Source organism: Salvia miltiorrhiza, chromosome 7, assembly GCF_028751815.1.
Source record: "Salvia miltiorrhiza cultivar Shanhuang (shh) chromosome 7, IMPLAD_Smil_shh, whole genome shotgun sequence".
In the NCBI taxonomy this organism is placed as follows: domain Eukaryota; kingdom Viridiplantae; phylum Streptophyta; class Magnoliopsida; order Lamiales; family Lamiaceae; genus Salvia; species Salvia miltiorrhiza.
This window is the reverse complement of record NC_080393.1, coordinates 34,582,601-34,636,342: the sequence shown is the minus strand read 5'-3', so window position 1 is coordinate 34,636,342 and position 53,742 is coordinate 34,582,601. Positions and strand designations below refer to the sequence as shown.

The window sequence follows — 53,742 nt, the reverse complement described above, 5'->3', positions numbered from 1 at the left end:
AACGTGAAACAAAACGATGACGTTTTGACTAGCTGAAGTTATTTACACGTAGACATTTTTGGTTGCCAAGTCAATTTCAATTTTGCCGAAAATTTTCATATAGTGCAAATTGCGATTCAAGGCTTAATTGGGGTATATTGTGGCAGCTTTTCTAAATTTGATGCAACACGCCAAAATAAAATAGCTAGTGTATTTAAGGGCATTACTGTAACACCCCGATAATTTAGATTTATTTTATAAGTTTAATTAATAGTATTTTCTTGTATAGCTTATTTTTTTAAATAATTACATGATACATATAGATACACACCATTAATTTTATCTAGACTATTGTTATTATTATTATTATTGTTATTATTATTATTATTATTATTAGTATTATTATTATTATTATTATTATTATTATTATTATTATTATTATTATTATTATTATTATTATTATTATTATTTTGTTTCCTATTAGAACTAGAACTCTTTAAAGACTAGTATAAATATGAGATAAATTTTCAAACCCTAAAACACACACACACGCTGAAACTCTACGCTAGCATTAAGAATCGGTATTTTGTTTCTTCTCCTCCTCCTCCTTATTTTTTATTCACGCAAGGCTTTATGAAATCAGTAGCTTTTCAATAATTTCTTAAGTCTGTTTCGAATGTTAAACATGTGTAGGTTGACTAATAATATACTTCAAGCAAATAAATTGGTTAGTGGCTAACATATGAAATCATCTGCTGGATTGATTGTGCAAGCTTATTTTATGGTGGACAATTCAAAACCAACTGTTATTTGTAACCACCTCGAAATATTTTTCCTAATTTTAGATTACTTTTGATATGATTTAACCATATTTTATTGTAATAATTTCTTCAATTTCGAAACATGGTTAATTAAGTTTTCTTAATATTTATAAGACAAAACTTTGGCTTATTATATAATATAGCATGTATAGACGTACTATTATATAGGTTTGTTTATAGGATTTTAGTTTAAGTTAGGATTCATATTAATTAAAACATTTTTTTATGTGATCGGTGCAGTGCAATTAGGATCCTTATTCCGAAGTTGATTTTATAAGCTTCGACATTAAGGTGAGGGATTTTACGCTTATTCATATAGTTATATATATTTTTATTCTCGCGTTGATTACTTGTTTACGTGCATCTTATGACTATGTTGTTATGTGCGATCATGGGACCTAAGCCATTGATCTATGTTGTTATGTGCGATCATGGGACCTAAGCTATTGATCTATGTTGTTATGTGCGATCATGGGACCTAAGTCATTGATCTATGTTATGTGCGATCATGGGACCTAAGCCATTGATCTATGTTATGTGTGATCATGGGACCTAAGCCATTGATCGATCATGGGACCTAAGCCATTGATTTATGTATGTGTTTGGTCATGGGACTTAAGCCATCGACTCAAACTATGATTATGTTTGTCAAGGGGCTCTAGTCTCTTGGCGTATGTTTGCGAGTATGATAATGTGATTTAATTATATATGTGACATATATGAATATTTTGTCATGTTCCTCACTGAGTATATTTTTCAATATGCTCACCCCTTATTTTTTCAGTTTTTCAGTTTCAGAGTCGAAGTGGCCATGGAAGTGGAGAATGACTAGGGATAAGGATTTTACATTGAACATTTTAGTTGAACTCATTAAGTTTTATTTTGCTTTTATGATACTACTTTAGTTCGGCAAATGGATTTTTAAATTAGTTTAAATTTTTCCTTATAAATTAAGAAATTATTATTTTACTATCATTTGTTCTCTAAATTTTTAAATAGTAAAGTTTATGAAAATTGGGGTGTTACATAGTGGTATCAGAGCGGGTCTACGTTCCTGTAGACTCGTGCTTTAAAAAAAATGTTTTGCTTTAAAAAAAAAAAGGGGTTTAAGTAAGCTTAAAGGGTTAAATAAGCCTAGTCATTCGAAACTCATGTGCTGCATCGACTCCAAGGTATGTGTTTAATTGTTTAAGTATATGGCTGTTATATGTTTTACATGACATATTTTTTTTATGATGTTTTTATGTTCTAGTACTATTATGTTTAGCTCCGTTAGAAATAGTTGTAATTGTGAATTAACTCGGACACGTCAAACCCCCACTAGAGCCGAAGTTACTCTACACGCACGAATTATGAAATTTCAAGAGGAACATGAAAGATTAAGCAAGAAATTTCCGATTTAAATAATTTAGGTTTCGCTTAGAAATTGAACTTGCTTATTTTCTTGTTTAAGTGAGAACCATGCCGCCTCGTAGAGCCCCTGCCGATCAACAAAACATGATGCAAGAATTTATCACCGCAATGCAAGGAATCTTTCAACAACAAGCTCAAGGCGCACAAAATCCACAACGTAATAACACAAGCGTAGTCGTAGAGCAATTCCGACGTTATAATCCACCAAGATTTGACGGGAGGAGCGGACCCCTAGCAATGGAAGAATGGATAAGAGAGCTGGAGAGAATCTTTGAACATATCGAGTGCACTGATGCCCACAAAGTCTCATGTGCTGTTTTTTAATTCTGCGAGGATGCTAGCCATTGGTGGGATTCCTACAAGCGATCAATGACCGAACAAGCGCAACAAGGGTTGACATGGAATAGGTTCAAGGAGATTGTAACCAACCAATACTTTCCACGCTCCTACCGCAATCAAAAGGAGGCCGAATTCTTGGATCTCAAACAAGGAGAGTTGTCCATCACCGACTACGAAAGGAAGTTCAACCAACTTTCACGCTATGCCACACGTCTAGTCAACACCAATGACCAAAAGGCGGATAGGTTCTTAAGGGGACTGCGGCCAGAAATTCGAGGAATTTTGGCGGCTCAAGAAATTCAAGATTATGCTTTGGCCGTGAGACGAGCTCAAGAAGTTGAGGCAGGTTTGGAGATGGATAAGCTGCCGTGTAAGAATATGGTTAGGAATGAAAAGAGGAAATGGGAGGATCCAAGCGATGGAGGAGGAGATACGCAAAATAAGAGGGAGAGAGTGGAGCCCAAACCTAATGAAGCACCCCAACTAAGCTACCCCCAATGTCCGAAATGTAACAAACACCATCTCGGAAAATGTTTGTATCGATCTGGAATATGTTATTATTGTCATGAACCGGGTCACAATGCGACGATGTGCCCTCATAAAGGAAGGAAGGAACCCGAAAAGCGAGGAAATGCACGATTATACCATATGGGAGGGCCGGACGAGGCAGAAAACCCTTGAAAAGGTACGATAAGTTCTACTGCTATAGAATAGAGATTAATATAGTAACAAGTTACCTCACAATAGAACAAGTTTTTAAGGCTCAAGAATCATGATTAGAATTTCGAGGACGAAATTATTTTAAGTGGGGTAGGTTGTAACACCCCGATAATTTAGATTTATTTTATAAGTTTAATTAATAGTATTTTCTTGTATAGCTTATTTTTTTAAATAATTACATGATACATATAGATACACACCATTAATTTTATCTAGACTATTGTTATTATTATTATTATTGTTATTATTATTATTATTATTATTATTATTATTATTATTATTATTATTATTATTATTATTATTATTATTATTATTATTATTTTGTTTCCTATTAGAACTAGAACTCTTTAAAGACTAGTATAAATATGAGATAAATTTTCAAACCCTAAAACACACACACACGCTGAAACTCTACGCTAGCATTAAGAATCGGTATTTTGTTTCTTCTCCTCCTCCTTATTTTTTATTCACGCAAGGCTTTATGAAATCAGTAGCTTTTCAATAATTTCTTAAGTCTGTTTCGAATGTTAAACATGTGTAGGTTGACTAATAATATACTTCAAGCAAATAAATTGGTTAGTGGCTAACATATGAAATCATCTGCTGGATTGATTGTGCAAGCTTATTTTATGGTGGACAATTCAAAACCAACTATTATTTGTAACCACCTCGAAATATTTTTCCTAATTTTAGATTACTTTTGATATGATTTAACCATATTTTATTGTAATAATTTCTTCAATTTCGAAACATGGTTAATTAAGTTTTCTTAATATTTATAAGACAAAACTTTGGCTTATTATATAATATAGCATGTATAGACGTACTATTATATAGGTTTGTTTATAGGATTTTAGTTTAAGTTAGGATTCATATTAATTAAAACATTTTTTTATGTGATCGGTGCAGTGCAATTAGGATCCTTATTCCGAAGTTGATTTTATAAGCTTCGACATTAAGGTGAGGGATTTTACGCTTATTCATATAGTTATATATATTTTTATTCTCGCGTTGATTACTTGTTTACGTGCATCTTATGACTATGTTGTTATGTGCGATCATGGGACCTAAGCCATTGATCTATGTTGTTATGTGCGATCATGGGACCTAAGCCATTGATCTATGTTATGTGTGATCATGGGACCTAAGCCATTGATCGATCATGGGACCTAAGCCATTGATTTATGTATGTGTTTGGTCATGGGACTTAAGCCATTGACTCAAACTATGATTATGTTTGTCAAGGGGCTCTAGTCTCTTGGCGTATGTTTGCGAGTATGATAATGTGATTTAATTATATATGTGACATATATGAATATTTTGTCATGTTCCTCACTGAGTATATTTTTCAATATGCTCACCCCTTATTTTTTCAGTTTTTCAGTTTCAGAGTCGAAGTGGCCATGGAAGTGGAGAATGACTAGGGATAAGGATTTTACATTGAACATTTTAGTTGAACTCATTAAGTTTTATTTTGCTTTTATGATACTACTTTAGTTCGGCAAATGGATTTTTAAATTAGTTTAAATTTTTCCTTATAAATTAAGAAATTACATTATTTTACTATCTTTTGTTCTCTAAATTTTTAAATAGTAAAGTTTATGAAAATTGGGGTGTTACAATTACCCCTAGTAATAAATTATATTTATAACTTCAAATGTGTTAGAATAATTAACAAGTGTGTATGAGACGAAAACATAAACATGTACATGTACATATATGCCCATATGAGTGGTTAAATCGTTTAGCCCTATCATCGTACACGATCAATAATTCCACATGGCTGTATTTGTAAAATATCTCTTATTTATTTGCACTATAGTATTTTGTAGCATCGAATACACCCCTCTTAATTTATTACTATAAATTATGAACATTGTAATTATACTGCGTATGATAAATTTTGAATACAAATTTACGGTTCAATGCAATGGCCAAATACTAGTACAACTAGTTTATTAGTTAAACAGAAAAAACCAGAGAAATAGGAGTATAATATTTTTTCCAAAATCCCCAAATCCCAAACCCTTGTATGCACAGATGAAATTCGCCTGAAACCCTAGAAAGAAGAAGCCCTCTTCGATCATCGGCTAATGAAAAGCTCGGAAACGACATTTCCACCACTCTGCCGTGGTTTACCGCTCTGATTCCCGTTTGCAATAATTCGTTTCAACCCCAGCAGCTCCGCTGATTACTCATACAGAAAGCTGAAACAATGTCTCTGCCGCCGCTGGAGTGTGTATACGTGACGGAGGACGCCGTTAAAGAATTGAAAAATCCGAATTCGAATTTCAAATTTAATTCTCCTGCTCATATTCTCCGATTTCTCTACGAGCTATGCTACACCATGGTAATATTAGTTGTTTCCTCCTGTTTGTCTGCACCTCGAGTTGTTTATCCCGCTAGTAGTTTGGGGAGGAGGGTGCTTGCTCGTGGGACTTGGGGGTGGGGGTGGCTTTCTTGCAATTATCTCTGCTTTTCTAGGTCGGGGGTTTGAGTTCCCTCCACCTTTTCTTTTCGGCGTTAAAGTTCTTGAAGAGGTTTTCTTGGTGGGTTTCTCCTGCCTGCTGAATTCAGTAAATTCTGGGTTTTTTTCTAATGAATGTTCACATTCTTTTTGGTTAGGTCCGAGGGGACCTGCCGTATCAGAAATGTAAAGTGGCTTTGGAGGCAGTGGAATTTTTGGATTGTGATCTGGAGGGGGACGTGGGATCATATTTTGCTGATATTGTTTCCCAGATGGCTCAAGACGTGAGTTCTTTAACACATTTATTGGATCCTGTCATCATGTATTTGTACGAGTAATTTTGTGGAGTTGGTTTGAGCTTTGCTTTTAGTTTGCCCATGGAGCTTCTGAACATGACATTCTATGTGAGAGGAGAAAGAAGTTAAGCCTGTGATGTAAAGTACATGCAACACATTCAGTCCGTAATGAATTTGTATTTAGATCAATTAGGCTTTAAGAGGAAATTCTGTAGTCGCAAAAAAGTTTTTTTTCCAACTGTGGGTTATTGTATTCATCTTTCTGTTGGTAGGCTTTATGTTTCTGGTCTTCTTAAAATCAACCAACCTTGCAACCGTTGGTGCTTGGCCTTGTTCTTTTTTCATTTGAAAGTTAGTTAATGATGTTACAATGCTTGTTTGCAAAACTTCTCATAGTACATGAATAACTGAGATTCCAGAGCACGTGTCGCTTACAACATGATACAAGATATAGCACCCGTGTAATTGTAACTTTTTATTTAGTCTGACAACAGAGAATCTGAACTCAAATAGTCATATCTTCATAAGAAGCGCCTTGTTGGATTTAATATGGTGTGGTTTAATATCAGTCAACAGCATAATCATGCAAACTTATTTTACTCTTTTATATACTTCTGCCTACCTATCCCTGCCATTTGAAATTTACCATATTAATTAAGATATGAGGTGTGAGACCTATGTTGTGATTACTTAAAAATGTTAATTTGACTGTCACTGGAAAGGAGAGAAGGGATTCTGCGTCATCATCAAAATGCTATTTGGCTGAACCTCAGTTCAAGCAGGTTCTTCCAGAAAATGAATCCTTGGAGAAATGCTTTTGCCTGATAAAGTGAATAACTGATTGAATGTGGTGACCTTTCCAGCACATGTTATTTTTCTCATGTATTAACTCACATTTATTAAAATTGTATTTACTGCTATATGAGTTTGGTTGCTTCTGTGCATTGATTATTGCGATTGTATGCATCTTATAGCATCTGTGTGGATAGGAGATTGCATTTCTACATTCACCTCAATCTAATTTGCATTTTCTAATTTCTTCCAGCTCACCATGCCTGGGGAATATCGTTCCCGTCTTATCAAACTGGTAAGAGTCCATCACCATCTTAGTTTGAATTTACAATGTATTTTTCTCTCAGTTATCACTTATCATCCTTAAAATGAACTTAAACAGCAAAGAAACCCCCCCCCCCCCAAATAAATAAATAAAATGAAATAAACTGAATGAAAAATAATCTCGTGTGGTTTCTAGTACAACAGGACTTCACTATGTTTTTGATGTGTCACATCTTAGAGGAAATTTATGAATTTTTCTAAAACAGATAAATGATCTTTATAATGAAAGGGAGATAGAAATCTCATTAGGATCGACTTGGAATATGTTGGCTGCAGTTCTTCTAAAGTGCAGTAGCAACTAATTGGTTAGCAAAAATGGCTCTGACATATGGACGTTATGTATGATGTGCAATGAAAATTAATTCAGGCAATGCGTTACTACGACTGATAAGGTATAAAAATTGCAAAACTGCCACATCTTGAGTTCACATGCTATATGCCACATCTATATGACCTTTTTTAATAATAGCTCTCATCTGAAAAACCCTCTTGGTTTTGTTTTCTAGGGCCCAGTTCAAACTGACTAGAGTCATTACTTTACCAATGACCTGATTTTGTTTGAAAGTGACGACTGCTTTATTTCATGTTGCCTATCAAATCTAGTTGTGTTTTGCAAATGTATGTTACAATTGTTTGAATATGTTCTTTTCTCCAGTCTGATGTCTATCTTCTTGACTTCTATATCCATTCTGCTTGGGTTCTATCTCTCTTCAGTTGTTTAAAATCGGAACTTTGTTAAATTGGTGTGGACAAAGCATGGTAACCGCAACTTATTGTGTGCATTAGCTATCTTTGATGTGCAAGTAGTTCCTTTCCCCCCCCCCCCCATCTTCCATGTTCTTAGGATTTTGACCCTTCTAGTTCTTTCTTTCTATTTTAGGCAAAATGGCTGGTGGAATCTGCGCTGGTTCCATTGAGATTTTTCCAGGAGCGTTGTGATGTGAGAATATTTTGTTTGAGTTACTTTTGTTTCATATATAGAGGAACATTGTAAAGCAGAAGAGTTGACAGCTCTTTTCCACCTATGTAGGAAGAATTTTTGTGGGAGTCCGAAATGATTAAAATAAAGGCTGCAGATTTGAAGTCAAAGGAGGTACTTCGAGCTTCAGTTGCACATACTGGAAAATTCATAGCAATGCATGTCTGTAGTTGAGCATGTATTCCTATTCCTATTTGTTCTTGAAAGTACAATTTCTGGTTTCAGGTCCGGGTAAACACCCGACTCCTTTATCAACAAACTAAATTTAACTTGCTTCGTGAAGAAAGTGAGGGCTATGCCAAACTGGTAACCTTTCTCTCCCAACTGACGTTTCTTTGTCCCTTTCCCGTTCCATTCTTTATGCTGCTGTTTTGTGAGGAATTTGAGTTTTCATGTTTTGTTAACTCTTTTGGTTTTCAGTCAGTAGTTTTCTGCTCTCAATTTGGTACCTTCTTTATTCTTATTGTTCCTACTGCGTGATTTGTGCGAAAGTTGATAAAGTTCATCTAGATCATGTTCATTTGTGTGCTAAAACAAATGATGGGAATTTATATCTTTTAACAGAAACATTAATGTCTCAATAAGGGTTCAGAAATAATTTAACTGTAGTGAGGGTCTTTTCTCCCTGGTGAACAGTATATATTATCAATCTTCGAAAGGTCAAATCCTTTTGTATCATACTCGTGGACTTTTTTCTTGGAGAGATACTCTAGGATTTTTCACAGGTTCTTTGGGTCATAGTAGTCTGTATACCTACACATATAATGGAAAGATATGTCACTGGTTCAGCCTATGTGGGTTTTGAAGTAGATGTCTCATCACTTGCTGTAAACTTTCAGTTGATTCGTATTTTTTTTTTCCATTTCTCTTAAAAGAAAGAAATTGTTTAATTGGATCACATCTGTTTTTAATTTGTCCTTCTGGTGAGCAGTGATATGGAAGAAGCTTGATTAACTATCACATATTATTTCCGCCTCAAAAAAGTAAAATAAAATCATTTATTATTGCAAATATCCTGAACAGTCACTCCAGTTTCAGAAATCTTTGGGTGGTGGGTACCGTGGGTTGGAGTTATGCTCCCCAAACATTGGCGAATGATTAGTTTTGTTCCCCTTATTTGGTCGATTATTACATTTCCAGTGTCTTTCAGGTTACCCTCCTGTGTCAAGTTCCTGAAGTATCGACTGAAAATCAATCAGCTGCAACAGTTGGCATAATTAAGGTAATGACTATTCCATGTTTTATCTTTAAATTTATGTATCATCGATTTCTGATTTCTGAATTATTGCAGTCTTTAATTGGTCACTTTGATCTGGACCCCAATCGCGTTTTTGATATTGTAAGTCGGATGTTCTTATGCTAATTTTGTGCTTACATATTTGCCATTTATTCATCATTTACTGCTGGACGTTTTTATCTGAAGGTGTTGGAATGTTTCGAGATTCAGCTGGATAACAGTGTTTTCTTGGACTTGATTCCAATATTTCCTAAGGTATGCTGGTGATGATTTTTTCAGTTTCCACCATCTTTCTTTCTTTCTTTAGACCTTAAGCGTATCTATATTCTCAAGCATGTCTGTATATCTATGCTTTTTGGTACTATATTGAGGGTGTGATTGTGGGTTTATTTTTCTCTATGCAGTCCCATGCATCACAAATTCTTGGATTCAAGTTCCAGTATTTTCAGCGCAATGAAATCAATACTCCTGTACCGACTGGGCTTTATCAGCTTACAGCTTTGATGGTGAAGAAAGAGTTCATTGATGTTGATAGCATGTGAGTAAATACTGTGCATCTTCGTTGGGTCATAAGCTGGTTCTCATGCACTTCGATTCAGATAGTATGCATTCAAGTTTCCTGCATTTCTTACTCCACGCATCTCCTTTTGTCTCTTTCCGCTAGGAACTCAAATTTAATTTTCACTGGGTAGAGGTAAAGGCTTTCCGAATTAATACAACCTGAAGTAGATAATTGATCTTTTGCTTGAATTGTCTCGTTGGATTTAGTTTAAACAAACATCAACCAATCCATACAGATTACAAAATTAAAGCCGCAATTATTGAAAGATGGGAAGGAGGAACACTTAATACCTACTACCAGTGCGTATACTTTGTTCTCCCTGATTTGGGTTTAGCAATGAATTCTCATGTCAAATTATTATTTTGAAAGATTGTGAAATGATCTTGGGACATGAGACTATCTTCTCTTTGTTGTAATTTGAGTTTTTTCGGAAAATGTGAACAAGGAGTACCACATATCTGAAGCCAAGCTAGTATTCCTTTTATATAATTTCTGATATATTCGGGGACCTAACTATATTTATTACTGGCTTAAGTTTGCAGAAGTAAATTGATTGTAGTAGAGCAGCTACTTGGGTGTTATTGTGGAAGATCTATTTGTGCCCCTGGCTTTTATCTAGTATGAAATATTATTACCTACCTTGAATATAAATAGACCGTTCCTAAAATTATCTACATACTGGTCAGGACAGTTCTCTTCTCGTCTTCTATAAATTGTTTGTTCAATGTAGATTATAGATGGAGATCCCTTTTCTTTCCATTTTTCCTTTATAAATATGAAAAAATGCCTGTAGAAGTGAAGTTCTTTGCAAAGTTATTTATTTTTCTGCTTAGGTCCAAAAACACTCCTATGGCTGACTCCAAAAATCAAAGACCCCCTCTAAGGTTATGTTTTGCGCAATTTAACCCCTATCGTCTCAATAAATAGTATAGATCCTGCACAAAACTAATGACCTTCAAAATGTCGTTACTGATAATTCAATTTTTGCATTTTGTTTTGTGAGCTTCTCATCAATACATCTTAGTTCAGTTGTGAAAGTTCATAAATACATCACCAACCGAGCGTAGTCATCCCCAATTTCAACTTCTATCTTTCTTTCTAACGGGACATTCATTTTAAGTCTTAAACTCTTGTTCCTTAATTGTCTCTCACTTCAATTCTAATCTACTTCTTCATTCTGAAACCCGAATTCCTTGGAGTTTGCAATGAGCTGAAGCCCAATTGGATTCTCAATTTAAATGTGTTGCATTTCTCGAGTCTCTTTCATTAAGAGTATGAGATGAGATGGTGACAATGGAAAGTTTGATTGGATTGACACAAGGTTTTAATTTTAAAAAACATTTTATCCTTGAGGCGTTTTCTTTACGCTTCGAGGCTATCCAGGGCGTAAATCATACAAAACACATAAAATTAAATCCAATATAATAAAACACATATAAACATAGCAAATATGTGAAAACACATAAAAACATAAGTTTGTAACTACTTATTATAAGTCATTACGTCTTTAAAATCTTAAACTCAATTCCAATTAGGCTGCAAGACTGAGAGAGGGAGAGGGAGCAGGAGACTTCTGCCAGTTTTTCTTTAGGGTTTAGCGTTTAGGGTGATTTTTTGTCCTTTTGATTTGTTAATTAGGGCTGTTTGTTAACCCTAGTGCCTCAGCTGAGAAAGGCGTGCATCCCGTTCGGACCAGGTGAGGCGCTGCCTCAGCCATAGATTTTGACCGCCCCGCACCGAGGCACACCTCAAAACCTATTTTTAAAACATTACATTGGCAAACAGAAGGAGTGTTTGCACTTTGCACCACTCTCGGCGACTACGGTGGCAACGACCAAGCTTTTCTCCTCGCTTTGGATGCTCTCCCATTGTTGCCATTGCCCTTGGTCATGTTTAGAAGAAATCATTTTTTCCCTTTCTAGACTACCTATTCTTCCTTGGCTTGACCAATAAGTATTCCTGTGGAACAACAATTTCCCTCTCCTTCCTCATATATTTATCCAACTTCCACCTTGATCTTCGGATACACCGCGGCAACACACTACACCCGGATGCAGAGTTACCGCACTTGCATCTCTTCCTAATTCTACAGGCGAAGGAGAAAGATTAGGAGCTCCTACAATGCATAGTGTAAGGGGGGTCTAGGCGAAATGGTTGATGCAGGTGATGAAGTTGAGAGTTTGGGTGGAGAAGGGACTATTTTGAGGTAGAGTTGAGGGATTCGATCCGGTCCAGCTGCTTTTGTGGTTTGGCTGTACCGGGAGATTGGTGTCGAATGACTCGAATCCATGTTTCTCTCCCTCTCCTTATTTTTTTTTTCCTTTTCATTTTTGGTGACAAAAGTCAAGGAAAAAAAAATCAAATTTTCAGCAACGACGTTTAGTTAGAAGGCTGTCAATAAAAGGGGGATTCACACTCTTTATTCAGGCGATAGGGGTTAAGTTGTCAAAACATAATGTTCGGGTGGTTTTTGATTTTTGGTGTCAACCATAGGGGTGTGTTTGGTCCTTAGCCCTTTGCTTTTCTTTGGGGGATCCACACACACTCTCTCTCATATATATATAGGAGGCATTTGGTTTGAATGAAGACATGATTGATAAAATATTTCATCTTAATCAAGTATTTGGTTTGCATGATACAACCCGTGATGGATAACTCAGCCGCACTCTAATTATCCAATTGCATGATTATTTATCACCTCAAAGTTGGATTGATTATTTAATCATCCTCCAATCCTATCAGTCAATCTTATCTATCTCATCCACTAAACCAAACACCCCATAGGGATGGGATCCGGTGACTATCATCCGTTTGGTGAGACCTAAGAACACATGCACAAACACAAAAATCCATGAAATAAATGAAACACATAGACATGATTTACTATCAACTAATGTGGTTGTGCGTGTGTTACATTTACTTGTTCAATTTGACCATCTCTTGTTCATGAATTTTGTGTGTTTGTGCATGTGTTCGTAGTTCTCACACAAAAAGGCCATTTTACCTGATCCTAAACATGATGGGATCTAGTGAGAATCATTCATTTGGTGAGAACTAAGAACACATTCACAAACACAAAATCCATGAACAAGAGATGATCAAATTGAACTCATAAATGAAACATTTATTTCTTAAGTGTCGAGTCAGTTGACCTACACGACATGATATTGATTAGCATGTGCTGAGGTTCATGCAGTCATATTCTGTTATGGACATGTCTAATATACTGTATAGATGGCTACCAATTTTTTTCTCTATGCTTTGACCTTGCAGCTAGGACTTTTCTACTATTATCTTGTTTTAATCAGTTCACTGTTTTTATGTTTTCATTCCATTTTGCTCCTCTTATGCCAAACTTTATCATGTTTCTGGGATCTTATGATCACACCCTGAGTTTTTCATTTCTTATTCATGTGATGTTTTTCTGTGTCACTTCATCTTTCATGATCAACTTGGGCCTTTATCCTGCAATGCTAACAACTCCGTCCACACTTTTTACCTTTTGTTCCCAGACTGCTGCTCACATTTGATATTTTATCTCTTCAGATATCCACATTTACTTCCCAAAGACGAAGTAGCATTTGAGCAGTATACTGCCTTTTCAGCTAAGAGGCTTGATGAGGTAGTTGAAATCATTTACTCGATGTTTGTTGCTATTTCAAAGAATTCACTTCTTTCTAATTTCACAAGTCATCCCCCTTTTTCTGTGACACCCTTATTGATTGTCACCCATCAGATGTTTACTTCATTTATATTGGGTTTCGTTACTCAGACATTAACTGATTGCTCAAATTGATCCTGATCGGCATCACTGTCTCACTTTGAAAGCATGATCACTTTGTTTATTTGTTGAGATCTACACCATTTACTTCTAGTATGCTTTTTTTGCTTTCTTTCTCTATTTAACGTTTTCCCTTTGGCTGTTAAATATTGCATCTAATTATCTGTTGTTCATCTGGGATGAGTAGGCCAATAAAATTGGGAAAATTAATCTAGCTGCCACTGGAAAGGATCTCATGGATGGCCAGGATCAAGGAGATGTGACTGTAGATCTTTTTACTGCTCTTGACTTGGAAACAATGGCTGTTGGTGAAAGATCGCCAGATCTTGCTAATAATCAACCTCTGGGTTTACTGATGGGCTTCCTTGCTGTGGACGACTGGTAATCTGAAACTATCTAATTAAAATATATGGAGATTGTCTTGATTCTGAGCCACCATCTGCTCTAATCCCTCCTCTGTTGCAATCTTTTTTGCCTGATCTTTGTTATTGGTGTTGGTGTAATCTTTAATGGTCGTAAACTTAAAGCATGATTTGTTAAAAGAACTAGTAAGGCATGTAATATGTGTAACAGTTGGTTATAGTATATCCACAACTTGCATGTACGCACTACTCAAGACCTTTAGCTTTCTACAGTTGAAAACATGGAGACTTTCCAGAATGTAGATCTCTGGTTCAGTTGGGAAAGCATATTTATTGAACATTGATTTCCTTGGGCCTTGATAAGCAAAAGGTTGTCTATTAACAAGCTTTTCTGTGTGATCCCAACAGAGACTATGGAGTGTTAATGAGTCATCTTCAGTGATGAAATTAAACTAAATCAGATATTGACAACTCAATTGCCTCAAAAAAAGAAGAAGATATTAACAACTCAAGAGTCACAATAATGTGAATGACTACACAAATCATGCAAAAGATAATCAATGCTGGAAGTCCATATCACACTTGTATCACCTGCACCTAAAAATGGTCAGTGCAATGGTGATGTATCAGCTGAAATTCCATGTAGTCTTTTGGATAATCTGATAGAATAATCACAAGAGCAGTCCCATGTATTCTGACTTATAAGGTGCAGACTCATACATTGATTTATCTAGTTTTGAACCTTTTGGTCTAGAATTTTTCTCATTGAATGCTTATGTGCTGAAACCTTTGTCCCCCCACCTCCACTTTCATTATCCCCCTAGCCTCTATTTATGCCTTAAGCATATATTCTAAACCAAGGGGATAATAGATAATTTCCATTAAGAACCACATTTGGCGTGACTTACTGTTTGCATTTGATGTCTCAGGTTTCATGCTCATCAACTATTGGAGCGCCTTTCCCCCCTTAATCCTGTGGAGTATGTACAAATTTGTAGTGGATTATTTAGGTAAGTGATCATATGTCGTGCAGTAAGGTTTCAAATTAAAATGAAAATACTATGGCTCTAGCATGAAATTCTTATGGTACTTCTTGTCTTTCTGTCCAGACTCATTGAAAAAACAATGTTACCTGCTTACAAATTAGTATCTCAAACACAACTTTCAACTACTGGCACTTCTTCTGCCTCTGGAGCTGATTCGAATCCCGGAAGTTCAAATAGATCATTTATCAATTTGCCAAAAGAGCTATTTGAAATGCTTGCTTCTGCTGGACCCTATCTCTATCGTGATGCTTTGTTACTGCAGAAGGTCTGTCATCCTGATCCTGGCATTCTCTCAACTTACTGGTTGCCTTTCATTTTCTTAAGATTCTCTTTCCTGATCTCTGTACTTGTGTGCAGATAACCAGAGTGCTGAGAGGTTATTACCTGTGTGCACTGGATCTTGTTAATGATGGTGATGGGGCATTTGGTTCTCATTCTGTTACCACAAGAATTCAAAATCCTCGCCTCCACCTGAAGGATGCAAGATTAAGAATTGATGAAGCACTTGGAATGTGCCTTCTTCCTTCTCTGCAGTTGATACCTGCAAATCCTGCAGTTGGTCAGGAGATATGGGAACTTTTGAGTCTTCTTCCTTATGAGGTTACTGTTGAACACATATCCCATGTTCCAGTTTTCCATTTTATTATCAGTTCAGTTTAGCTGAGTTATGGTCTTATAACTTTTTCCATTAGGTGCGCTATCGTTTATATGGCGAATGGGAAAAGGATGATGAACGATTTCCAATGATTTTGGCAGCCAGGCAAACTGCAAGGGTACAAATTATTTGCTTGATTGCTTCTATTGCTTTGGTTCGTTCATCAAGTACTGTGTAATATAATGTTCATCTTCTGTAGTTGGATACTCGAAGAATTTTAAAACGCCTTGCCAAGGAAAATCTTAAGCAGCTTGGAAGAATGGTTGCTAAATTGGCTCATGCCAATCCAATGACAGTTCTTCGAACAATTGTTCATCAGGTAATATACCTAGCTGTGTAAATTTGTTCACTTAATACTTGGCCTTTTAGCTAAATGAGTTTTTGACTATTTTACTGTGCAGATAGAGGCTTACAGGGATATGATCACTCCAGTTGTCGATGCATTCAAGTACTTGACACAGGTCTATCATCTATATTTTATTCTTCTCCCTCTTTATCTTATTTATTTTCTTGCAACTAATTCACTAAGGTATTTCTATCTGATTTGAGTATGCAGTTAGAGTTTTGGATTTCTAGATATTAAGATTTGAATTTTTGTAGCTGCTTTGTATTACAAAAAAAATAACTGTTTGTTGTAACATTGTTAATTCAGCATTTCTATGCATTTGAAGATATTGTAATTGGAAAACACATTTCATGGTCTCATGGGGCCAGTGTGTGTTTCTCTAATGGTAGCAAAGAGACACCATTGATATTTTGGGGTTAGACGACCAGACCACTCATATCCTGACTTCCTCCCTCTGAGAAGGCACACACTCACAGACATGTATATGTTGAGTGTATGGGGTGGGGGTTAGGTGCTTACCAAAATTGAATTTTGCAGAATTACTAGATGAATAATTCTTTCAGGTGAATGAAATTGCAGATACTGCCAATTCAACAGCTTAATCCTGGAGGATATTTTTATTTGGTCTACCTATTTTTTTGTGGTCTGAGGTGCAAAATCTATTAAATGAGATAGTTTCTGTAGTTTTCCCACTTTTTGTGCTTTGAGGTCCAAAGTCCATTAAATTGGTTTCGTAACTTGATATCTCGTATGAACGACTTTGAGCTAAAGTCTAAGACTCTAAGGACATACTTTTCATGCTTTTTGCATCCTTCGCAATAAAAAAATGTATGTGAAGCACATTATCAAGTTACCCTTATTCTTTTCTTGTGTCTTACCATAATTTACTTTAGCATCAAGAATTTTCTGTAAATGATCTGATTTAGTTTTCACACCCTCATCATTTGATTGTTTCTAATGCTTTCTGCTTTCTTAACAGCTCGAGTATGATATATTGGAGTATGTTGTGATTGAACGCTTGGCTCAAGGTGGACGTGAAAAGCTAAAAGATGATGGTCTCAATTTGTCGGATTGGCTCCAATCTCTGGCATCATTTTGGGGTCACTTGTATGAGTCTTTTTCACCACTATACGACTTTGATTTGCTTGTTATATGTTTATGATATACTGCTGATTTTGCTTGTTCCTTATTGAGCATATGATGCCTTTGAAATGCTTTTGTTGATGTGTATTGTCTTTACATGCATCCAAATGGTTTGTTCCGTGAATGTATACTAGTTTTCCTTGTGGAGTGGTTGCTTCAAATTCATAAAATTTCTAGTTTTGTACTTTTATACCCTTTCTGTTCCTTTTTAGTATGTTATTCAAGGGATTGGGTTTCATTCATATTTTTTCTCTTTGCTTCTGGTGTTTTTCTCGAATACTTTTATCTAGGGAATTGTGTCGTAAGTATATAAACAGTTTAGTCTAAATGTGATCTATTATTTCTGCAAAGAACTTAGATTTCCACGGTTAATGCTCTACCCAGTTTGCGGGTTGCTGATTATTTACTGGAGAAGCTGGTTAGTGGGAGCTGGAGATGTGGTGGACCTGGCAGATTGAATGTTGATTGGCTATACAGTTTGCCTTTCTCTTTTGCACTTACACCAATCAGAATAAACCTGATCTCCTAGACCGGGAATGCTTGTTTATTTTGAGGGTAAAGAAGCCTATCTGAGGGGCAAGGACATGCCTTAATCCTTCCTGCCCGTGTAGTTTCTGTTTTCTCTCTCGATGCCCAACTATTTTCTTAAGGAGGTTGGGTGGGCTAGCTACTTTGGCTAGTGGAAGATTGTCATTTTTATATTGGAATGGAGTTGCTGGTGTTGGCTAGGTTTTGTCATGTTGGCATTTATGCTTCATTAACATCCGAAGGCTCTAGCTATTAGCTCAACAGCTCACATGATGGGTGGAGAGCAAGATCTGTTTGACCTCTTAGGTGAACAACTTTGATCATAATCTGGACTGTTATTTTGAGAATGGGGTGGTATTTTCATTGCTAAGAATATTCTTTAGTCCATTAGATGTTTTGCTAATGAGAGTAATAGCCATACCAAATGGAGTATGTTGAGTACTGAAGAAGTAATTAATTTGTCGAGGGTGCTGTAGACGCTGATGGCCATACTCTGCTGTATATCTTACTTATTTGATATACATGCATAAGTGCCAATTACAAGGTGGAGTTCAGATTGCTATGTGTCGGAGACGATGAATTTTCCAAGTGAATTTCTACCCCTCTTACATTTTGGTTGCTTATTGCTTCGGACGTGGCATTGAAATTTTGCATTACTTTCTCTACTGAGAGTTGCACTTGGACAAAGAATGGCCAAGAACTACTTCTTGTATGTTCCTCAAGGTGGCATTATTGGTATTTTTAGCATCAGGAATCATCAGTATGCAATCCTGTGAATGAGAGGATATTTTGGAGTTCTGTTGGCAGACATATTCTTTAGCACTTCATCTTTCTAGCATGTAACATTGGGGTTACATGGGAAGATCAAATCAGTTTTCCTTCTGCCATTGGTGCTTTGAAGAAGGGAGATCTTGTTTTTCTTGTGCATCATCCACCAAAGCTCTGAAGTTACGATATCCAAATGAATGTAAGATTGAGAGGCATTTGACAGAAACATGAGTTTGATGTCAAGGCTAGTAAGTTGTAAGATTTATGAACATGTAGATGTTGGATATACATTGTATACAATATTATATTACCATCTAATATTAAACAAATTCTTGATTGTATCACCAGTTTCTGTTTCTGTGCTCCACCTTCTTGTTGCGGCACTTGCACTGTGCTTAGAGTGAGTAATGTCTTATTGGTTCTAAAATGACATGCTTGAAATATTTATGTTAAAGGATCTAGCATTAGGCATTTCTTTTTAGTGTCCAATTTGACTATATTGCAGCACAAGAATAATCTTTACAATCATTGGGGTTCTCGTGCTTGTTTGATGTCGGTGAAAGGGCCGTATTGGAATAGATGTCTAGTGTTTAATTGAATTAGTCTTTTCATAGTGTAAGTATGATGTCCTTGTTGGAGGTGATGATATGATATAACTATAGAACTGTTTTGCATGTTATCCATTGTTACCCAGTGTGGGTGAATATGAATTTTCATTTTGTCATCTTTCTGACTATATGGTAGATAGGTCTGCCTTATCCTTTTGGACAGAAGAATATTCCTTCAGTCATTTAGATGGAGTATGCCACAGAGATTTCTTTGAAAACTACTGCTCATATTTTCTGTGTGCGTCCTTCAGTCTGAACAACACTGTGGTGCTATGTAAATCAAGACCACAAAGTTTGAACATTTCCTATATTTTAAATGAAAAATGAAAAGGCTAACCTGGGTTCATTTTTGTTATATAGCGCATTAAACCTGTACATTCTTTATTCCTTGAATTGTAGGGTTTTTTTAGTCTTTTACAAACTCTTATAAATCCTGGTGTTGAGTCCATTATTTTGTTAGATGATTGTGACTTGATTTTTTTTGAGTTTCTGTTGACTTTGGATATATGATCTGGCATATGGTTGAGGATTCTTATTTTATTCTAGGTGTAAAAAGTATCCATCAATGGAGCTCAGGGGCCTTTTCCAATATCTTGTCAATCAGTTAAAGAGAGGCAACGGGATTGAGCTTGTCCTCCTGCAGGTTGTTATGTCCTGATTTTTGTTAGTTCGTGTTTATTGCTAAAGTATATTGTGTTTGTAGTCTCAGGAATGCTCCATGGATTTTTGTACAACAGATGTGTCTCATCTCATACTGGTTAATGAACATTTTTCTTTGTAATTTTTCATGGATCCCTACAGGAACTAATTCAACAGATGGCTAATGTCCAGTACACGGAAAACATGACTGAGGATCAGCTGGATGCGATGTCAGGAAGTGACACACTCCGTTATCAGGCAACATCATTTGGCATGACAAGGAATAACAAGGTGCTTTTGCAACGTGCTTTGTCTACTCACTGTAGCTCATTTGCGTATTTAATTTTGAGTTGTGAAATAGTCAGTACCACTCTAAACGCCAGTGCATCTTGAAATTTAATTTATAGAATTTTATGAGGTTTTCTTCTATGGTTACAGGCGCTGATCAAGTCTACGAACAGACTTAGAGATTCTTTATTCCCAAAGGAAGAACCCAAATTGGCTATTCCCCTTTTGCTCCTGATAGCTCAGCATCGTTCTGTGTAAGCTCTATATGTTTTAGGTCATATATTTACCAGATGAACAGAAGATTGGCAGTCTCGACTTATATTTACTCATTTATAGTGTTTTCTAATGAGTAGTCTCAGTTATGTAACAATTTTTTTAATGCTTTGTAATTGTTTTCCTTTGCAGGGTTGTCATTAAAGCAGATGTGCCGTATATAAAAATGGTATGTGAACAGTTTGATAGATGCCATGGGACCCTTCTGCAGTATGTGGAATTTCTCTGTAGTGCAGTGACACCTACGTCAAGTTATGCATTGCTGATTCCCACTCTTGATGAACTTGTGCATCAATATCATCTTGATCCCGAGGTTTCTTCATTTCTTTTTTGATTCTTTGGAACTCTTTCTTGTTTGTTTGTGTGAAGTTATGCAAGTTTTAATGCAGAACATATTGCTCAAGTAAATAATGAATTGAGGACTTAAAACATTGCTCTTCATGTCTGTATATTTAGGTCGCCTTTTTGATTTATCGGCCAGTGATGAGACTCTTCAGGTGTCAGAATAGTTCCAGTTCCTTCTGGCCTTTAGAATGTAAGGAAGCAGAGGACCCTGTGAGTGCTGACAAGGAGCCTGAAGCTTCAGAGTTGTTTTCAACTTTGGCTCTAGATCTTGGATCTGCTCGCAAACCTATATCGTAACCATTCTAGCTATCTTTTATTATCTGCATTTTACTATCCATGTTCTTTTGTATATTGATAGCGCTATAACAGCATGCTGCTAGCAGCTGAAATTAATGGTTTGTCTTTTGCATATACCTTGCAGATGGCTCAATCTTCTTGACACTGTCAAGACAATGCTGCCTCCGAAAGCATGGAATAGCTTGTCTCCTGATTTATATGCGACTTTCTGGGGTCTTACATTGTATGATCTCCATGTACCGAGAAATCGTTATGAATCTGAAATTGCAAAGCTGCATGGATCTCTTAAAGCTCTTGAAGAACTTTCTGACAATTCTAGTTCTGCAATTGCTAAGAGGAAAAAAGATAAGGAAAGAATTCAAGAGTCTCTTGATCGATTAACTGCAGAGCTTCAGAAGCATGAAGATCATGTTGAGTCTGTGCGACGTCGACTTGCCCATGAAAAGGATACATGGTTGAGTTCATGCCCAGATACTTTAAAAATCAACATGGAATTTTTGCAGCGTTGTATATTTCCTCGCTGCACGTTCAGTATGCCAGATGCTGTATATTGTGCCAATTTTGTAAATACACTTCACTCCTTAGGAACTCCGTTCTTCAACACTGTAAATCACATAGATGTTTTGATATGCAAAACATTACAACCGATGATATGCTGCTGTACTGAGTATGAAGTGGGTCGACTTGGGAGGTTCTTATTTGAGACTCTGAAAACTGCTTATCATTGGAAGGTTCGAGTTTATTGTATATTTAACTTTAATGTTATTTTATTCAGTACACCACTAGCAGATCTTTAATATTTTGCATCTTTGAATGTTTGTATGTTCATTTATTTATCAGAGTTTTATTCTGCAGAGTGATGAATCAATATATGAGAGGGAGTGTGGAAACATGCCAGGGTTTGCTGTCTATTATAGATATCCGAACAGCCAGCGTGTCACCTATGGCCAATTTATCAAGGTAAGTAGGTGGATAACTGATAATTTTCTGTTGAGTCTTGTATTTGGTCTCACAATGGATTTCGCTTCTCCCTCTGAATCATGTTGTTTGTGATCACTGTCCACTCACTATTAAGTGATCCTCCATATGTTAACTGAGCAGATATTCAATCAACTGACTAATATACTCAGTACACTGTCTGTACAGTGCTCAAAAATGTGCATGTACCATCATATAACTTGTTTTCTAAATACCCGAATCTCAATCACCACCATTGCCGTCCTTAGCCTATAACAATATAATGGAAAATGAGATTATATTGGTGTTGTCATATTTTCCTTAAGTTTCTTTTCACTTCTACTAAATTCAGTATATTCTTGCTTGAAGGTACATTGGAAATGGAGCCAACGGATCACTAAGCTACTAATTCAGTGCTTGGAATCAACTGAGTATATGGAGATACGGAATGCCCTGATTATGCTAACTAAAATTTCAAGTGTTTTTCCTGTTACTCGTAAGACTGGCATCAATCTTGAAAAGCGGGTAAACTTTTGGTTTCTTCTTGGACTTCTGTTCCTAGATTTGCATGAATCAGGCTATGGACAATCTTCTTTTATTTTGCACAGGTAGCCAAAATAAAAAGTGATGAAAGAGAGGATCTCAAAGTTTTAGCAACTGGTGTTGCTGCAGCATTGGCTGCTAGAAAGGTAAACTATGAAACTCATCCAAGCGGTACAGACTTCAGTCTCTAAGCAGCGAGGTCTAGGGTTCAAACCCCACACTCCCCTCCCCCAAGTTAAAAAAAAAAAAAAAAATCAATAGGAGCTGTTTGGGAAACAATTTCAATTTCATTTCCTATTTCTTTCAAGATAATTTTCTTTTTTGGCTACATGATGAGCGTATTTCAAGTGAGCGATCTGATATCTATGCTTAATTTTGCATGTGCAGCTGCTATAGAACTGGGAGATGTGCTTGATTACTTAAATTTAGTTTTGAGTTTGCTTTACATCATTGTGACCTAGCAGTATACTATTCTGGATTTCAAGCATTGTGGATATTGTATAGCAGTTTATTTGTTTACTCAGATGATCTATTAATTGATTTCTATCTTGCTTTCTGTTGGCAGCCTTCATGGGTTACAGATGAGGAATTTGGCATGGGTTATCTAGATATAAAGGCTGCTCCCGCCCCTGCTTCCAGGTCATTATCATCGAATGCTAATGTCCTGCAAAATGGGGCTGTTTCACAGGCTGAGCAAATGGGGGGCCGAGCTGTTTCTGTGGGAAACTTGCTTTCGGATTCTGGGAATCTTGGCAGAGATTCTAGAAGAACAGATGGTAATATAGAAAAAGATAAGAATGACTTGCTGAAAACCGAGCCAGCTTAATTGAAAGTTGAAAGTCTGGGATCATAATGTGTCTGATCAATGTTTTCTGCTGTCAACTGATTTGCATTCTCAGTTGACAATCTAAAACAGGTGGATGAATCAGCAAACAAACAATTGGAAGAGAACTCAAAAGCTAAAGAACCCGAGGTAAGGGCCAGAGAACTTCTAGAGCTCTATGCCTGACATTTTCCCTATCATTATTTTGTGATATCTATATACTACTTATTTGCTGTTTAAATATTACCTTATGGATACAGACAAGGCCTGTGGTGAAAAGGTCTTCAGCAGCTGGATCTCTTGCTAAGCAGGCGAAGCCGGATCTTGCTAAAGAAGATGATAAACCCCTAAAAAATGTTGGCAGAGTTTCAGGTTCATCCTCTGGTGATATATATGTATATATATATATATATATATATATATATATCTGCTTATCCACAGATGGCTGACTAATTGCAGTTGATAACATTTCTTCGACAATTTCAGGAAATGCTGCCACGACTGCTTCTTCAGCAAAAGTGACCAACTCGTCCAGTAGATCTTCAGACTTTCATTCTGAAACAAAAGTGGAGGTCACCAATTCAAAAACTTCTGATTCAAAGATTCATGGAGGGAAAGATGAGGGAATTGAATATTCTGATGTGAAACAATCAACTTCCAGGACTATACATTCTCCTAGGCATGAGAATCTTATTGCAACTTCTAAGTCTACTGAAAAACCTCAAAAAAGAACCAGTCCTGCTGAAGATGTTGACCGGCTAAATAAACGCCGCAAGAGCGACGTTGATTCAAGAGACACAGACAGTGGTGAGGTTCGATTGTCTGAAAGGGAGAGGTCAAATGATTTGCGAGCTACGGATAAACTCCACATGGCAGCATCTGAGAAATCAGGCTCTGATGAACAGGTCAGTAGCAGGGCTACAGATAGGGCAGTGGATAGATCAAAAGAAAAAAGCAGTGAAAGATATGATAGGGATTATCGGGAGCGTCCTGACAAGTCCCGTGGTGATGATCTTTTATCTGAAAAGTTGAGAGATAGGTCACTGGAAAGGCATGGAAGAGAGCGGTCTGTTGAAAGAGTACAAGAAAGAGGTGCGGATAGGAACTTTGATAGACTGGCCAAGGATGATAGGAATAAAGATGACAGAGGCAAAGTGCGGTATAATGAAGCATCTGTTGAGAAATCCCATGGAGATGAAAAATTTCATGGGCAGAGTTTGCCTCCACCTCCACCTCTGCCACCTCATGTGATCCCTCAGTCTGTTAATGCCAGCAGCAGGAGAGATGATGATAGTGACAGGCGTTTTGGAAATGCCAGACATACACAAAAGCTTTCACCTAGACATGATGATAGAGAAAAGAGAAGATCTGAAGAGAATGCTTCAGTATTACAAGATGACACAAAACGGAGACGAGACGATGAATTTCGAGATAGAAAGCGTGATGAGCGCGATGCAGTATCAATCAAGGTACCTGAAAGAGCCACTCATCTTCTTGCTATTTTTAGAACATTCGAAGTTACATATTAAACCTCCCAGCAACATGCTTTTAGATGAGGCGTTTGTCCAACATAGTGTCCCATCTATAAAAAATTTCCACTTGCATTTGAGGGGTTTTGTTTAAAAGTATTTTAGATTAGATGTGAAATCACGGTCGTCTCAACCTTTTTATCAGGTCAGGTTGTCATTCGGTTTCTTGTATCTTTTAGATTAGAGATTGTTTTCATTCTTCATATGTTTGATGTGTAGATGGATGAGAGGGAAAGGGAGAAAACAAACACCAAGGAGGATATGGATTTAAATGCTTCTAAGAGACGGAAACTCAAACGGGAGCATATGACGTCAGAACCTGGAGAGTATTTACCATCCGCACCCCCACCTGCTCCCGTGTCAGTTAGTTTGCCGCAGACGCATGATGTAAGAGACAGGGGTGACCGCAAGGGGGCTATAGTGCAACGCCCAAGTTATGTTGAGGAGCCCGGCCTACGCGTCCACAGCAAAGAAGCACCCAACAAAACCCGACGTGATGCTGATCCGTATCCTTAATCTCTATGTTTACCCTACACAATTGCATATCTTTAAAATTGGCATTTCTAAGCAAATTTTTTGTAGCCTTAACTTTGGATTTCAGATTATATGACAGAGAGTGGGAAGATGACAAGAGACAGAGAGCTGAACCGAAGAGGCGGCATCGCAAGTAAAGAAATGCCATCATTCAGACCTGTAGCTTGCCAATTGGAAGAAACTCAAAAGTTTCCCTAGTGATTGTTACTCCCTACTTATTTGTGTTGATTATTTCAAGGGAAACAAATTTGATAGGGGCCGGTCGAGCTTAAATTTAGTAGAGCAACTCCCCTAAAACAGCAACTATTGTAATCACTTGTGCAAGTTCCACATTTTTAAAGTGGATAATGTAGAATTTGAGGATGTACCATTTTTGCTTTCTTCTCTTCTAATAATGATTCTTCAGATGGAGAAAAGGATCACCAGATTTATATATAGATTAAAAGTTTTTATTAACTTGTCTCTATCGAGCAAAAAAAAAATATAAAATCATTATGTTATACTCTTTCTGTCCTATTAAATATGGCTCTATATTTTTGGACACGGTTATTAAAAATAAGAGTAAGTAAAGAATAAAAATTATAGAAAGTGATGCAGTTTATAAATTTTTGTGAGAGCGAGTATTTTTTTTTAAAATGAACTATTATTAATGAGATAGATGAAAAAGAAAAATTAATTATTATTAATGAGATGAATTAATAATAAAATAGATGAAAAAGAAAAGTGAATAATTATTAATGAGACGAGCGAAGTAGTTGTGATTTGGAACAGTATATTGGTAGAATACAAAGGAAAGAATAAATAAAGAAATAAGATGAGTTTATGAAGCGCAAGCAGTATCATGGAGCTTAAGCCATGGGTGGTGGTTCTGCAATGGCGTATTAGGGCATGATCCATAATTAATTATATTTGGGTGGCCATGAAATGGATTGGGAGATTGAAAACCATAGGGATTGTAAATTTCCATCTGCCATGCGCCAGCGCTGCTGTTAATGGAAGCCTCCAGAAGCTCCTCCCATCCTGCGCCATCGCCATCGCCATCATCTTCCCACTTTATCAGTGGCTCCACCTCCACCTCTTGGTGTGCTCCGCTTCCAGAAGTCTCCCCTGACTGCCACATCCGATCGAGGAAGGTCTCTAGCGCGCTGATCTGGATCGCCGGAATCCGCTCAATGAAAGGGTACTCGTAGGGCCCACAGTATCCCATGCCCTTGCACCAATCGTGGAATCGGGAGAGCTCCTCCGCCTGCGCGGCCGCCTTGGTGTAGATGCCGAACGCCGCCACGCAGCTCCGGTAGGGCATCTGGATGAGATTGTCCAGAACCTTGTCCATCTCCGCCCTAAACACCGTGTATCGCCAGATGCTGTCGCGGATGAGGTGCTTCATCGCCGACTGCACCAGCAAGCTTCTGGAAGGCGCCGGCGCAGGCCAGCAGTCTATGGCGCGATCTATGAGGCTCTGCAGCTGAGGCAGGACCTCCATCGTCCTCGCCATGTCTTCCTCATCGCCATCGTCGTCTCCTTTGCTAGAGAAGAAGGTCTGTGCGTCTATGGCTTCGTCGAGTAACCTGGCGTAGGCTCTCACGAAGGCGGTGTAGTCGTCCGACGCCGGAGGAAGTGAAGTCTTGGAAGTTGCATGGGTATAGGGAGAGCGTGCCGTTGGTGCGGGCCCACAGGAGCTCGGCACGCAGGGGGCCGTCGTCGGCCACGGAGCGGAGGAGGCGGTGGAGGAGGAGGAGGCACTTTAGGGCCACCCGCCACGACCGTGTCCTGCGGAACCGTCGCGCGAAGCTGAGGGCGAAGGCGGAGTAAGTCGCCGGAGAAATGTTGAAGATCTTGAGCAGCTCGTGGACGTACCTCTCCGGCAAGGCGGCGTCGTCGTGGCCGGTTGCTTTAGTGATTATAAGGTCGACGTCGCATAGGCCGCCGACGGTGGCTATCTTGGCGTAGCTGACGCACGTGCGTTCTCTAACGCACGTGAAAACTCGATGAATTCGCTTCTGCATTGTCACGAGTTAATAGGTAGAGTGTGTATGGAGAGTTATAGTTGGTTTCTTGTTTGAGATACCTTGGCTTCGTATACAACGTTAGCTACAAGCCGGCATGCCACTTAGACTTATTCATATTTCACATATGACAGCTTCTACTTTGTTATGTATTCTACTATGCTTTGCTGGGTCTAGAACATACGTATTCTATGCAAATCTCCATCTAGACTGTGCCACAATTATTTTTAGGATTTGTAAAGTGTATATCACTTTTTGCAAAGACATAATTTCTTATTATAAAAAAATAAAATAAGAAATTCATTTATAATTCAACTCTAACCACTCATTACTTAATATAATACCACATTTTCTCCACTAGAAAAAATATGTATCACTCTTGTAAAAATCCGTGTTGAATCTAATGTGTACGCTCTTGCTGGACAAAGATAGTAATTACTGTAAATAAGCAACAATGAAGAGAGAGGGGTGTGTAACAAAGAGGTGAGACTTGAGAGAGAAGATGAGAGAGATAGTTAATTGCATATGTACTACAGATGAGAGAGGGAATTAATAAGATTTAAAATAAAGTCAGTTTTGTATTAAGTAGAATTTAAATATATAATTTACACTAAACTCTCCTAATAACCGTGCCTAAAAGTTTTGTGTCTTTATTATTGGGACGGAGGGAGAACTATATTTCCCAAGTTTGAGAGAAAAGTAATTGCAAGTATTGTGTCTTTAATACTCCATTCGTCCCACTATTGTTGTCCCAAAACCTTTGGGTACGGTGATTAAGAAGAATGTGTAAATTGATTTTAAAAAAAAGTGGTAGAACCCAGACCTTTTGAATGAGCTAATTGTTAAAATAGAACCGTAGCTTTAAGTGTTTTTCAAAAAGAGGACAATATGCTACGCAATTTGAAAATAAGGATTATATGTTACGGAATTTGAAAATGAGTACTATAGCTTCGATTTTTTACATTTACACTCTTGTTTTAGGCCGTGGTGGAAGTTATAGTCCTCATTTTGATGTGTTAAATAGGAGTGTAAATGTAAAAAATTGAAGCTCTAATCCTCATTTTCTAATTCTGTAATATACAGTCCTTATTTTCGAATTTCGTAAAGTATAATCATTTTTTATGAAATGCACTGAAAGTTACAATCATGTTTTAACAATTAGCTCCGTTTTGAAGGGACAACAATAATGGGACAACCCAAAATGGTAAGTGGGATAGAGAGAATAGAAAATTGTCTCGATCAGCCCAGTTGAAAGTCAGTCACTGCTGACCGAGGCTTCCGCCTGATCTCGCATTCATTTGGTCAGCCCGACTCATTATGTGTTGTGGCTGACCAGAGTTTCTCACCTCCTCGCACTACAATGTTATGCCCCCAGTGAGTGCAACTCGCTAGGCACCGCGGTTGGGTGGGGCTTCAGCCCAAAATTTGCAGCATCGCGAGCCCAGTTCAAAATCCCAAATGCTTTGACATTAAAATCATCTCTTTCAAATCTGAAACATCACAATTTCAAGCTAAGCCTTACTTGATATATCAAAACCAAAAATCTCAACTAAATCACATGACTTTGCAAGAAAATATATACGACTAAATTAATCAGAAAAATGACATAAATAACAACAAAAAAATTGTATTACTTTTGATACCGTCTTTAGTTCTTCAAAGAGTAAAGATCTTGATTGAAAGAAAGGGTCAGTGGGAAGTCAAAGGATAAGGTTTTGCATGTTAGGTGTGGATCGAAATATAAATCTCAAAAACATGCTAAGAAAGATAATGAATCAGGTCGTAAAAATAAATCTCACAATAAAAGTCGATCTAAGAATATATCAAAATGTGATCATAGTGTTGTAATTGTGGTAAACCTAGTCATTATGAGAAAGAATGTCTAAAAAGAATCACGATAATGAGCACGCAAAAGTGGTTTCTACGAGTGAGATGATGGGTGATGTATTTATGGTTACAAATTTGAGTGACTCTATGTCTGGATCTCAATGTAAATCAGAATGGCTTGTTGACTCTGGATGTACCTTCACTACGCCAAAAACGCGCATACATAACGAATTTTATTCGTTATCTATGCGGAAAAACTTGCGTAAAGTATAGTGGTGTTATGTATGTGGCGCTCATACATAACAGATATTTATACGTTATTTATACTATTATACATAACGGTTATCCATAAATAAATAACGTCTGATAATCCGTTATCTATAGGTCTTTTACATAACGTTTCGGACCGTTATGAAAGTTTCTATTTATCCGTTATCTATATCTTTATACATAACAACAGTTTTTAAATAAAGGGTTAAGGTACAAATCTACCCCTAAACTAGACACCCCTAGAGCGTATACCTCCCCCCCCTCCATTCTCGACCTTGGCTCAAATACACACCCAGAGTCCATAAAAAGGGTGCATTTAAACCCAGCAAGTTAACGGCCTTTTCTTGCCGTTAACTTTTTTTTTTTTTTCGAGTGGGACCCAAGAGAGCCTCCTGCAAGCTCCGGCACCGCCGTACATAATCGAAACTCACCGAAGCTCTTTGTTGTGGGAAAACATTCGCTTCTTCTTGCTCTGAGTTTCATCGACATTGAATAGAAGCGAGGGGTCGGAGCATGCCATGGAGGCCCAAGTTACGTTGCATACATGGACTGATTTAATCGAGTCTTTTATTTGTTTTTATTTTATTATTTTCGTGGGTTATATTAGGGTGGCTGAAATTGGGCCTTAGTTGAGTCAGTTTTGAGTTTTATACCTTGTTTTGACTAAGGACTTGTTTCCTTATTAGATTAGGAGTTATTTTCCATGTTTATTCTCCTAGTTTGGTTAGGTTTTCGCATGCCCCATATATTGGGCTTGTTATGCACGAAAATTAGGGAATAAGGGCTTTGTTTGGCTGATTAGGGTTTGTTTTAAGTTGTTTCCTTATTAAACTAGGTTTAGTTTTTGCCTATATATATGGCTGATATGTAGCCCACGAAAATTGAACAATATTTTTATAAAAAACTGTCAGTTTAGGTTTTCTCTCTTGAGAGTTTCGAATTCCTCTTGAATATTCCAAGAGAATTCATCTATCGGCGTAACGACGAGTCAACCAACCCTCGTCGGGTGTCATTCATCGTCCCCGAGTTGCTGCGTCAACATCACGTTGGGGTTTGGGGAATTCAATTCGCCTAAATCATTCTGTGGGTTAGATTAAGAGGTTTTGAGATCTTCCATCATCTATCGTTCGTTCAGTCTTCCGCTTGCGTGTTCGTTTGAACGGTCTGATAAGAATCGTATCAGGAGGGCAGCTCAAGGTGCCTCTTTCTTCGTGCCGCCACGAACATGGTGGCGATTTGCATGAGTGCGATACGAGCGAGCTCCTTGGCCTCCCATCTCAATCACACACAACCTTCTTCTTCTCTCTCTCTCGTGGAATTTCGAATACTCGAATTGAGCCCTAATTTCCCTATAAAAGTTCACCGCTGCCGCCGCTGAACGACCGGCAAAGCTGGTGCTCGTCTGTTGACTCCTGGCGCCACCGTCCCTCTCTCTAAAATTCGGCGACGTCGTCGTCGGTAGCCTCCGAAAATTGGTAAGGCCATTGTTCTATGCCTCACCCCCTTCTCCTGAAAATGCCGCTGCCTCTATGTCATTGCCGATGACACTTCTTTTCATCCGGCAAGCAGGATGTCCACAAGTCATCGTTGAGTGGGCGACTTCGTCACTCCGACGAGGATTCCTCCGTATCCCCCTATCTTTCTCGGGCTCCAACGAGTAGCAGAACAGGGCAGTTTCTCTTTCTCGGGATTCTTCCATATCCCCCTATCTTTCTTGGGCTCCGACGGAACAGGGCAGTTACCCTATCTCTTCTCCTTGCGGTGTCGGAGGGTTTTTCAGAGAGGGTGAAGGGGAGGGGGATGGTGGTGGATAGTGGGCCCACTTAGAAATTAAAAAAAAATAAGTTAACTTGTGTGTATATCCCATCCCCTCCCAATTATTGACCTTGGCCCAAATATACCCCAAGAGTCCAAAAAAATGGGCCATTTAAACCAGCAAGTTAACGGCAAGAAACGACCGTTAACTTGCTAAGTTTAAATGCACCATTTTTATGGACTCTGGGGGTGTATTTGGGCCAAGGACGAGGATGAGGGGGTATACGCTCCAAGGGTGTCTAGTTTAGGGGTGAATTTGTACCTTAACCCTTAAATAAATAACGCTGGAATTTCCGTTATCTTTAAGGATTATACATAACGTGTCTGACCATTATAAAAGTTTAAATTTCACCGTTATGTATACACATATACATAACGGTTTTTTATATATAAGTCACATGGATAATCCGTTATCTATAAGTGTTATAGATAACGTTTCCGATCGTCATGAAAGTCTAATATTCACCATTATGTATACAGATATACATAACAGTTTTTCGATATTAATAATGTTTGGTAATCGTTATCTATAAGTATTATACATAACGTTTTCATCCGTAATTAAATTTTCTATTTATCCGTTATCTATTTATTTAGGGCAAAGGTGCAGATTCCCCCCCCTGTAGTACACCCCCTAGAGCTTTTAGCCCCCCAAAGTCGGTCAAAGCGCGTTGACCTCCCCAGAGTCCCAGAAGAAGGGTGCAATTAAGTCCGGAGGCTTGACGAGCGCTTAACGTCTTCTTAAATTTTTTTTTTCTGCTGGGCCCCACCGCCAAAACCACAATGAGCGGGCTTTGTATGAAAATAGAGGAGGCGAAGAGTTTCTTCCATTCCATTCCAAAACTAAGAGTTGCAGAGGGAAAATCGATGAAGAACAAGGGTTCTTTGGTTGCGGTTTTGTCGATTCCCATCGGTGGTTCTAATTTGCATCGAAGTAGACTCTGGAAAAAAGGTAAGTAATGGCTAATCTATATCTCTCCAATTTTTATTTTTTTTCCAGAACATGCATGTACTGTGGGATTGAGATTCTGGTTGCTTTTGTATTGTTTTCATTTGGTGTATGAACGCGTAACATAAGTTATGTTGTTGCTTGTTCATGTTGTTGTGCAGCATGTCGAATCCTGAAGTTGTATTTATTTTGAATTGGTGGGGTGTATGGAAAAAAAAGATGAGGATGGTGAATGGATGTAGGACGGTTATAACCATAAGGAGATTAAATCCACAGTAGAAAAAATGACTTTAGATAGGATCGTATCTGAATTTGAGGACTGTTATGGTTCTAAACGTAAACTAGTGTATGCGGCAGATCAAGATTATCCCATTGGTAAGGGTCTAGTTCCCCTAAGAAATCCTAAACAGTGTCATAAGGTTCTTGATTACCTAGAATTACTTGGCAATGGAGAGATAAATTTATTTGCAAATTATGAAATTGATGCGATGCCTACTTTTGTACCACTTGAGATATTTTTAGAAGATGATGAAGTCAGTGATTTAGAAGGTAAACATGGGGTTCATATTACTAGTGATGATAAGGGGGTTGAGAATACTGATGTTGGGGTACAACTAAATGACTTGATAGGATTAGAGGAAGTGGAGGTAACTTAGGTAAATAAAGGTGAGAGGAGTGATGATCTAGATAATACTCAGGAGAGCAGGCTGGGATAGAAGAGGGTAAGCATGGTGATGAAGATGAGGCTGAGGTTCAAGAGGGAGAGAGGGCTGGGATAGAAGAGGGTGAGCATGGTGATGAAGATGAGGCTGGGGTTGTAAAGGGACATGAGGCTGAGGGTGAAGGGAGAGGGCATGGTGATGATGAGAATTCATCTGTATACAGTGAGTGTTGGGAGAGTGATAATGAGGTTAAAAGCTTAGAGCAGTTGATTGGGAGTGTTCAGGGGGGGATGAGGGTAGTTTTGAATTAGGAATGACCTTTGCAGGGGCAAAGGAGGCTAGGGAATCAATAAATGCATATGCTGTGAAGTTTGGGTACAAGTTAAAGTTCATAAAGAATGAAAAGACTAGGATTAGAGTGGTTTGCATCAATGACCAAGCATGTCCATTTCTCATGCATGTCTCTAAAGATGGGGACATTGAAGGGCTAGCCATCAAGACTCTTGTGGCAGATCACACCTGCTACAAACAGAGGGAAGTCCCCAGTGTTAGTCAAACATACTTGGCTAAGTACTTTAAAGAGGCAATCTACAGAAATCCTAGGTTCACTTCTAAGGACATACAAGGTCATGTTAAGGACCATTTGAAGCTTCATGTCAGTTTACACAAGTGTAAAAGGGCAAAAAAAGAGATCATATGCAAGCTTGAGGGTAGCTATAGAGAGGAGTTCAATAGGCTGGTTGCCTATTGTAACATTGTGAAAGAATGTATGCCTGGGAGTAAGATGAAACTCCAACTGTCCACTGAGCATCTTCAGTTACAAATGAGAGTTTTTAAGAGAATCTTTGTCCTCCTAGAACCTTGTAGGGTGAACTGGATAGGGGGTTGCAGGCCAATAATTTCTCTTGATGGTTTCCATTTGAAATGCAAGACATTTGGTGTTCTGTTGACAGCAGTAGGGAAGAATGGGAATGATGGAATTGTGCCCATTGCTTGGGCAGTTGTAAACAAGGAGAACAAGAACAATAGGAGGTGGTTTCTAGGCTGGTTGAGGCAGGAGCTCAACCTTGGAACAGGTGATGAGGTGACTCTTATGTCAGATATGCAAAAGGTAAGTATTTGAAACTATTTGCAATGCTTTTGTTTCTGATAATTTGAATGACAACTAACTACTCCAATTATGTTTAGGGATTGATGGAGGCTGTGAATGAAGTGACTCCTGCAGCTGAACATAGGTAGTGTGCCAGGCATATTTATGCCAACTGGAGCAAGAAGTGGAGAGGAGAGGAGTTAAAGAAGCGGTTTTGGACTACTGCATGGAGCTCATTCCAGCAAGAGTACAAGTTGAATTTAGCCAAGATTTCGGCTATAAACAAGAAGGCGGCTGAGGATCTACTCCACTATCCTACTGAAAATTGGTGCAGAGCCTATCAAAGCACAAGGTGTTCAACCTACGTGGTAGATAATAACATCAGTGAGTCTTTTAATTCAAGTATTTCTGATGCTAGACATAAGCCAATAATTTCAATGCTAGAGGAGATTAGGATGTTGGTAATGAGTAGGATAAGGGATAGGAAAGTTCTTGTTGATCACTAGAAGAGTGAATGGTGCCCTAATGCAATTAAACTGTTTGAGGCAAATAAGGCAGCTAGTATGGATTGTAATGTTCTTTGGAATGGTGACTATGGCTATGAGGTGGAGGAGGGAGAAGACAAGCACATAGTATTTATAGATACTAAGAAGTGCAGTTGTAGGATGTGGGATTTGAGTGGTATCCCATGCCCTCATGCCATAGCTGCCTTTCACTCAAGTCAGTTGGACCCCATGTCTGTGATGTGTAAATGGTACCATAGCTCAATGTATAGGAAAGCTTATGAGAATGCTATACAGCCAATACCTGGGAAGAAGCTTTGGGATTTTCAGTTTAAAGATTGCATTGAAGCTCCACCGGTTGAGAAGAAGATAGGGAGGCCCAAGAAGAACAAAGTAAGAGCTCCAAATGAGCCCAGATTGAAACACAAGTTGTCAAGGCTTGGTAAAACACAACACTGCATCATTTGTGGAAGTGCAACCCACAAGAAACATAACTGCCCTAACAGGCCTACACAGGTATGAAGTTAATTTACATGCTAGTTAATTTAACTGCCCTAACAAAACCAATCACAGGCTTCAACATCCACAAACATTTGCAAGAAGAAGAAAGGTCAAGTTAGGGGAATTGGTCTATATGTCAAGATGGAGACAGGAAAGCAGATACTAAATGTAAGTTTGTCTATTAGTGTAAGTTTAAAACTGATTTTCATGATTTCAAGAACCACTGCTGAGAGTAAATGCATTCTGATCACAGCCTGGAGGGTCACAATCAGTTGTGATCAATGAAGGCACACAAAATGAAGCAGATCCAACTACAAGGTTCCCAATACCAAACGAAGCAGAGATAAGGAAACAAAAGAGAAAGAGAGGTGAAGGTAGCTCCATTGGAGACACAGTGAAGGGAAAGAAACAACCAAGAAAACCATTCAAAGCTCCAAGAGTGCAGACAGAGGCTGTGAAGCAACAACAAGTCCTCAGAAGGAGTCCAAGAGGAAAGAATGTTATCTCAACTATTGGCTCAACAACCACTAGTTGAGCTAAGATTTAGAATTTGTGTGTTGACAGGGCTTTGGGTTTTTTTCTTTTATTTGTTTTTGGAATTCAGTTAGACAATGTGCAACATATTATGTTTTTTTTGAAACTGACAGCTTATGACTATGGCTTGAATTTGTTGGGAATGAATTTGCAGCAACTTTGGTGTTTATGTTTGTGCATTTAGTTTTCTGTGTAAAGCACTATATTCCCTTAGTATGTCAAATGCTTATGATATAAATGCACGATACATTGAGAATTCATAATATAATAGGGGGGATTATATCATTCCATAAAGAGAATTCATTAACAACAGCAAGATACATTAAGCATCATTCCATAGAATCAAAATAGATTGGAGATTTACAGATAATTTCCATAGCATTTCACAAAGTTCATGCTATATAAGAAGCTTGATTATCACACACCATGAAATAATCAGAAAAATGAAAAGAAAATGGCTTATCCTTCTAACACCCCTTGACTCTTCTTTCCAACTTGCAATCACTGACCAAAGATGATCAATTTCAGCTTCCAAATCCATGGGAGGCTTCGAAGTTTCATGCAACTTTACAAGCTTGGTGTTTTCCTTCTTCAATTCTTCCCGAGCTCTTTCACACATTGGTTCGTCATACCAATCAAAGAAACCACAATTCCGGGTCTGTGAAATCAAAAAATGAGTATTAATTCCATGTTTAGGGCAAAAACAAAATGAGTGACAAACAATTGATTTACCTTCCAATTTCGACACCCATAGAATCTTTTACCCGGGTTTTCTTCAGTCCAAGAAGTCAGTCTCGCAGCTTCCAATCTCTTGCCTTCAAATTTACAACGGCAATACCTAACCTCATCGCCATTCATCACATGCCGTCTGCAACGCAGCGAGGATGACCCGAATCCTGAGCTCGAGCTCATGATAATATCTCGATTCCTTGTATACTCAACAAACCCTAACCCAATTGATGAAAATCTTGTGGATTTCACTCAATTTCCAGCAACCTCACAACCTCGCAATAAAATTAGGGTTCCTTCAAATTTGAACCCTAATTCCTAAATACAATAGCGTTGGAAGGGGTGGGGCCCAGCGAAAATAAAAATAAAAATTTGAAGACGACGTTAAACGCCCGTCAAGCCTCCGGACTTAATTGCACCATTTTTCTGGGACTCTGGGGAGGTCAACGCGCTTTGACCGACTTTGGGGGGCTAAAAGCTCTAGGGGGGTGTACTACAGGGGGGAATCTGCACCTTTGCCCATTTATTTATACATAACATTTTTTTTCATATACATTACACTTTTTTGTGTTATCTTTGAATGTTATAACAACGTCAAATTGTTGTTTATAATACTCTTTTTTACGTTATGTTTGCTTTTATACATAACGGGTGTAGCCGTTATGTATATTTTTTAGTTTTCGTTATGTATGCTACAGACAGGTTTTAATTATAATTCTAATACAATAAAATAATAAAAACCATCCATTAATCATATCATATACAATCCAAAATATTTATATAATCACCATTCGAAATATTCGTACAATCACCATCCAAAATAGAGTTAACAAAAACACATAACAAAGTTTACAAAATGATGCAACTAGCTTGATAGATAGTCATCTCAATCCGAATAACATTTCTCATGTCACGTCTCTTTTTCACTTCATGTAAAGCATTTGCAGGAGAATACAGTAGCTGACAGTACTAGTCAAAAACAAAAAAATACGAGTTTGCAGCCACACCGCAAAGTGACGAATGATAAAGCATTCAATAACTTGAACTATGTGAACTCAAAATCAAAATTATACTAGTGACATAAAACACACCCAACAAAGAATGTCCAGTAGCAACGAAACAAATATTATTCAGAAGCAACTGCACATGAATGCTAAACCAAGCGAAGACCCTTCAATCTCCCAAAACTAAAAAGGTAAGAAGGCATTCCAACTCCCCCGAGCCCAATACATCATAACCATTTCCCTCAAAAAATAGACATACCGCTCAGAATAATTAAACTTTAAACGTACCAATCCATCCAATGCATGCTTTATATATCATACATGTTGCCCATTCTTCACGGACCTCGTTGAGTTGATTTTGAGAATAAGTAATACTCCCTCCATCCCTAAAATAAGTTCCTATTTTTCCTTTTTGGGACGTCCCCCAAATAAGTTTCTCTTTATTTCTTTCCATTTTTTTACAATTACTCCACCACTAATAATACTTTATTTATTCTTACTTTTCACTTTTTCACCACTTCCCAATACTAATTATAACACTTTTTCACATTTTCACCACTCTCAATACTAATTATAACATATTTTTCTCCGCTATCAATACACTTTACCACTTTTCCTTAAAACCCGTGTCGTCCCCAAAGAGGAACTTATTTTGGGGACGGAGGGAGTAACACCTTTAAACTATGAATACAAACAAGATCACCAATATATTTTATTAATAACTACAAATATATGTTTAGACAATATTCAAGTATATATATTTAATACCAGTGATGACAAGTGAAAAGTAGAGGTTGTTGCATTTTGAAACCTTTCGATAATATCTCTCATAAACCTCATTACAAAATAGCCACATTGCTTGCCATCAGGTTGTGTAGGACCCTATAATTATTACAGAAATAAAATGGTAAGGCTGCATTTTATCAACGTTCCAACCAAAACATGATTCTAATTTATACAACGTTAACACTAACATCAAATAAATTGCCCAAAACTTATCAGTAAATTAAGCATACATACCTTTATAACTTCCCAATTTGTTTTTTTTTTTTTCATTTTCTTTCCCTTTTCTTCAGTGACCATACTTATCGCACTTGAAAGGAAAATTTATATAAAGTACATTAACATCAAATAAAATGAAAGAGATGATTAATTAATTGTACAATCCAAAACTTACGTGTCGACAACAAACTTTCACATGTTGTCCTTACTACGATGACTGAGAGGATCCATTAGAAAAGCTTGTCCTTTTTCAACTTGAATGATTGTCAGAATCTAATGCCCGCTATTTGATATGTATGTCAAATTGTCAGGCCGAAAACATACGGGATATTAACTATTTTATATACTTGTTCACTTACCCCACGTTGCCAAAGCTTGAATACGAGTACATCTGATGCAGCAACCTCAAGTAATCTCTCTGACAATGCACGTGTTCTATCCTCATACTTCACTCCACGTTCTACGGCAAATGAATTCACAAATAAAAACTTGGAAGTTCACTATTTTCCCTCATGTTGCTATACAGATGCCTGCCAATAAAAATGTAGCAATTATATGAACCTGTCATTCATAAATAAACATATATAATTGACGAGGTCTTACCAAATATATGCCACAATGCAACTTCCCGTTATTGGTTGCATGTTACAAAATGGAACTAAATCAAACTTCTTAAGAATGTAAAGTTTCGAATCATGCCCAAAATGTTTAGCATCCAATGTAACACGCAGCTCGTCATCCTTGTAAGATTTCTCAAACAAACAGTACAATGCCATCAATGATGAAGGCAATGAGGACAAGTTGACAATCAAATCCTGATTTCCCAAAGACAACTTTTTTGCACTTCTTTTCTTTTCCTGTGTCTAAATAGTTAATGTTAGAGTGAAGATAGAACAATTCCCTAAAAAAAGTACAAGAAAACATAAAATTCACTAAAAGTACCTCATTAGATCTTGCCACAACCAAATCGCTAGGCCAAGCCACATGTGTTCCTACTGCATCGCCTACTATCCCTATATCACCTGGAACACGAAATGGTAGTCAGTGCATTCTTATCAACTACTTCGTCAATCGAAATACGGAAGCAATCTGCAGGCATTGGCGAGTCATGTAGGACAAGCACCAGCAATAAATACTGTTCCATAGGCTACAAGATTTTTGGAGGCTTGTAGAAGTAACTTCACCTCTTTCCCCTACATATTAAATAAAGTTTCATTAAAATATAATTGCGCGCAATGCACTATTTAATCAAAATAACTACACGTACCTGCAAGAAGTTTGATTTTCCAATACATACAGTATCATGAGACTCAATATATTTTTCATGAGCTGCAATCTTTATCACCGAACAACTACCAATTCCTTCAGACTCTTTGTCATTGTCACCCATCTTACATTCAAACTTTTCCATTGTACTCTTTAACTCATGTACTTCTTTATCCAAAATCTGAATATGGGTAGCTTGTTCATCTATCTTTTTCTTTGCTTATTCCATTTCAGCACATGAAGCTTGAGTAGCTGCTCGTCGAGTTCCTTTAGTAGTATGGAAGTAGGTTTGGGGTGTTACCCCTGCCCATTTTCTTCGCACACGACCAGCATGTTCTGGTTTATCGAGGGCAAGTGAAAGCAAATTACTTGAACCTTCTTTTGATTTAAGTGTCCCTTGCTCCTTTTCGCGTATGTATTCATCCTATTAAGTGCAAAGAAAGTATTGATTAAAACCACTACTAAATTGACAACTGTAATTAAATTCCATAAATGAATAAATAGAGTTATACTATTTTTTGCATGGCAATCTTCAAATTCTCATTGTCAGTGGTTTCATCCTTCTTCAATCTTGCTTTCTTCCACAGCAGGCATCTAGTAAGCTTTTCATCCTTGTGTAATTCATTTATACTCCCCTATAGATAAGCAATCTAGAAAAAACACAATACATGATATACCATAAGAAATTAGAGAGCTCTAAACACATTTAGCTGGACCACACACACACACACACATATATATATATATATAGGGCCGCTCCAATGAGACCCCCTAATTTTCGTGTAACATGAGGCACGATCTGACACGTTTATTTTATCAATCCTATGGCTGATATTGTATCTGGACGGAGATTTTTTTTCGCAGGGTTCGAATCCTGTAGGGAGCAAAATATTTTAAATTTTATTATTCATCAGTATATACTGCATTGTTCATCAGTATATACAGTATATATGTCTTATTCATTACCAATTTTTAAAATTTTGATTTTATCAGTATATACATCTTGTTCGTTAGATATACATTTTGTTCATTAGTATTATATGTCTTATTCATTGTCCTCATGTTACACGAAAAATAGGGGGGGTCTCACTGGAGCGCGCCCCTATATATATAGGGTTGCGCTAAAATAAGACTCTATCTTATCCTATAAAATAAGACTCAATCTCAACGCTTGATCAAATTTATTTGGACAGTTAGATTTTGATTTGAAAAATCTGAATGGCATAATTCGAGATTCATTAGGAGGTTAAAGATGTAATTACAATTTCCTTAATTAATATCTTTCCACAATATAGGGGACCACGTTTCCATATCACAATTCATCCATATTTTCTCCATATCTTCATTAATCCATAATTTTCGCACATATGCTATCAGAGTCTAAAACCGAGAGTATTTTCTTGTTTACTTTCTTATTAATATTGCCTGCTTTTAAATTCATGATATCAGTTCATCAATTTATTCGTACAGAGATAGGGTTTTGATTCATTGACAATATGAAAAATTCATATCCTAATATAAATTGTAGTTTGAGTTTGCAGGGATGATTCGTATAACAAATTAGGTTCATGTATTTACACTTATTTATTCATACAGTAATACATATTTTCATATTGTTAATGAATTGTTTAGGATGTTTAGTGTTCACATTTAATTATCTAAATATCCATACCATGTTTTCTGTTTCATTCATCAATTTTTTATCTGTTTTGTTTGCTAATGTTGTTATTTTTTGAACAATGAAGGCGTTCAAAATGGTGACCACTTATATATACTAGTTTGTGATGAATATATGAAGCCGTTTGTGGGTCAAGTCTTCAATTCTAAAGAAGATGCATTTCAGTTTTATAAGAAATACGAATATTCGTCTGGATTCGATGTTCGTAGAGGGTCCTCGACGAATTTTTTCTCTGTTTTATATGAATATTTTACTTATACGATATGAATATTTCCTGCTTTTAAGCCCATGATATCAGTTCATGACTTTATTCGTACAGAGATTGGGTTTTGATTCATTAATAATATGAAAAATCCATACCCTAATATAAATTGTACGTTATGAATTTATTCGTACAGAGATTGAGTTTTCTAAGCCTGCTTTTAATTTCATGATAACAGTTCATGGATTTATTCGTACTCTCTATGATTTTCCATGAATATTTAACTTATACCCTATGAAGCGTAATCCTTCTCGGGCTTGATTAGTTCTTGTTTGTAATTAACCAACGTTTCCTTTCTCTTCTCGTGACGTGTTTTCTTCATCACAACCGCCGGAGAGTTGGGAACAATCTCTATCTCAATCCGAACATTTTCTCTAATCACCACACCCACATTATTTGGAGCGGTGGCATTGTGCTTCCTCTTCCTAGCATCTCCTGTGTACGACACAATCAAATTAACAATCCAAAAAAAGTCAGAATTAGCATAAATAGAATTTATATAACATAATTTATCTCACAAATAATAACGGAAAAATATGTATGCTGTTAAATAAATCATTGACCAATCATTTGAAAAAAAAAATTCATACAACCGCACCTACATATTCATGCAGGTCATACATACTGAGTACATAATTATATAAGTTTAAATAGTTTTCACCAGACATGATTTCATGACTTTACATATCTCATAATATATAAATAGTACAACCCCAATATTCATACCAACAATCAATTTATTCATAAAGCAAATTGTTTTATTCGTGTATGGTATTTAATATTCATAAAGATGATCTAAAATATTCATGCTAGACAACACATTTACTTTAAATATATCATCACGAAAAATTCACACCATACATCTATTTATTCATAAAATAAGTACACAATTATTCTTAATATATCAACAATACAATCCTTAGTTCATATTTTTAATATCAACACTTTATTATTCAACTTATTAATTGGTCACAAAAAAAAAAAATCAGACCTATTCATTCATATAAATAATAGAAGAAGAATAGATTACACAAGCTAAGTTTTTATCCACCGAATACACCCAACAAAACATGCATTCACTATCCTCATATAATTCATGAATTCACCAATATTATTCATTAAAAAATAATTTATGCATACGCAACAAATAAAATTCATTTTCCTATGCAACCATAACAAGAAAGTCATAGCAATAACAAGTTTATTTAAATTAATACCTTCAGCTATTGCCCTTACAAACGAAACAAATATGGGATCATTCCGATATTTTGATCGAACTGGAACATCAAATAACAAATTGGTATTTAACAACACAAAGTGCAATTAAATAATGCACCATCCGCCAAGTTACTATGACTGATATTTTACCTTCTTGTACGGCATTGCTAGAATGACCAGCGTGCTAAAAAAATACAGAGATGCAACAAACAAGATGCATATATAAAAAGCAATAAGAAATCAAATAACATACCACCAGCCCTTGGCTCGCTTGGCACCCCACGTTCCATGACTTTTGCACCTTTTCGCCGTGTGTAGGCTGCCCTCTCATATTCTCCTACAAATTTTTCAGAAAAAACAAAAATTATATAAACCCACTCGGCCATCTCACCCGGTGTAGTATCCTTCGTTCCTGCCATTGCCGTCGACTTGTTACCGGTCTGCGAGAATAACAATCGGCTTACAATGGATGCACGAAAACCCTTCGTTCCCTTCGGCGTTCTGGTTGGGTTTTGGGTAGAATGAGCAATTAAATTTTGATTCAAAATATATTTAGTGTGTCAAGTATACACATTGAAGCAAAATTCAAATTTTTAATTATATCCACGAAATGATTCGGTGAAAATTTAGGTGGGTAATTTAAGATTTGCTTGAGAATCGGAAATGGGAAAATAGAAGATTTGAAAGGTCAATTTCATATCGGCAATTATACCCTTACGTCAAAAATGTGTCTGCACAATTTAGTTTATTAGATGCATTATACAACCCAAATAGATTTCAATCCAGTTGTCGATCTGGAAAAATCTACGGTTTTATATATATATATATATATATATATAGGGTCAGCTTCAATAGAAACCACTTCCCTATATAGAGAATAGAGACCAAATCAGAGCCATTGATCTCACCAAAATCAATGAATCAAATTAATCTGAATTCTTCAAGTTTAGAAAATCTCATAAATTTCTCATTTTCCAATTCTGGGAACCAATGAACATTATTATGAACTTACGAACATACTAATGCTCGTCGATGTGTTCGTATAAAAAATAAATGAACATACTAATGTTCGTCGATATGTTCGTATGAAAACAAATGAACATACAAATAAACATTCTTATGTTCGTAAGTTCATAATAATGTTCGTTGGTTCCCAGAATTGGAAAATGAGAAATTTACGGGATTTCCTAAACTTGAAGAATTCGGATGAATCCGATTCATTGATTTTGGTGAGATCAATGGTTTTGATTTGGTCTTCATTCTCTATGTAAGGGAGTGGTCTCCATTGAACTCTTCCATACATATATATATGGAAGGGCTAAAATAAGAGCATTTCTTAAGATATAAAATAAGAATCATTTTCAGCCTTTAGATCATCAAGATCTATGGTTGATTCGTAATCCTAATGGATGGATTTATGGTCCTAAGTTCGAATCTCGAAGGTAGCAAAAATTTATTTTTCACAATTCATACCTTTATACAGCGAATTCATACGTGTTCTACATAAAATTCATACATTAAAAATTGCTCTTATTTAGTATTTTAAGATGCGCTCTCACGGTAGCCCACCCCTATATATATATATATGTGTGTGTGTGTGTATACATATATGCAACCAAACAATTGGGTATATTGTTAGCAACATGACCCACTCGCCCAGTTGGCTATCAACATATAGCTCTGTCTGTCTGGCTTCTCACATGTACTATTTCAGGTTACAGAGCCGGGTTTCCGTGATGCTTTTTGATGTAATCAAAGCTTGCTTACTCTTACTCATTAAAGAATGTAATTGAACTAAACATCAAATAAAAACTACAAATGCACCACGAATATGGCAAAAAGTACTGAATCTGCCCCTAAGACTATCTTTATCAATAACCTACACCAACCCAACTTTTCAATAAAAAATTTATTTCTCTCTCCTCTACATACACAATCTATAATTCAATAACCTTTATGTTTTATCAATAACCCACTACAACCTAAAATATACATATATTTTATTTAATAATCAATTTATTCATCCAATAATAATATGCCACATGTCATAATCATTTTTATAAAATTCATTTTGAAGAGGTTGACAAGAGTTGTCAGAAGTTGGTCTGCAGCCCATTTCTACAATCGGTCATCAATTTTTATCCATTTTAACATTTATTTATATATTTGAATTTTGTCTTTTAGCTATAACCGGTCATCCAAAGTCATTGATAATTGTAGTCTAAAATATTAAACTAACAATCAGATCCTTGACATAATTTATTTTTCAAAAAAAATAAAAAATAGTCTGCACCAGCACATGCAACAACTTCTATTTTTCAGAGCAATATGTGGAAACCTGAACTATATCTTCTAGAGAATCCAAATTTACTATGAGATATTTTCAGAGCGATATAGACTACATCTAGTAAGATCTTCAATATATTGCTATATTTTTCTTAATTCTTCTTAGAAAATTATCCAATTGGAAAAATATGGGGGCAAAACCAGCACAACCTTTCATATTAATGCAGACTGAGCTGACTTTTGTACACAAAAAAGAAGTTCATCAATCTACTTCAGCTAGATTACAAATTAAAAAAAGTGTATACTATTCTTCTCTTGTCCTTTTTTCACTTATTATAGGCTTAGGCTTGTTACACGGTTGGAATAGATTACAAATAAAAGCAATCTCGCTTGTTAGTATTTTAGTGATTGTGTTGTGATAAAGAAATCTCTGTTGTGATTAAGCTCTCTAAGGAGCAATAATGGAAGTCTTGGAAAAGAAAGTAATGGGGAAAAAATAGGCTCTTTATTATTTTAAATTGTGTGATAGAGGTGACCAGGGGCGTAGCCAAGGGGGGGCTAGGGGGGGCTGAAGCCCCCTCCCAAATTTTGAGTTTTTTATAGTATATATATATATATATAGATATAGATATATGTTTATATTATAAAAGAAATTTGTTTTACAAAAGTTGATTAGCTTGTTATATTCTTCCATTTATAATTAATTTAAGGATAATTGTGTTATTTAAAACTATATAATCTATAAAAATATTATACATTATTATCACTATTATGCTTGTCTTTTAATAGAAAATGCCTAAAATGAATGGAATGCCCAAAAAAAATTTGTTTGCTATTATACTATGCTTGTCTTTTATTATTATTGATTCTAGCTTGTAATTTATTGAAAATATATAATTTATGAAAATATTGTTCGTTATTATTGTTATTATGCTTGTCTATTAATAAAAAAAATGCCTAAAATGTACGAAATGACAAAAAAAAGTTTGTAATGTATTGAAATTAATTTGTAATATATTAAAACTATATAGTATATGAAAATGTTGTTCTTTATAATTACTATTATGCTCGTCTTTTAATAAAAAAATGCTTTAAAAATACAGAATGTCCCAAAAAATATTGTAATGTATTGAAACTAATTTGTTATATATATAAATTATATAATCTATGAAAATGTTGTTCTTTATTATTACTATTATGCTTGTCTTTTAATAAAATAATGCCTTAAATATACAGAATGTCCAAAAAAAATTTCTCGGGGGCTCCGCCCCCGAACCCCCGTGTAAGTTCAGCCCCCTCCCAAATTAATTCCTGGCTCCGCCACTGGAGGTGACTACAGCCGTGCGAAGCGCAACTGTGGTGGGGATCAGCGTGCGAGAGAAGAGTGCCACTTGCTACCACCTGTTGTAGGGCTGTTAAGGAGAGAAAGTGGAGGTCGGAGGTGGCACTGGGAAGGCTAGAAAAGAACACCACAGGAAGCCCGAGCGACTGCGATCGTGCGGGCGCGACTGCGATGGGGTCTCGGCATGCGAGAGAAGAGTGCCACCTACTACCTCTCACCTGCAAGACTGTTCCAGCGATGGCGGCACGGTGTCGGGGAAAAAGAGGGCGTTACCGCCACAAATAGAGTGGGGTTTGGAGAGGCGTGAGTCGCGATGCCTGTAGGGAAGGGTGCGTGCGGTTGTAACTTTGGGAATTGATAGGAAAAGTTAGGTAATTTTTAGGTGTAGAATAAAAAATAAATTAATTATTAATTATTATACATTAAAGCATGCCCATCGACATCTTCTAAAATAAAGATAAATAAGCTATACTACTTTTATAAGTAAAAAATTAAATTTGTTCTCTTACAAACTTAATTTTACCAACATATTGTCATGCCGTAATTACATAGGTATAACAATATATAATATGTTGCGTTGTAATAGCTTATAACATATGTTTAGCAACATTCTATAATGCCATAATAAGTTTAGTATTCGGACATATTAATAATAAAAAGTTGATGTCACAATAATGATTTTATTACAATATCTAATATTCTGTGTCACCATAACTATGTAGTCATAGCCATTTTTTTGTAGTGTATGAAAATCATGAAAGGATATTTGGCCATAAAATGTGTTTACGGCTAAAAAATAATAGCCTTTATATATGTCATGCTTAGTATGTTTATGATAATGTGCATTATGTGAATTTTGTGTGAGATGATAAGATTTTTCTTTAGCAGAAATGATTAGGTCACATGAGCAGTAAATGGCTTGAAATTCTTAAAAATGATGGTATATTTGGTAATGATATATTGTCCACTATGCAATTTTGTAACTCATGTGGGCTAGACAAGCAATCTCGTGTGCAATTTCCTATTACTCCATCCGTCCACGATATCGTTTTCACTACGGGTTTTAAAAAAAATTGTGAATAGTATTTGATAGTAGTAGCTATTGTTGTGAGTGGAGTTTGGATCTCACTATTGTTGCGAGTGGAGTTTTTAGACCTTACTGCAATAAATGAAAGTGAAAATGATATTTGTGGACGGTTCGAAATGGCAAAAGTGAAAACGATATTGTGGACGGGGGGAGGGGGGCAGTGGGGTCACTGGACCCTCCCTGGAATTTGGTAATTTTCGTAGGGGTATTTTAGTAATTTCATATATATTAATAAAAAAATAAAAAATAATAATTCTAGGGCTCAATTTCGCATCTCTCAATGACTCAACCTAACCTCATATTTTTTTTCCATTCCAATTGCGCGCCGCTGCTCTTTCCTCTGTGAATCGCCATTCTCAAGCTATGTCATGCCGCTTTCCAGCTTCTCTACCAGCTACCGTTGTCGACGCCATCGCCGACTATCTGCCTTCAGTGCGCCGCTGACTGGTCTCCTGCTGCAAGCTGCAACTGTCTGCGGCAGTGCGAGGTAATTTTTAAATAAGCTATGTTTTACATTCCAATTGAAGACTTTATGTTGGAAATTGGAAGAAATATCCATCCTAGTTTTGATGATACCAAAACTCGTAGTTTTAACATCTCAATTGAAGATTACAGGAGCAAGAATCAACTAAAGAGACTACAACTGAAGCAACTACAATTGAAGTTCTCAAGGACTGAAACTCAACTGAAGACTGAACAACTGAAGAAAGATGCTGAGATCAGAACTGGTTGACTAAATCAAAGTCAACGATTGGTCAAGAAAAAGGACGGAGCATACTCGCCTTAAATGCTTCTGCAACAGCATTTAATGTACCAAATAAGAAGATGTCCTTGTACCTGAGCCAGAAAAGAGACGTTATCTCCCAACGGCAGGATTTGATTAAGAAGATCTCCGCCAACGGATCTATTCCTCAGAGACGCCTATAAATAGCTCAGAAGATCTCTCAAGAAAAAGAGAGAGAGACGAGAGAAGAGAAGATTCCGATTCAATCCTCAATGCCAAGGCTACATCAGAAAATCAAATAGAGCTTAATATTCTTTAAGCATTGAATCGATGAAGAGAGGATTTAAATGTTGTAAAATCAGTTTCATTGATTACTTAAACTCTCCTATTGTAACTAGGATTTTCACATAGATAAATCATTAGCCTAGTTACCGATTACTTGAGATTCTGTACTTAGTAATCCTAGTTGGTATATTACAATACCCCCTTTTCAAAAGCGTGAGAAGAGTGTTTGTAATAAAGCTTGAGACTTAGACCAAGCTCAGTGATGTTTTAGTACCAATAAACTAAACAGTTAGGTTACTTAGCACCCGCAAGCTAAGTGTGAAAATTAGGGATGACAATCGGGTACGACGGGTATGGATAGTGACTATTCATACCCATACCCACGAACTAAATGGATAGTGGTTGCTACCCACGAAACTATCCATGGATATCAAATGGTATCCAAACCCGCTACCCGCGGATACCCGCTACCCGTCGGGTATCCGCGAAACCCGCTATCCGACGGGTATCCGTCACCCACTATCCGCTGGATACCCACGAAATAGAATTTAAATATAAATTTACAACAAATTTAATGGAAAAAAAATCAACACAAATAGCATAGTTCAGATCCACAAAGAACAATGTTTAAATTCAAATTCACAAAGAACAATGTTCAAATTCATCAACTAAAATATAAAATCCAACAAAGAATAATGTCTATAATTGCTCGACAGTAGAAATAGATACCTCTTCATTGAACTCTTCTTCTTCATCTTCAAGAACAATGTCTATAATTGCTGGACGGACGGCGAGTGGCTGCCTTCTGGTGGCTGGAATCACGACTTCGCGAGGAGGGTTGGGGAAGAAACGGCTGAAGGAAGGGGCGTAGGGGAATTACTAGGGTTTAGGTTTAGCTCAATATTAAACTTTGGGCCTATTTTAAAATATAAAATACTAGCCCATAATCTCAAAATATGTATTTAAAGCCCATATTTTATAGAATTTTTTATGGATATTTGACGGGTAATTGACGGATAATTGACGGGTAATTGGCGGGTATTTTTCGCGGGTAAACGGGTTTCGCGGGTATGGATAGTAAGTATCCAAACCCATACCCACAAACTAAATGGATAGTGAATTGTACCCACGAAACTATCCATGGATATCAAATGGTATCCAAACCCACCCTAATGGGTTCGGGTTTTCGCAGATATCCGCTACCCGCGGGTAGATTGCCATCCCTAGTGAAAATCCAACCTAGTAAGTTGGTTGTTGTAAGGTGTTTCCTTATGAGTACATGTTGTTTTGCACCCGTAAGCATTGCAGTTAGGTTTGCATTGCACCTGTAAGAATCACAGTTAGGTTTGCGTTGCACCTATAAGCATCGTGGTTAGGTTTGCTATGCACCCGTAAGCATATGCCCAGAGTGATTGTCAGATATGTTCTGGTCGTGGATGTAGGAACGTTGTTTTCCGAACCACGTAAAAATCCATTGTGTTCTTACTTGCTTTTATATTCAGTATTTGCGCATATCTCTATTTCAATAATACTGACTAACTGAAAAGAGTAACTAAGGGATTCTCTGTGAAGAAAATCTTTCAAGGCTATTTCACTTAGTTTGATATTCCGCTGCTAGAGTTATAGGTTTAACTGATCAATCTTTCGATAGTCAGTTAAATAAGTAACTCTACTCTGTTTTACTTACGACTGAAGCCTTACTTGGACTGAAGTTAATTGACCAGCTCAATTAACTGAAGTCACCCACTGAACCTCTATTTCAGTATCAGTCGCCACCTCTTGTCAACTAAACCGCGCATTTTCAAAGCAATAAAACTGTCCTACAGTACAAAGGTGTTTGTTTTGAGTAAACATTTGAAAAATAGCCTACAAGTGTATTCCCCCCCCCCCCCCCCTCCATACACCTGTCCTTTCAACCCTCAAGGGACCCAACACTTTATTATTTGGAATTTGGAAATAGCTATGTTTTCAAAGAAGTTGGGTGTTTTAATTTAATTTTTTTTATTTATTCCTCGATTGTAATGGGAGTTTGTTGTCCTTTGAATTCAACGAGCACGTCGATTTTGAAGATAGAATTTTTATTGTATAAAAAAGTGGATATTGATTGAATTTGTGGTGGATGCACCGGATGGGTACTTGATACTTCAAAATTTGGTTGATATCTTTTAATTTGGCAAGTCAGTGGATAGCTTTAATCTGTGTGTAGTGGATTATGGATAGATATTTTGCCAAGAGATTGGATATATATATTTCTTATGTCAGTGGATAGCATTAATATTGTTATTTGTTTTCATCGGGTAGTAGCAAAAAGGACATGATGCTTTTATATCTGGAGGATTTAATACTTGGCGCAAGAAAGATAGATTGAGAGATCATGTTGGAGAGGTTAATAGTGAGCATAGTAAATGTAGATTGGCATGTCAAGATTTGATGTATTAAGCCCAACACATTGAGGTGACACTTTCTAAAGTATCAAAATAGTCACAAATTGATTATCGTTCTAGATTAGATGCATCAATAAAATGTCTCCGCTATCTTCTTAAGCAAGGAATGGCTTTTCGAGGACATGATGAGTCAGAAGAATCCTTGAACCAAGGAAATTTTATGGAGCTTTTGAAACTTTTGGCTTCTTGTAGCAAAGAGATATCTAATGTTGTATTGAAGAATGCTCCTGAAAACTTGAAACTTACATCACCTGACATTCAGAAAGATATCATAAATGCAATTGCAGTTGAGACTACAAGAGCTATCATTGATGATATTGGTAATGATTTTTTTGCCATATTAGTTGATGAATGTCGGGATGTGTCTGTGAAAGAGCAAATGGGTATTGTTCTACGTTATGTGAATAAAAAAGGATGTGTCATTGAATGATTTATTGGTCTAGTGCATGTTAGTGACACAATTGCTACTTCACTTGAGAAGGGAATTGGTTCCTTGTTTTCTACTTATGGGTTAAGCATTTCTAGTTTGAGAGGTCAAGGATATGATGGTGCAAGCAACATGATAGGTGAATTCAGTGGATTGAAAACTTTGATACTAATTAAGAGGAATCCTAATGCTTATTATGTTCATTATTTTGCTCATCAGCTTCAACTAACAATTGTTGTTCATGCAAAAAAGTATATCATTGTTGGGTCTTTCTTTAATACTATCTCGTGCTTATGCAATGTGGTTGGAGGTTCATGTAAGCGCAGAGATATGCTTCGAGAGAGCCAAAGAGAGAAGATTATTGAAGGCATTGCAAGTGATGAAATTAAGACAGGAAGGGGGTTGAATCAAAAAATGGGGATGAAATGACCCGGGGATACTCATTGGACTTCTCATTACGGTACTCTCATCAACTTGATTCACTTATTTACTTCTATTATTGATGTTCTTGAGTATGTTGGGGCAAATGGTAGTGATGATTCACAAAAATCTGAAGCTATGAATTTGTTAGATGTTATTAGTCGATTTGAGTTTGTTTTTGTGTTACATCTGATGAAGAAAATTTTGGGAATTACACATGATCTATGTCAAGTGCTACAAAGGAAAGAACAAGATATTGTGAATGCAATGAAACTTGTTAATGTAGCAAAAACTCGCTTGCAAGCAATGAGAGAGAAAGAATGGAAAATGATGTTAACTGACATTTCTAAGTTTTGTAGTAGAAATGAGATAGAAATGCTAGATATGGATGATGAATATGCACCTCGAGCAAGAGGAAGGCGTAGAGTTGAGAAAATGACAAATCTCCACCATTACCGAGTTGAGCTATTCTACACTGTGATTGATATGCAAGCTTTAGAGTTAAATCAACGTTTTGATGAAGTCAACACATAATTGATTTTATGCATGTTATGCTTGGATCCTAGAGACTCATTTTCTGGAATTATTATTGAAATGCTACTTCGTCTTGGAAAGTTTTATCCATCTGAATTTTCTGAAGTTGCTTTGTATGAACTTGAAAGTTAGCTTGAGAACTTTATTGTTGATGTGCGCATGGATGAAAAGTTCTTAGGATTATCAGGGATTGGAGATCTAGCCGAGAAAATGGTTTCTACAAGAAAACATGATATTTTTCCATTGGTGTATTTGTTAGTTAAGTTATCATTGACTTTATCAGTTGCCACTGCTACCATTGAAATAACCTTTTCAGCAATGAAGATCATCAAGAGTGTTCTTCGCAATCGTATGGGAGACAATCTTTCGAACGATTGCTTAGTACATTATATCGAAAAGGATGTGTTTGTAAATGTTACTAATGAAGCTATTATATTATGCAAAGGTTTCAGAGCATGAAAAATAAAAGAGAAATATTGTTAGTTGAGAAATAAATTTTTTTTACTTGTTATGTAATTTAAATGACATTATAATATTATGTTAATGATTATTATTTATTTATTTTTTATTTTTTATTATTTATTTAATTATTATTTTTATTAAAAAAAATTGGACCCCCTAATTTCAAAGTTTGGCTCCGCCCTTGGAGGGGGGGGGATACTTTTTTTCCTAGTCTGTCTAAGTGTTTTACTATACTTTAATATCAACATACTGGTGTATATGGCTCTTCTCCTATTTCTACACACGGTGGTAGTATATATTTTATTTTTTTATTAATAATTTATCTATGAAGGTTTGATTTTTTTAATGAAGAATAAACCTGATGTGTTTGAAAAGTTTAAAAATTGAAAAATATTGATTGAGAATCAAACTTTAAATAAAATAACAGCTCTACAAACAGTAAATAACCTTAATTTTTGACAAATTACTTGACCTACACAAACCATGAATTTGTGCACCTACTGGATCGTTGTGACCTATACAAACCATGAATTTGTGCACCTACATTGTCTGTGTGTGCAAGAAGAATCGACAATGATAATACTTTTGATCTCCTCTCTTGATACTTGTAATCCAGCACAATTGAGCCAAAGGTAGAGATTATTAAAATGTTGGCCCAATTGTGATGGTTCGTTTCCAAGTAGCTTATAAACCCTCCTAATCCACTTGTGGCAACTCAAGACCTAAATCCTTATAACCTCTTTTCCTTTCTCATCTGATGCATAAGATTGATAAAGATAAGAACCTACCGCTCTAATCCACTACACCTTTCTCGTGTGATTCATTTATGAATGTGAGAACATTTTTAGTCACCTCTCACCACGATGTCTTTGGTTGAAGTGTGAATGAGCTTAGTGTGGGTTCTTCTTCTTTCAATTTGTTGCTACATCTGTGTGCATTAGCCGAAACGAGGTTGAAGGTGAGTTCGACGACGAAGTTTCCAAAGGAAAATACATTTTGGTTGAGGAAGAGCGAGCTTTGA

General features: G+C 36.7%; 4 protein-coding genes and 1 pseudogene across 4 annotated transcripts; 3 read left to right on the top strand and 2 right to left on the bottom strand.

Annotated features, from left to right (window-relative positions):
• The first annotated feature begins 5,044 nt into the window (after positions 1-5,044).
• On the top strand, positions 5,045-25,850 carry LOC130996160 (THO complex subunit 2). Its single transcript, XM_057921668.1, has 34 exons — positions 5,045-5,622; positions 5,898-6,023; positions 7,081-7,122; positions 8,032-8,091; positions 8,182-8,244; positions 8,356-8,436; positions 9,281-9,352; positions 9,422-9,469; positions 9,554-9,622; positions 9,772-9,905; positions 13,476-13,551; positions 13,898-14,091; positions 15,002-15,082; positions 15,182-15,383; positions 15,476-15,718; positions 15,811-15,891; positions 15,973-16,092; positions 16,175-16,234; positions 17,099-17,226; positions 19,713-19,809; positions 19,968-20,096; positions 20,244-20,347; positions 20,499-20,679; positions 20,823-21,004; positions 21,133-21,739; positions 21,864-21,968; positions 22,335-22,490; positions 22,574-22,654; positions 23,074-23,284; positions 23,408-23,481; positions 23,592-23,703; positions 23,818-24,800; positions 25,080-25,366; positions 25,462-25,850. Exons 1-34 carry the CDS (start codon positions 5,488-5,490, stop codon positions 25,529-25,531), a joined length of 5,394 nt encoding a protein of 1,797 aa, XP_057777651.1. The 5' UTR covers positions 5,045-5,487; the 3' UTR covers positions 25,532-25,850.
• Positions 25,851-26,058: 208 nt separating this feature from the next.
• On the bottom strand, positions 26,059-27,597 carry LOC130996159 (putative clathrin assembly protein At2g25430; annotated as a pseudogene).
• Positions 27,598-33,236: 5,639 nt separating this feature from the next.
• Positions 33,237-34,162, top strand: LOC130994151 (uncharacterized). Its single transcript, XM_057919180.1, has 2 exons — positions 33,237-34,034; positions 34,112-34,162. The coding sequence occupies exons 1-2, from the start codon at positions 33,237-33,239 to the stop codon at positions 34,160-34,162; spliced, it is 849 nt and encodes a 282-aa protein (XP_057775163.1).
• A 7,412-nt stretch (positions 34,163-41,574) lies between these two features.
• On the bottom strand, positions 41,575-43,122 carry LOC130996158 (uncharacterized). Its single transcript, XM_057921667.1, has 2 exons — positions 42,964-43,122; positions 41,575-41,927 (listed from the first exon to the last, which is right to left on the bottom strand). Exons 1-2 carry the CDS (start codon positions 43,094-43,096, stop codon positions 41,725-41,727), a joined length of 336 nt encoding a protein of 111 aa, XP_057777650.1. The 5' UTR covers positions 43,097-43,122; the 3' UTR covers positions 41,575-41,724.
• Positions 43,123-50,984: 7,862 nt separating this feature from the next.
• On the top strand, positions 50,985-52,259 carry LOC130994150 (uncharacterized). Its single transcript, XM_057919179.1, has 3 exons — positions 50,985-51,261; positions 51,322-51,556; positions 51,839-52,259. Exons 1-3 carry the CDS (start codon positions 50,985-50,987, stop codon positions 52,257-52,259), a joined length of 933 nt encoding a protein of 310 aa, XP_057775162.1.
• Positions 52,260-53,742: the final 1,483 nt, after the last annotated feature.

Coding starts and splice junctions, on each gene's coding strand:
- LOC130996160 (XM_057921668.1), top strand. CDS start 5,488: ATGTCTCTGCCGCCGCTGGAGTGTGTATACGTGACGGAGGACGCCGTT. Junction 9,906..13,475: donor TTCATTGATGTTGATAGCAT/GTGAGTAAATAC, acceptor TTATCTCTTCAG/ATATCCACATTTACTTCCCA. Junction 14,092..15,001: donor TTCCTTGCTGTGGACGACTG/GTAATCTGAAAC, acceptor TTGATGTCTCAG/GTTTCATGCTCATCAACTAT.
- LOC130994151 (XM_057919180.1), top strand. CDS start 33,237: ATGACCTTTGCAGGGGCAAAGGAGGCTAGGGAATCAATAAATGCATAT. Junction 34,035..34,111: donor TTATGTCAGATATGCAAAAG/GTAAGTATTTGA, acceptor AATTATGTTTAG/GGATTGATGGAGGCTGTGAA.
- LOC130996158 (XM_057921667.1), bottom strand. CDS start 43,096: ATGGCCGAGTGGGTTTATATAATTTTTGTTTTTTCTGAAAAATTTGTA. Junction 41,928..42,963: donor AAGCGAGCCAAGGGCTGGTG/GTATGTTATTTG, acceptor TGTCGTACACAG/GAGATGCTAGGAAGAGGAAG.
- LOC130994150 (XM_057919179.1), top strand. CDS start 50,985: ATGGCTTTTCGAGGACATGATGAGTCAGAAGAATCCTTGAACCAAGGA. Junction 51,262..51,321: donor GTCTGTGAAAGAGCAAATGG/GTATTGTTCTAC, acceptor TTATTGGTCTAG/TGCATGTTAGTGACACAATT. Junction 51,557..51,838: donor ATTGTTGTTCATGCAAAAAA/GTATATCATTGT, acceptor GGCAAATGGTAG/TGATGATTCACAAAAATCTG.